This window comes from Callospermophilus lateralis, chromosome 2, assembly GCF_048772815.1.
Source record: "Callospermophilus lateralis isolate mCalLat2 chromosome 2, mCalLat2.hap1, whole genome shotgun sequence".
Classification (NCBI taxonomy): Eukaryota; Metazoa; Chordata; class Mammalia; order Rodentia; family Sciuridae; genus Callospermophilus; species Callospermophilus lateralis.
The window spans coordinates 82016846-82075628 of NC_135306.1; the positions used below are offsets into that span (position 1 = coordinate 82016846).

Consider the following 58783-nt stretch of genomic DNA (forward strand, 5'->3'; position numbering starts at 1 on the left):
TATTTGAAAATGTTGATTGTCTCTGAAATCAAACTTCAGTACTAAAAATTGGTGGGTAGAGCCCCACTAATAATAAAATAAAACTTTTCTTCTTTTTGGGGGACCAACTTATTTTATTTGAAAAGCCTAAGTGTTGGAGGACTTAACAGTTCTAAAGACCAGACAAGAAAGGGGATCACCAACAAAAATGAGAAAAAGATATAAACAGAAATAGAAAGTTGTCAGGTTGGGATTAAAAACAGGAAAGTATAATATGCAGTTTATTAGAATCCTGTTAAGTGTTGGGTGTGGTAATGCACATTTGTAATCCCAGCAACTTATGAGGCTGAGGCACAAGGATGACAAATTCAAGAATAGCCTAGGCAACTTAGCAAAACTGTCTCAAAACTAAAAATAAACAAGATATATAAGGTCACAGAAAGACTGACTGACGGGAGGTGGTGCCAAATATAACATGGAAACACTAAGTTTAAGGAAGCTAACAGTTATTAGATGAAATAAAGCTTTCAAAGCAAAAAAAACATACTAATAACAGTCATTCATAAAAATAAAATTTATCTTTCACCACAGGATAAAACAGCTTTAAATTTATACACACCTACAAAGCAGACAGACAAAAGTAGACAAATCTACAATCATTGTCAGATTTTAACACATCTCTCTTCATCTCTCTTCAATAGATCAAATAGAAGACAGAAAATCAATAGATATATTAGACTTGAAGGAACTTGATATAATTGGACATATATAGAATACTGCACTCCAAAACTGCAGAATACATATTTTCCAAGCCTACACAAAACATTTACTAATTGATTACAAATTGGTCCATAAAGCATATTCCAACAAACTTTGAAGATTTGAAATCACAAAGCATGTTCATTCATCCCAATCTATTATATGCAGTTGTATGTCATTATATCACAATTAAAGTTGTATTTTAAAAACTAATTCTACATAAGACAATACAATCCATATTCATTCTCTATATATTGAAGTATCAAGAAGAAAATTACCTTTTATCTAACAAATTCACAATGCGAAGCACATTGCATTTAATGATAAAATCTATAAAATTACACCTTAGTTTGTAATATGATTATCAAAAGTTAATTTTAAATAGATATCATCAGAACTATATGACATGGTTAATGGTAGTAAAACTTCTACAGTTCTAAAAGTTAAACAATAGAAAGTAAAACAAGTGAGACTTTAAGCTGGTTGATTAAACTGCAAGTTTTCTTGCAGTTATATAGTTATTTTGATTCACAATGCTATCTTCCTTAGTTCAATTCAATTATAGTGAAGGGTTCTGGATTTATAACAACAACAACAACAACAAAAAAACAAAAACAAAAACAAAAAATCCTTGTCCAGGAAATATCCCTTATTAATACTTAATAAAACAAGTTGATACAACCTACTTCCACAACAGCAAATTACTTAACACAAATTTAGGCAAAAGAAGTTTTCCTATTCTTTTATTGCAAAAAATGTTGTTAAATGAAATTTTAAGGAAAAAAACCCACAACTAAGCCATAATGCTCCCGTTCCACGCAGTTTGATTTTGGAATTAACCATTTCCAGTTTGTCCATATGCATATATCATTTTCATATAATTGTAGTCAGTGTGTACAAGCTACATTTTGTTTTTATATTTAAACTTTGTTCAGTATACTCTGTTTTCAGTCATCCCAGTTATACATTTAAGTTCCATGTAATTCTACTCACTGAAGTATTAAATCAATTATTCATTTGAGTTGGATATTTATGTTACTTCCATGGTTCTCTATTATGTTACTATTTTTACCTATATAGATCTTTCTTTCAAATTATTTTCACAGGATAAATTTACCGAATCCAATTTAAAATGTCGAACTCAATTCTGAGTGAGGTGCAGTAACACATGCCTATAATCTCAGCAACTTGGGACACTGAGGCAGGAGGATCAGCAACATAGACCCTATCTCAAAAAATAAAAAGGTCTGGGGATGAAGCTCAGTGGCCAAATGCCTCTCCCAGGACCACCTTCCAAAAGTCAATTCTGTCATCTCCTCATTCATTCTTCTTTCGGTTTACCTATTAGCAGCACTACCACTTTCATTTGGGCTTGGAACCTTTTTTCCCCCCTGCCCTCATTCCTTTCTCACCTTCATACATTTAAGACAACAGAAACATTAATTTCATTTTCTGAATCCTACAGTCACTTTCCTACTTCAGGAAAAAAAAAACTTCCTTTCCTAGTTGTCTATTTCTACTATTATAATGCCTCCTTGATATCCCCTTCCAAATGACTTTCTTTCTTTTTTCTATTACATTACTGCCATTTCAATCTTCTTAAAGGAAAACTAATTACATGACTCCTTTCTCTGTACAATTTTAATGGTTTTTTTAATGTGCCTACCAAATTATTTTTAAATATATTTTTATAACTTATTTATTTTTTTAGGTGGTGCTGAGGATTAAACCCAGTGCCTCAACACGTGCTAGGCAGGTGCTCTGCCACTGAGCCACAACCTCAGCCCATTACCAATTTCTTAATCTGGAATTCAAGATGGATGATAACTATTTCCAGCCTACCTTTTCTGTTTTCTCATTACTGTCCTATATAAATACATGCTCCAGTCTGGGCTGGGGATGTAACTCAGTGGTAGATCACTCCCCTAGCATGTACAAAGTACTAGGTTCATCCTCAGCACATGGATTGGGGAGGTAGGGGGTGGGGAAGAAGGCATTCTATTCCCTTAACACAGTCTTTGCTTATCTTTCTGTTCCCTTATCAGTTCCACTCTTTTTGCCTTTTTGTCTTTTACCTTGAATGTCTTCTTTTATTTTTTAAATTAAATTTAATTTTTTTTGGTAGTTATAGATAGACAAAATGCCTTTATTTTATTTGTTTATTGTTTGTGGTGCTAAAGATTGAACCCAGTGCCTCAGGCATACCAGGCAAACATTCTGCCACTGAGCTATAGCCCCAGCCCTGAAGGTCTTCTTTTATTAATTAAATATTTCCTTAGCATCTATTCTCTGCCTCATAACAGATTAAGCAATTGGACTATAGAGAATAATATATCACAATTCTTTGCAAGGCTAATATAACCTCATGGAAGAAGACAGAAATATGCAATGATGACAATTTCATGAACTTTCTGCTGAAGTATTTTTTTCTTCAAAGATTATTAACATGTAGAATCTTTCATATAATGCTGGTTTTAAGAGTCAAGACCATTATTTATGTATTCTCTTTTTTATCACACAAAGAAAAATTTTATTTTAATGAATAATAATTGTATTTCACTGATTGTACTAAAATAAAGCTCTTTTAGTAATTGATTACACCAATGAAAAATCTCTCATTCCTTCCTCCCCACACATCAATAGTCCTCCAGTTCTCAGTGTATCATGTTACTGTCCTCAGGCCAGATTATTAAATAAATCTTTCATTCCAGAAAGGGATCAATTTTGCTTGGAATGCCTCTCAAATTTACAGAAAAAAAATACTCTCTAAAAATTATCTCATGCAAGTTTTCGCAATTCCCAAATAATATGATAGCATACTCACACGATAATTATTTTTTGCTTTTATTTTACCCCTGTTCACTTTCTATTTCCCCTAGACATAACCTAACTGAGGATGTCAACCATATTTCACTCATTGTGTATGTCTTGAATAAATATTTGCTAAGCTGAAAGACTCCAATTAACTGGTTGAGCTATAAGCAAAAACAATGTTTTTACATTGTTTATGAAACTTTAAAAATCAAACATACTAGTGGAAGAGTAAATTAACTTTATTGACTGATGAAAAACTAAAGTGATAAGAAGTATGAATAGTAAATGATAAACACTGAGTTTGGCTGGAATTCTATATTTCTTCTTTCCACTTTAAGTCAAAAGAACATAAAATGTCTTAAAGACTGTTAGTGAACTAGTACTTTTAGTTTCTTCAACAAAACTGCATAGTTTAGCAGTTGCACAGCATTAAATATATACATCTTTGAAAAACCCTGAAAGTTTTAATTTTCGTGTTGACTTCAAAGGCTAATAATATAATCACCTACACTGGTCAGATTCAGAGTTTCTTTTCCCTTTTCTGCCACCCTGTAAAGAAAAATACAACAAATTATTTAGAATATAGCACTTGGGGGTCATTTTCATTTTAAGAATATATACAACCAAAGATATTTGGGGATAAGAAAGCATTTTTTTTCTTGAATTTGTTACAAATTTGAATATGTATACCACTGAATTATTCTTATGTGGTTATTTTTATAAATGATTAAAGCAGGTTGTAGAAAACAGTTACAGCACTTCTATATGAATTTGTCTGGGCTTACTTAGCTAGATGATAAACATATTACTTTTTAGAGCTCACTTTGCCCCAGAGATTTAAAAATATTAAATTTTTGATCAATACCAAAATAAAACACAAAATCTGTTATATGTATGTGTTCAGCACATTTAATAATTCTGTTCATGATCTTTTGAGTAATACAATTAATAATACAAGTTCTGTCTAGCTTTGTTGATATAAACAGAATAAGAAATTTGATTGTTTATCCATAGATTTCTCAGTAGCACATATAAATCTATATTTAACTTGTTGCATATGAAACACCATTTATGGTATCTGACTTGAGCCAAGAGAAAAAGCAGCTTTTAAAGACAAAGAATTTTATATGCATTACTTTCAACATAATATTTCCTGCTTTATTCTGATTTAAAAAGCAAATATGAATTGTAGAAATATGGCAAGTACAGTGTATAAAAAGAAAATTAAAATTTTCCATAACCATACACTCTATCCCTCAATTTAAATATAAATACCTTAAAATAGTTCCCACCCACCCACTTTTCTGTGGTACTGAGGATAGAATCCAGGGCCTTGTACATGCTAGACAAGCACTCAACTGCTAAGCTATACCCACAGACCTTTTTATATTTTGAGACAGGTCTCACGAAGTTGCTGAGGCTGGCCTCAAAATTGTGATCCTCTTGCCCTAGACTCCTGAGTAGCTGGGTTTACAGGTATGAGCCACCACACCCAGCTACTTTACACATTTTTCCCCCCTGGTACTCGGGAAAGAATCTAGGGCTTCACATATATTGGGCAAGTGCTCTACCCACAGAGCTACAGCTGCAGCCCATTTTTCACTATTCTTATAAACTATGGCAATGATATCCAAACTTAGTTGATCATCAGAATTACCTAAGTAGCTGGGCATGGTGGCAGACACCTATAATCCCAGCAGCTCAGGAGGCTGAGGTAGGAGGATCACAAATTCAAAGCCAGCCTCAGCAACTTAGTGAGGCCCTAAGCAGCTTAGCAAGAACCTGTCTAAAAATAAAAAATGAAAAGAAATAGGGATGTGACTCAGTGGTTGAGTACCCCTTGGTTCAATCCCCAGTACCAAAACACAAAAGTATCAAAAATTACCTAAGTAGTAGTATTTATAAATTTATTAGTGCATTATGGTTACACACATCATTGGGGGTTTATTCTGACATGGTCATAAATGCATAACAGTTTTCTTCATTTCAATCCCCTAATTTCCCTTCCTCCTCCCTCCCCCTGATCCTTTTCCCCTTCTCTAATGATCTTCCTTCTACTTATTTATTAATTGGTAAATTATAGTTATATATAAAATTGGAATGAATTGTGAGATATTCATACATGCATAAAGCTTACTTTGGTAAGCAGTAGTGTTTTTAAAATTCTGATGTCTAGGCTTTGTCCCACATCTATTTAACTGGATTATAATCTGTAATTCAAAATGTTTCCAAGTAATCCTGCTGATCAACCAAATTTGAGAACTGCTTGTCTATGGAAGTACATTTTTGAAGTAGTGGTCATAACAGAGTCATAACAAGCCCAGACTCACTTGATAATGAGTTTGAAAATAATTTCTTTTATCCCTATTCTGTTTATACTACTCTCTATATACCACTCTTGGAAGGGAGGGGAAAGAAGTATAGGGGAGGAAAGAAGTGGAGGGGAGGGGAACATCCCAAGTATAAGAATGCTGTTCTTAACTCCTGACCACATTAAAGTTCTGCAAAGATTTAATGAACGAACAGGTTTTGTAGAACATGAAGTTGTAATGACATGTATTTTAAAAAGAGATTTATCTAGCAGGAAAATAAAAATAAATTTAAGAATTCTTTAAGATATATAACCACTATACATAGTTATCAATGTTATGTGGCTAAAAACTTACCATGCAACTCAATGAAATAAATCAACAACCAAACCAAACCAAATCCCCAACAACAAATATACAGGGGGATCTTTTTCAAAATCTCCTAGGCAAAGGAAATTTCCTTCCCAACTGATTCAATTTCAAAGCTAGGACTAAACAAAATTTAGGTTCTCCACACCACCACTGGCTTCTAAGTATTTTTTGACCATAATTCCAAATCAATCAATGCATTTGTATGATTCAGAAACATAAATATGTACATACAAATGTGTATATATGTATAAATATAAATATAAATTAAAATGAAGCACTGTTTGGGTTTTTTTTTTTTTGCTTCATCCAGAGAGAAGATGTTGAATGTCATCTTGTAAATGCAGAATAAATCAAAGAATTAGAAAATCACTACTAGGTAATCACCAAAAATAACTGATGCAAATAACAAATAATAATTGATGCAAATATTATCATGAAAATGATATGCACACAATTTCTCCAAGTATTACCCCTACATAGTACTTATAAATTATAAAGGAGAAATGGTATCTTTTTAATGGAGCTATAGCCCTGTACCCAAGCAAACTTAGGATATAATGGGACAAATCTCATTTCCCCCAAGATGACTCAATGGCACATATGTCATACCTTCTACTAATTCCAAAGACTTTCCCAAATTACTTATTTGATACTGTACAAATCAATATCTAACATTTTCTAAAACACAAAGTACATGACTATTAACAAAATTATTAATATATATGGTGTGTAAATTCTGGCCTAAGAATAAAATACTACACTTATTCTCACATAGTGTCTACTCAAATTACTGTGTGTAATGAAAACTCTTGAAAATTTTAAAAGCATACCTGGTATTTGGCTAATTCTGCTTGTAATACTTTCACTTTAGATCTTTCTTGTTCTAATGCTGCATGAAGTGACGTCACCTATAACCAAACATTCAATAAGAAAACATTTTAAAATTTATAACAATTTATAATGATAAATTCTGACAAATAAATGAGTATCAAAGCAGAAATCCTCCACATAATTTCCATTAGATGTTGTACATGGTTATATATTAAAGATAGATAGGATAAGCTCACTGTTGTACTAGAAAACAGAATAAGGACAGAAAGAGAAAATCAAGTACAGGAACAGAATAAGTTCTATGTTCACAGTTAACTAAAATGCAACCTTATTTTTCCCCATTGGTGCAAAAAATAGAATCATGATTTATTTGCTATTACACAATGAAAGTATAATTTCTATCACCTTCTTGCTATGTTGATGGGCTGTATTTGTTTATTCAAGTTTAATACTGTAAGATTGAAGAACAGCCTAAAAAGATTACTCGTATGCTCCGTAGTTCCTTACCTGTATAGTTAGCTCATTCTTGATACTTTGTGATTCATCAACTTGCAGAAGAATTTCTGCTTTATCTTTCACTGACAAAAAACAAAAAAGGAAAAACCGCCGTATAGTCTTTTCAGTCACTCAAATACTTAAACAATACTACAATAAACCAATACCAAGTACAGTGAGAACACTCTGGGAAACCTTTTTATTTTATTGATTTGATAAACCATATATCTTGAAAAATTGTCTTCAGGTATTATTTAAAGTAAACCTTAACTCTAAAAACATAACATCACTTACTTTCACCTTCCTGCAGCATTTTCAATAACTGTGCATTTCTTGCCTTTACTTCTTTATACTTTGCCTAAGAGAAAAAAATTATTTTTAAAAAAGTAAATGATACAATTAGTGTTCTATTAACAATTACTGTTTCACTATCAATTTGTGGAGCTGTGAATTCTAGGCTTACTCAAAGATATAAATTACTTTTGAAAGAAAAAGGATAGAGAAAGCTGTAATCAGAATTGTCTACTACTAAAATAAATCTTTGATACAATAATAGATATTATTATAGGTGATTATAAATTTAAAGGAGGGATAATTATAAATTTAAAGGAGGGATAAAAGTGAAGAAAAGTTAGGTAATACAATTCAAAATAATTTAGATAAAAACCAAAATGAAAATGACTCGCAGTCTATACCAGTACTGTCTAGCAATATATAAGAATTTTCTATATCTGTTCTATATCTGCCACTATCCAATATGTGGTTATTGAATACTAAAAATGAAGTTTTAATCTCATTTAACTATAATTTAAATTTTGGGACACTTGGAGTGGTAACTGAATTTTGTAATACAGTTCTATCTCTTCTCAGTTAAAGTTTAACTAATCTCTTATTAATTCATTGACTAAAAATTATTGTTACGGTAATTTTTAGCTGTTATGACTTATTTATTAAAATCTTTCAACTCTTTTTTCAGTTTCTTTTTCCAAATGGTTTTGCTCCTTCTCATACTACATAAATAATATAATAATATATTTATAAACAAAGAGGAATTGTGCTCCCACATTAACAATCCATATTCTAGGCAATTTTCTGCCTATGCTACCCTATTCAACATGGGCCCAATAGTAGTATTTTTTAAAAAGTAAAAGCCTAAAGAACGGCTGGGGTTGTAGCTCAGTAATAGAGTGCTTGCCTAGCATGTGTGAGGCCCTGGGTTCGATTCTCAGCATTGCATATAAATAAGTAAAATAGAGGTCCATTGACAACTAAAAAATATTTTTAAAAAAAAAGCCTAAAGAAAACATATAAGAAACTTTTCATTTCTTCTCTCAACATGTACAGCTATGTGCAGAAGTTACCAGATCCCAAAATTTTGTTTCACTTGGCAGTATTAGGGATGAAATCCAAGGCCTGTATATACAAGGCAAGTGCTCTACCACTGAGCTACACCCCCAACCCTAAAAACTATTTGTAAAACAAATTTAAATGAATTTCACAACCTATAAAAGTGGCTTTTACTAACCAGTACTTTGTCCATTAAATTGTTGATGATAAATCAGTACTATATGCTAAGTAACAGTATAATCAACACAGTAAACCAAAGCACCACAGTAAATATAAAGGGTAGGACTTGAGTTTAGAAATGAATAAGGAAGACAAGATGGAAACATAGATACAAGGGGGAAAACATATCCACTAAACTACAACTATATTCACTATGAATACAGAAAAATACACTATAAATATGGAGCCCCACTACTATAAAATTCCCATTCTCATGTCTTCAATTTCTGCTAACATCTCACCAAACTTTAGCTCAAAACTTTAGCTCCAAGGTTCTGGTCAGTATACACAAAGCCACCTCTTAAGTAAGCCTTGAAGAGTCTAAATTGGTTCTTAAAGCAAACTTGAAAATGTGCAAACTTACCTGTGAAAATTCCCTAAATTGCTCATAAATAAATAGCATACATAGTTTTGTATATACAATCCTGAATAAGCATATCTACAAAACATAAATATGTAAAATACCAGTAATAAGTAGTTTATGATAATGTATGCAATATTTGATGCCCTTACTAGTGTTTTGAAAGTTTATGAAAGAGCATATAAAATTGATAAAGTTAAATGCATATATATTGACCCCCACTGTGTCTTGAGCATATATACTTGCATATAACACAGCCATTTCAAATTCAACAAGTTCAATGGAATCTATTAGTTCCCATTTCTCAAAACAGTTGAAAAATGTGTCCTTCCTCTTACACTCAATACATGGTCATTTTTATCAGACTGTCTTCACTTTAAGACTAGGCTACATGCATTATCATCCCACAAAACAATTCTCAAGTCAAAAGAAAATACTTTTTACTGCCCTCTTTGTGTAATACCCAACAAACACCTTCAATCTCATTTTTGATAGCTTCTCAATTCTCTAAATGTCAGTTACCATGTACATCCCACCATTCCCATGTTTTTGTACACACTATTTTCCTCTCTGGAAAAAACATCTTTTCTGTGAAATCTTACCAATTTTGAACAGCAACAACTCTTTGTTCTTTTCTCTGTACTTCTTGAATACTCTGTCAAATATCAATTATAATTCTTATACTGTACTGCAATTGTTTATATGTTTATCTTCCTTGTAACTTATTTTTTATTCTCCATGCCTATTACAACAAAAGTAATGAAAGCAGAAATGAAAGGCTAAGGAAGATAGGCATATAGTGATTCTTAAAGGCAGGAGCAGGAAAGAAGTGTAAGTACCATAAGGGTTGGAACTTCGACTTTCTTTTTTTTAACTATTACATATGCAGGACCCAGGAAGGGTACTTGGCATACTACAAGTACTCAATAAATAATTGTTCTAAGAATTAGTCAAAGAGAGTGATATTCAAATTGAGTAAAGAAATTTTAAGGGCTAAAGGAAGAAGTAAGAGAGCAATTCACATAATTTATGGTTAAAAATACACACTTATTTAACAAATGTTGAAGATGTGGAGAAATTAGAACCCTAAGCACTGGTGAGAATGTAAAATGGTATGACTGGGGCTGGGGTTGTGGCTCAGTGGTAGAGCGCTCACCTAGCGCCTACAGGGCACTGGGTTCGATAGTCAGCATCACATAAAAATAAATAAATAAAATAAAGGTATCGTGTCCAACAACAACAACAACAAAATATTTTAAAAAATGGTATAACTACTTTGAAAAAGAGTTGGTGGTTTCTCAAAAAATTAATCCAAAGAATTAAAAGCTGGGACACAGATACTTGTATACTAATAAACAAAATGTAGTATATACATTCAATGGAACATCATTCAACTATAAAAAGGAATAAAATTCTGATATATGCTACAACATATATAAACATTATACTAAATGAAATAAGCCAGACATAAAAGGAAAAACAATGTATGATTCTACCTATGTGAGGTACCCAGAATGGACAAATTCATAGATATTAAAGGTTATAAAGGTCTGGGGAATGAAAATGCAGTTGTTTAATGGGTACAGAATTTCTGTTTGGGATAGGATGATAAAAAAATTCTGGAAAGAGATAATGGTTATGATTAGACAAGATCATGAAGATACTCAATGCCACTGAATCAGTAGTACACTTGAAATGGTTACAAATATTTTATAATAATAAAAATTATAATATTGTTCAGACATTAAATCATTAATCAGTTTTAAAATTCTCAATAGCAGAATGACTATTTCTATCAGCTGCATATTAAACATTTACATATAAGAAAAGCAGAGGATTGGGGTTGTAGCTCAGTGGTAAAGCGCTTGCCTAGCATGTGTGAGGCACTGGGTTCAATTTGCAGCACCACATATAACTATTTAAAATAAAGGTCCACTGGCAACTAAAAAAAAAGAAAAAGAACATTTGCATTTATAGACTGGTGGATACAAACCTCCCACTGAGTGATCACATTTTTCAGCTTCTGGATTTCAGCATCTTTCTTTTCAAGTTCCAACTTTAGTCTTTCAATTCTTCCATCTTTCAGAACCACTTCCTGAAAAAAGAAAAACACTATTTTAGGACTAAAATTGTTCTATCAAACCTAGCTTGCAACAGTCCTTTGTGACAAGTTTAAAAGGAAAAATCCTAACTTTAATTAATTTTCTTAGGCAACCTTAAATATTGACATTTCCACTTTGACTCAATTATGATCCTAATTCTATAATGTAAGCAAATAAGATTTCTACAGTTAATCTCAAACTGCAAATATACTTTAGAAGAATATCAGGACTCTGGAATGTTATTTCTATCTTGAAATAAACATTAAAAGTGCTCCATGACAAGTTATTATTATTAGTCTATCCTGAAAATTCCTGTCATCTTGTACCATATACGAAAGTAAATAAATTTAAATGTACAAAGTCATCCAAAGTCCATTCTTTTGATGAACATAAATTGGCTCTATTTATATAATGAGTAAGGAGGCAACACCAATTTATTCCACAAATACAGGTTATCTTAGCTGCTAGGTACCAGGTATACAATAGAACACCTGAACTGAAAAGCTTCTTACTCTTGTGGGACTTAGATATCTAAGAGAGGAGACAGATCACAGATAAACAAATGCTGCAATTAGAAAGGAAGAAAAAAGACGACAGTGTAGATGGAGTATAATAAGGGGCAAGATTATATGACTTCAGAAAAATCAATAAAGCCTGATCTTAGAGGGCCTTGTAAGCTATAAAAACAGTCTGCATATTATTGTGATTAAAACAGAAAGCAGTGAAAGATTCTGAGCAGAACCATTATATTTATATTTATATTAGATTTAGATTTATATTTTATATTAGACTTACATTTATGTTTGTAAAGAATCCCTTTAGGTATTCTGTGGAAAATGGACTGCAGTGGGGGCAAAGACAGGTAGAAAGAGCTTTTAATGCTATTATAAGCCCAGATCAAACAAGATTATGCCTTGGATAAAGGTAAAGCAGAAAAAATGGAGATAAGTGTATCTGAGAAATAATTTGGAGCAGAATCAACAGCACTTGGATGAGAGGTTGAAAGTAGCAAATGAGGATGATAGACACTCTAGTCTGAGTTTCTAGTTTAAGGAATAAGATGGGTAGATCAAAATTAGCACTATACTACTATTGGGCCCACGAATCTCACTCCTAGAAATTTATGTTAAGTGGGAAGGTGAAGCATCTATGAAAATGTTCACTGTGGGTTTATCACAACAAAAATATGTTATCAATTTAAAAGCCAAAGCATAGGACATAGGCTAAATACACAGTAAAATCACAAAATTGAAAACTATGCAATCACTAAAAATGATGATAAAGAACAATAAAATATATTTGCATGATCCCAAAATTGTAATATGTGTGAAGAAAAAAATTCTAGAAAGACATGTCAACACTTTAATCATAAATAAGGTTTCACTTTATTGTTTTAAACTTTTCTTTTATCAAAATTATTTTATATTGAGTATTTAACAATGAGAACAATGTAGAATACAACTTTTGATAAAAATGAGACCGTTATAAGTATGTTTTTAAGAAACTAATGGATCTTTTTAAAATTTTATTCATTTATTTATATGCAGTGCTAAGAATCAAACCCAGTGCCTGACACATGCTAGGCAAATGCTCTATCACTGAGCCACAATTCTATCTCCTATTTTAAGTATTTTTTAAAAATCTGGATAAATATGACTATCCACTTTGAATAGGAAAGACTTTCTGATATCAAAGGAAGAAAACAAAAAGAAAAAGACTGACAGACTTGACTCAATTAAAAAATCTCAAAAAATAATGTAATAAAAATCAAAAGGTGAATTAAAAGCTAGAAAAAATAGTTGTAACCAATATGATAGACATATGACCAAAAAAACTTGAAAAAATCATGCAATCTCATTAGTTATCAAACTGGTACATTAAGATTTTTCTCAGCATAGGATAATTGCAAGCAACTTAATCTATAAACTAAATTATTTATTTAATGTACAAGAACTATTTGATGACCTGAAATGCTCACCATCTATAATTAACTGAAAAAAAGTGGTTCATATGACAGTTACACATTGAGGAAAAATGTATATATCCATAGAAAAGTAGAACTATACCAAAATATCACGAGTAGTTTCCTCCAGGTGACTAAGATGAGGGTCTTTCTTTCCCCACTACATCTACAAATTGGGGATGATAATAATTCCCACCAACTCAATAGTTAACTATGAAATAAGAGTCTATTTTAAGTAGTTAATGCAGTATATCTGAATATATATATATATATATCTCCATATATCTATTCCTCAAATATTTATTTTTGGTTTTATTGTTGTATTTTACTTAAATTTTTACAATAAATACATAACACTATTTAAAATACAAAACCATATTGTTTTAACATATACTCACTTTTAATGAAGTACTACATTTACAAATTATCTTCTAAGTAAAAGTTATCATAATAAAATGAGATTGAAACGATATATAAGACAGAGTCTGTGCCCAAAGGAACTTGCAATCTATTAAGAACGGTAAGAATGACTGCTATAATAAAAACAAAATGTTATGGGGAATAAAAAGGAAATAAAGATCATATCCAGATTTTCTGGTTTTAGTGTTGAAGACTGGGCTGTGGAAGAAGAAATGACATGTGAAATGCACATTTTTTTCATGAGTAAGTGGGGAAGGACTTCACACAGTGAAGGACTTCACACAGGTCTGCAGTTGCTATAGAAAAAAGTTTGGAAGAGTATATACATGGGAAGTTAATTGAGCTGAGGCTATCCTGAGAACAATGCTTTCAAATTTACTTAAGAGTAGCTCATGATAGGAACGTTTTATACTATGACACAGAATGCACATACATGTCATGTACATATGCGTATATCTTGTGTGTATACAGATGTGCACATAGGAACAAATTTTATAAAATATAAATAGGTATTACATACTCTAACATTTTCTCATGTACTCTTTTTGTTTGTAAGAAATGATAAAAATCAACTTAATGAAAACAAATGCTTGTTAAAAATGGCAGAATTCCACTAGGTGAAGTGGTGCACGCCTATAATCTCAGCAGCTCAGGAGGCTGAGGTAGGAAAATTGTGTGTTCAAAGCCAGCTTCAAGAAAAGTGAGGTGCTAGGCAACTCAGTGAGACACTGTCTCTAAATGAGATATAAAAAAGGGTTGGGATATGGCTCAGTGGTTAAGCTCCCCAGGGTTCAATCCTTGGTACTGGGGGGAAAAAATGGCAGAATACAGGTTTATTTTTTCACACTTAATAATTCCTGGTATATAAATGCATATACAGTTTAAAAATGATTTGAATACTGGCAAAAAGAAGAATTTTCTTTCTCTGATAAAGGAATACAATGGGGGCAGAGAAAGAGAATTTAAAAACCAGCCTCAATTCTTTTTTCCCCAGTACACTCAATGACATTCTGCGACAAAATCCTAATTTTTTTTAATTATGAAAGACTTCACATATGCACATATATATGTATAACATGTATATGTTAGGTAAAAGTAAAAATAACCCAATATGCAGATTAAGAGTTTTGAACTTCTTTTAAGGACGAGTTTTACCAATACCTTGGAGAGGCACACCCATGTGCCTCTCCTAGTTTATATCCCTTTCTCTTCTATCCTGATGATCTCCACTATTATGAACATTACATTAATATTATGTTTAACATTGCCTTTATGTATATATACATTTATATGTGTTATATATCTATATAAAATACATATATGTATACATATAGATATCCCTGAGTAGTATATCAAATTTCTATTTTTAATATATGTATGAAAAGCATTGAACTCTATTATCATTAAACACTTTATTCTTGATATTTGTCCAATATCAGTTCATTCACTTACAGTTAAGTTCACTTACAGTTCATTCACTTCTCCTGTTGAATTTACTATTTCAAAACAATGAAGTTTTTAACATGCCTACAGGGCTTAGTTCAGGGATAGAGTTTCTACAACATAGATCATGCCCATCCATCATGTTCACCTTTAAAAGATAACGCCAAATTGTTTCCCAAAATGGTTATACCAATTTATATTCCTACTAATAGAATACTACTGTTGCACTAAACCCTTACAATTAAGCATTATCTTGTTCTTATCCATAGCCTTCATCCTCCTTCAATTTTTCCTAGGTACTGCAATAAAATTAATAGTTACCAAATAAAACTCTCCCTTCTACTCAAAAGCCTTCAAAGATTCTCTACTTATTTATCCTAAAGAATTAAAATCATCATACAGTAATACATGCATACCCATGTTTATAGAAGCACAATTCACAAAGGCCAAACTATGAAACCAGCCTGGATGTCCATCAATGGATAAAGAAAACATGGTATATATACACACACAACAAACTTTTATTCATCTATAAATAAAAACGAAATATGGCATTGCAGGAAAATGGATGGAACTATTTCGAGAACATTATATTAAGTGAAATAAGCCAAATTCAGAATGTCAAGGGTCATATGTTTTCTCTCATATGTGGAAGCTAGAGAAGAAAAAAGAAAAAAAAGGTGGGGGTGGAACAAAAAAAGGTGGGGGTGGATCTCCTAAAAATCAAAGGGAGATCAATAGAGGAAAGGGTTAGGGGATGGGTGATGGGGAAGGAGGGGAAAGTGCTGAGGAGTGATACTGGCCAAATTCTATTGTTGTATTGTGTGTATGAATGTGTAACAATAAATCACATCATTATGTACAACTATAATGCACCAATTAAAAATGTGGAAAAAAAGGACTATCAAGTAGAAATGGGGATATGGCAAAAATTACATAGCACTCATTATCAGATGAGAACATTAGCACTGTATTAAAAATATTTTCTAGCAATACCTGTTGGTTCAGAGTTAAATTAGAATAGAAAGGGAGACAACACTGAGAGCCAATGGTGCATAATGGCAAACTTTTTTTTTTTTGTAAAGAGCTTGGCAGCAAATATTTTAGGCTTTCTGGGTTATTCTCTTTTCTTTTTTAAAAACAGTTATGTAAAAATGTAAATACTATTCTTGGTTCATGGGCCTTAAAAACAACAAGAACAACAAACAAACAAACAAAACAACCACTGACCAGATTTAACTCAGGCCATCCAGTTTGTCCTGTTATAAAGAATAAATTTTAACTTCTTAGTTTCATAGGAAAAAAAAATCTTTAAAATTTAACTTCAATCTATTTCTCTAATCATGTCATTCCAAGTTTACCTTAAACTTCTTGGTTGCGGAGTTTTTCAATTTCCTGAATACTCAGTTACAGGTCTTTCCTAATTCTGCAGTTGTCTTAGTATGCAGTCTTTCTCCATTTCGCAGTTTAGAGTTATTTATCATTCAAAATCCATGCCAAATGTAATTGTTTATATACCATCACAATTCACCCAAGCTATGATTACGTTTTCTATTCAAAATATCTTTCTTATTGTTTCATATCTCTCTTAAAGTCTTCATCATGCCGAACAATCCTTTTACAAGTTTACCTCCTCAAATGCCCACTAATCTTTGTGTTCCCTCATCCCTTCACCAGTGCTTAACTGTACATAAAATATAGAACATATTCAATAAATATTCATCAATGAATAAACTACAAACTTAGTATTTTTAAACATAAATACTTTCGTGGGATTACTAACTAGTAAGATAATATCAAAAAACTTGCTTTATATAATCAAAACTGGATTTGACAAGCTTACTTTAAAAAAAGATAATTTGCATTTTAATTTCACTGTGATTTTAAGAGAATTTTCTATTTTACATGCCTGGTTGTGTTCATGAGCTGTACAATTATCTGTTCCATTATACTCTGTAAGCTGTTCTCTTCTTTTTTCTCTAATAAGAATTTTATGAACATCATCTTCCAGTCTATTGAAGAATCCTCCATCATGTGATAAAGTCTGAGAAGAACTCAATTCCTGTCAAAAATGAATTATGATTTACTATTATTCAACCCAACAAGTGTATTCATTTAATAAACCTAGTCAGTCACTAGAAGGATAAAGAATGAAAAAAAAAAGATAGCTAGGAGATTATAAACCATTCAATCCTTCTGTATCTCCAGAAAATAAACAGTAGACCCATTTCCAAAAGTCCTTTTCTTACTTCATATTTTTTTTAAAGTTGGGAACTGATTGATTTTAAAGCTTTTGTTACTCACATGCAATTCACTCAATGTGGATAAGTCAATGGTTTTTAACTTATTCAGAGTTGTACAACTATCACCACAATTTTATTACATTTTTAACACTCCAAAAAGAAACCCTGCACCCATTAGCAATTCCTTCTCATTTCCTCCAAATCCTCTCTCCAGCTCCAGGCAACACTATTCTATTTCCATCTCTATAAATTTGACTTTTCTGGATATTTCAAATAGAAAGAATAATTCAATATGTATTGTTTTTGGTTTTTTTGGTACCGGGGATTAAACTCAGGGGCACTCTGTCACTGAGCCACATCCCAAGCTCTATTATTTAAAGACAGGGTCCCACTGAGTTGCTTAGCACCTTGCCTTTGCTAAGGCTGGCTTTTAACTTAAGATCCTCCTGCCTCAGCCTCCAGAGCCACTGGAATTACAAGCATGTGTCACTGTACCCAGTTTCAATATGTGTTTTTTGGTGATTAACTTCTTCCTTCCCCTTATCCTCTCCTTCCTTCTTTTTTCTTTCTTCAAGACAGGGTCTCACTTGGTTGCTGCCCCTCAACCCCAGCTTGGCTTTGAACTTGGGATCTTCCCACCTCATCCTCCAGAGTAGCTGGGATCACAGGCATTCACCGCCATACCCAGCTTTGTGACTAGTTTCTGTGAGTTAGTAAAATGTTTTCAAAGTTCATCAATGTTATGGCATACATCAGTACTTCATTTTTTTTTCTACTGCCAAATAATATCCCATTCAACATCTTACTTCTTCATTCACTGATTGATGGACACTGAGTTGTTTATACACTTTGACCATTATGAAAAATGCTGTTATGAACATTCATTCACAAGATTTTTTTGGGGGACATATTTTCAATTCTGTTTGGTATATACCTAAGAGTGGGACTTCCGGGCCATATGAACTTTGTTTAACCTTTTGAGATATTGCTGATAGTTTCCCAAAGCAGCCCACTATTTTACAATCCCATCAGCAGTGCAAGAAGGTTCTATTTTCTTTGTGATTTCACCAACATTTACTATCATCTGTCTTTTTTATTACTTCCACCCTTCTGGGTGTAAATTAGTATCTCACTGTGATTTTGAGTGGCATTTCCCTGACACTGGTGGAGATAAGCATTCTTTCATATGCTTCTGGGGCATTTGCATTATATTTTTGGAGAAATGTCTACTTAGAACCTTTGTCCTTTTTTTTGGTTGGGGGGTACCAGGGATTGAATTCAGGGACACTCAACCACTGAGCCACATCCCCAGTCCTATGTTGTATTTTTAGAGATAGGGTCTCACTGAGTTGCTTAGCACCTCGCTTTTGCTGAGGCTAGCTTTGAACTCGCAATCCTTTTGCTCTGCTCAGCCCCCACACCTGAGCTGCTGGGATTATAGGCGTGTGCCACCCTTTGTCCATTTTTTAACTGAGTTACTTATTTTTTTATAGTTGTAAGAGTTCTTTATTCCAAATAAATATCTTACTAAATATGATCTGCAAAATTTTCACTTGTGGGTTGTCTCTGCAGATATTTCACAAAATATTTATTGTATCTTTTAACCTAAAAAACATTAAATTTTTTTTTTTTTTTGTAGTACTGGGGATGAAATCTAGAGCCTCATGTGTGCTAGGCAAGTTGCTCTACCACTGAGCTACATCCCAAGACACACCCCTTCCTATTCTGAGGCAGGGCCTTGCTATGTTGTGTCCAGAATGGTCTCTAACTCCCTGGGTTCAAGTAATCCTCCTGTCTCAGCCTCCCCAGTAACTGGGAGTACAGGCATGCACCACTGCAAATGGTTTTAGTATTTACATTTACTTCTAACATCTACTTTGAGTTAATTTTTTTGTATGGTATTGAAGGGGTACAAATTCATTCTTTGGCATGTAGATATCCAGCATTATTTGTTAAGAAGACTATTTTCCCCAGTGAATTGTTCTGGCATCCCTATCCAAATCTCTGGACTTACAATCCCATCAACCTATGTTTATACTTATGCTGATAATGCACTGTCTTGATTAATAACCTTGTATTGCTTGATATTTTGCATTGCACTTATAAATAATTTTTAAATAAATTCTATATACCATGAAGAATGTTTTAAAGAGATAATATTTTATCATTATATACCCAATTATGTAAAATTAGAAAGTTTACACATTCTCCAATAAAGCAGTATTCCTCCTCTGACTTCCTGTTGTATGCACAGAGACTAAAGAAAATATTCTTCTCACTCTCAATGATTTCACTTAGGCCCCACATTTTTAGGTTCTAATACAATTTTACCCGTTTCAATTGTATTTGTGATCAAATTCTATATCCTTTTCCCTTCACATTATCTATGAAAATTAAGTGTTTGAATAAACTATTTTCTTGTATATAAGTGCTTAATACACAAATGACATTTTAAAAGTTTGTAAAATGCTTTATATTTTACAAAGCATTTAAACAAACATTACTATTTGAATCTCATAAATACTATGAGAAGTTGACAGAGCAAGTATTTATCCCCCCAGCCCCAGGTAATTATGGGCTCAGGAATGCCCATAAATTATTGCTAAATGGTACAGATATAACTCTTAAACCTATTGCTTCATGAAATATTTCCAGAATATTCTTTTTTAAATAATTTTTTTACACCTTTATTTTACTTGTTTATTTTTGTATGTGGTGCTGAAGATCGAACCCAGGGTCTCGCACATGCAAACTGAGCACTCTACTGCTGAGCCACAACCCCAGCCCCCAGAATATTCTTTTTTAAAAAAATATTTTTAGTTGGAGATGGACACATACCTTCACTTTATTTATTTTTATGTGGTGCTGAGGATTGAACCTAGTGCCTCACACATGCTAGGCAAGCACTCTACCACTCAGCCCCTAGCCCCTCTTTTCAGTATATTCTGTTAAGACTTCATCTGAAAGCAATAAATACAAAAGTGCTTAAAACACTTCTATAAAAACAGAATAAATAAAATGCTGTTGGCAACAATCTCTGGATTTTCCTGCAACTAAAAAGACTGCAGTTCCATCTAGTGTGTCTACTTTTTGATAGATGCTCCCATTATTACAATCCTATCCCAATCTCTATGCACTATCCCTATCTCATATCTTTTGAGTAGTTCTTAGTGAGGCACAAAATATCTTTTCAGCCTATAAGATGAAAAATTTCAAACTACAACTTGATAAACTACGGGGGAGACAAAAATAATTCAACTACCACCCCCCACCATTCATCACAGAAAAAAGATCAAAATGTGGTGAATTTAAGAACACAGATTCTTTAAATCAATTACTGTATAGCCAATTCAATTTCAATTTAATCTGAAATCTGAGCACAGCATACAATGAGTAAGACAATATAATGCTTGCATAAATATAGACATATAAATCAATTAAACAGATTGATAGTCTTATCGTAAACTTTTACATTTATGGTCAATTTAATTTTTTAAAAGGTGCCAAAGCACTTCTTTAAGGAGATAATAGTATTTTCAATAAGTAGCACTGGGAAAACTGGATATGCACATGCTGAAAGGTAAATTTGAATTTTTTATTCATACCAAAAGGTAAATTTGAATTTTGTATTCATACCATACACAAAAATTAACTAAAATATGAATCATAAACATTAAGGAAAAATTAAAACTATAATGCTTCTCGAATAAATAATAATGGTCTTTGGTTAGGCAAAGAGTTATTAAATGAACATCAAAAGTATAATCCATCAAAATATAAAACTTTTCTGCTTCAAAAGATACCATTAAGAAAACAAAAAGGCAAAGCACAGCCTGAGAGAAAATAATTAGAAATCATACATCTGACAGAGGACTCATATCCTCCAAACATAAGAAGAAATCTTATAATCAATAATTAGACAACACAATTAAAATGGGCAACAGAACTGAACAGACACTTCATCAAAGAAGATGCAAAAATTGCTGCTAAGCACATGAAAAAATGCTTCTTAGTTTAAGAAAGTGCAAACTGAACGAAAATTACAATTTACATGCTATAATCAAATGGCTATAATCAAAACCAGAGACAATATCTAGTATTCGTAAGAATGTATAGAAAATGGAACCCTCAGGGGAAATACTAGGAAGAATACTGGCCAACTTATATTGTTATATTATGTGCATGTGTGAATATTTAACAACAAATCCCACCATTATGTATAACTATAATGCACCAATTGTAAAATGTGGAACCTAGAGCCCATAGTTGCTGGGGATGATAACTGCTGCAGTCATTTTTTAAAACAATCTGACAGACTCTAAGTCTAAACATAAATTTACCTTACAACCCAGCAATATCACTCTTAGATATCCACCTAAGAGAAATGAAACACACAGCCAACAAATGTTCATTCACAGAAAGTCCACCAACATTTACCAATAAATCTGAATGAAATACTGATACATGCTATATATGGGTAAAGCTCAAAAACACTAAGTGAAAGAACTTAAATGTGTAAGACTACATATTGTAGGAGTACATTCATAAGAGATTGCCAAAAAAGGCATATTTGCAGAGACAGAGGTCAGAAGAGTCATTGCCAAGGGCTGAAGGTAGGAGTAGAGACTAATTATAAATGTATATGTCAGGGCTAGGGTTGTGATTCAGTGGTAGAGTGCTTGCCTAGCACATGTGAGGCACTGGGTTTGATCCTCAGCACCACATTTTAAAAAATACATAAAATAAAGTTATCATGTTCATCTATAACTAAAAATATTTTTATAAAATAAATGGATATGCAGGAGCCTTGGGAATTATGGAAATTTTTGAAAACTAGACTATGATTATAGCCACAAAACTCTTTAAATATACTACAAATAAGAGTAGGGGTTGTAGTTCTGTAGTAGAAGTTGCCTAACATGCATGACACCCTCAGTTCAATTCCCAGCAACACAAAACAAATATTAGGTAAATATTATTTCAATACACACATGCTATATACACATGCAATAGACAAATTTTATGGTATATAACTCAATAAAGCCATTTCTAAGAAGGCACTCAACTCCACCATTGTTCTTTTGTTTTTTTTTTAAAAGCAGTTTTGTTTTTTTTTGTCGTTGTTTATTTTTATGTGGTGTCGGGGACCAAGCCTAATGCCTCACACATGCTAGGCAAGTGCTCTACCACTAAGCCACAACCCCAGCCCCTCCACCATTCTTCTTAACAATTTAGAACACTGTTTATTCCTTGTGCCCTGCCCTCATGTAGTTTTCACTTATCTCTATCTTCCTGACTCTACAAAAGTTAATACTACCCCTCAAATTTAGTTTATCATTCCCATCTTTGGTTTGTGTTTTACAAGCATATCATTAAACAATATAAATGCATTTGCCCATTTTCTCTATTTACTTTTTATTATGAAATTTTTCATCCATTTATTCTACCCCTAAACTTAACTGTAAAGTTTTTCCTATATTTATCCTATATTTCCCCTATTGTTGCTTATAATTTTACAGCATAGCCATCATGACATTTTATCTCAAAATTCTTTCACATGCAGTTATAAAATATTTTTCAATGTAACCATATTATCACACCCAACAAAAACATATTTTCTAATACCATATACTTATGCCTATTTCATATTTGAATTTCTTCAACTGTAACAAAACATCTTATTACTAGTCTAATTAAGGTCTACATATTACATTTGGTCATCTCTTAAATCTCCTTTAATCTAGAACATCCTCCTCCAAACACTCCACCTTTTCTTCTCAGTTAACATTTTTGTTTTGTTTTGTTAAAGAGACCAGGTCAGTTGTCCTACAAAGTATCCATCTTGGTTTTGCTGGTTTGTTTTATCTCTTGTAAAATGGAAGTCAGAGCTCAAGGCTTGATTTATATATTAGGTTAAACTTTAAAAAAAAAATTTTTTTTAGTTGTAGATGTACACAATACCTTTATTTTATTTACTTTTATGTGGGGCTTAGGATTGAACCCAGTGCCTCATATGTGCTAGGTGAGCGCTCTACCAGTGAGCCACAACCCCTGCCCTCAGGTTAAGTATTTTTAGCAAGAATACTTAAGTTTTGCCAGGTGCAGTGGTGCATGCCTATAATGCCAGCAGCTCAGGAGGCTGAGGGAGGATTGTGAATTCAAAGTCAGTCTCAGCAATTTAGCAAGGCCCTAAGAAATTCAACAAAACCCCATTTTTAAATAAAATATAAAAAAGGGCTGGAAATGTGGCTCAGCAGTTAAGCGCCCTTGGGTTCAATCCCCATTTCTTAAAAAAAAAAAAAAAAAGAATAGTTAAGTTTTGTTTAAGTTTTATAAAATTGATACCACTCTGAGAAAATCTTCTGAGACTTATTTTTCATTTAACACTGTTTTGGATCATTCGTGTAGTTACCCAGAAACATAACTTTACTTTCACTACTGTGTAAACCTTTGTGTGATTACACTAAAGTTTATCCATTCTGCTGAAAAATAATAGATTTTTTTCCAGTTTTTTCTTTGGGAAAGATGAAGGTGGGCTAGTCCATTGCACACATAAACATAAAATTCCTATGGTTCCTAGGAAATATAAAAGTTTCTCTAGGACATGTGTACTTAGGAGTAAAACTGCAAAATTGTAACTTATATCAAGGACCTGCAAGCTACAGCCCAAAAGGGGCCTGCTGCCAGTTTTGAAAATAAAGTTTTACTGCAACGCAACCATTCTCAGTCATTTAAGTAAGCTATAGCCGCTTTTATTCTATAAATGGCAGAACTGAGTAGTTGTAACAAAGACCAGATATACCTCAAAGCCTAAAATATTTGCTACCTGGCCCTTTATAGAAAAAGTCTGCTGACTCCTCAGTTATTATAAATTTTCAAATTTATAAGAACACAAAATTATGCAAAGTATTTGTACTAATTTACATTCTCACCAATATAAACTGATCTATAATTCCATAGATCCATGATCTCTGAATCTTGATATTTTTAAACTTCTTAATTTTTGCCTGCCTGATGGGTGAAGGGGAAAAACAAAACAAAACAAAAAACAGTATTCTCAATGTGATCTTAATTTACATTTCTCTGATTAGTTACAAAGTAGGATGTTTGTCATGTTTCTGTTATATATATTTCCTGTTTTGTGAAATGTCTGATGTTTCTTGCTTATTCTTTCATATTTATATCTTGTGAGACAGTAACCATTTGATTGGAGTTCTTTCTCTACCTAGATACTAGTTCTTTATCAGTTCTATATTTTGAAAACTTCATTTGTGCCTTACTTTTTTACATTCTATTTGGTATTTTGTGGAAAATAAGTTATTTACTTTGAATGACATCCGATTTATAAATCATTTGTTTTAGAGTATTTCTGTGAATTTTTCCCATACTCCTCAGTCAGAAACATGTTCTCCTGTATTTTCCAGTTCTAAAAGTTATAAATATGCCTTTTATATAAATGGCTCATCTGTATGCAGATTTTATTGTGTGATGAAAAGTAAAGATACAATTTATTTATTTTTTCTTAATACAGCTGGTTCCTTGCTTTTCTACATATAAAACATGATAAAGTTAGAATAATTAACAAGTATAGAAATGGCCCAGGATTAAACTGCCCAGTGGGACAAAACAGCTCAAAAACATACTCATACATACATGGACTTTTGGTGAATGACAAATACATTATTTATGGTTCTTCTTTACAAGTTCTTAGCTCTTGGCCTTTGATGTTCTATACTAGTAACTTGTTGAGTTCTAAAAACAAAACAAAAATTCTAGGATTTTCACTAGACTTGCAGAGACTCTACAGATTAATCTGTGGGAAAACTTTCATTATAATACTTTCATATTTCTAAGAGTTCCATGTTAGATCTTAGAGGATAGCCTTCTAGCTTTACAATTTAAGATACTTTAAAGGCCTGGGATTATGGCTCAGTGGTAGAGTGCTTGCCTCATGCTTGAGATACTGAGTTTGATCCTCAGCGCCATATAAATGTGAAATAAAGATATTGTGTCCACTTAAAACTAAAAAAAATTTTTAAAAAGATACTTTAACATACTGTTATACAATTTTCAAAATAGCAAACTATATGATTTTTTGTTTTTACTACTCAAGTGTTTTTAACTTATTCCAAGAGGAAATCTAAATAATGATGTTCTCTCCAAGTGAGCTATTAATGACAGTATATTTGGGGTTAAGTCTACTTTCTCCTCTCCCCCAGGGTAAACTCCAATAGAATCAAGTCTTAACTTGAAATAATTTTGCATTTAATAAGCTGTTACTATGTACTCAGGACTATACTATGCATAGGCTACTCTCCTGGAACTCATAATACTAAGAAAGATAAAAACTAATACATAAATAACGCTTCTTTAAATCCTCTTTAAATAGAAAGATAACTCTTTTTAAAATAACTCTTCTTTAAATCAGGAATAACAAACTATAAAGCATGTAGCCACTTCTTTTGTAAATGGCAAATATAGTTAATTGTTAGTGGCATTTTTTTTTCTTACTGAACAAGGATGTAGTCTCATATTATTCTTAATAGAGAGCTCCATGAAAGCCCTAATAATGTGTTTAAAGTGGCAGAGAAAATGAAATCTACTATGTGGTTGTTATAAACATTATTAAAATACATAAGCAGACTCCAACAAAGACTCTTGGAAGTTTTAGTAAGAAGGAAGAACAATGTCATTCACTCAACTGATTTTCATTTACATTACTATTTACCATGTGTCAGAAATTAGGACTACTAGGGAACAAAATCAACAAAATTTGATTTTGTTAACTTCTAAGAACTCAAATTCTAGTGAAGAAATGATAAGGAGAAGTTTCAAGATGACAGAATAGAAGCGGTCACTTTCCTGACTCCTCCATAGAGTGAAACAAGAAAGTAGACAGGCAGCTTCTTGGCAAAGTGGGCAAACAAAAAAAAAAAGTGGGGGGACTTTACTGGAATTTAAAACTGGACATTCAAAAAGCAGATCGGAGACTCAGGAGGTTGAATATAATAAAATAAGGAGGAAATCCCCAGCGGCACAATCAGGCTGGAAGCAGCAGCCAGAGTAGTCCCTCTATGAGCACAGTGGAGAGATAAAGGAATAAAGGAAGCCAAATTTGGGGGAGGCCCAAGGTGTGCCCGGGTATGGAGCATTTAGAGATCAAGGATCGGCAAACCTGAAGGATGCGCTGCACAATATCCATGTGCAGGGAAAGAAGACACCACCTCTCCAGTCAGCATGTAGAAGAAGGAAAGAACCATTTTGCAGCCGCTGCACTGGGCCAGCACTTGAAGGTGCCAATTCCTGGCAAACCCAAGTCTGGGCTGAAATACAGCCCCAGTAAACACATACTGCAGACACACAGAGTGTGCTTGTAACCAGGAGAAAATCAAACGGAAAAGAAGTTTACACAGGGAACAACTGGTAATGGATACCCATCCTGCTCTACCCCTCTCCTTCAATCCGACTGCTTGCAGGACCAGCTAGAAAAGACCTATCTTGCCAGGAACTTGGAAGGGAGGAGGCAGGAGAGATCATTTAGAGACTGAACCTTTACAGGAAACGTGAGGTCTGAAGGTGACACAGGGGGCTAAGAATTGGCTATCTCACCAATAGAAACCAGGGAAGATCCCTGGAGTACAGTCTCTCAGTGTGGACCAGCAAGTACTGAGCCCTGGAGGTGTGCTGATTTAAAATCTCCAGACCAACTGGCATTCAGTGAAGAGCCTGGAGCCCATCTAAGCCTAAACCCTGCCTTCAGGAATTCCACCTACTGGATTACCTCTCTCACTCCAGCAATCCAGAGGGTGGAGCATTCAAGCTCCAGAGGACCCCACCCCTAAAACTACTGAGAAAAGAAAATGAGAATCTTTTGAACTCCTTAACTTTTCATCAAGATCTTTTTTTTTTAATTCTTTTTCTCTGTTTAATTGTGATCTTAATGGTATATGGACACTTATACATATTCATTTTTTTCTCATTTCTAACATTTTTAAAGCCAATTATTTTTCATGGATTAGTTTTTTTTCTGTGAACTAGAATGTTTGGTATATTTTAGTTTTGCATTTTTTTATTTTTAATTTTTTATAATTTTTACTTTATACATTTTTTCTGTTTCCATTCTCTTTTCATTTGCTAATAACTAATCTCTATTTTCCTTAATTCTTCCTTTACTTTTTTACTTCTTCTCTCCTCCTGCCTCATAATCATTACATCCTCTCTGATCTCTCCCTGTTCACCTTTTGAAATTATAAACCCTTTTACAAACCTGCTGTTTTTATTGTATGATCATATCATTTCTGTATATTGGTATAATTAACATTATAGATATCATCGTAGGTACTATTTGTTTTAATGCTGTGTATTGTTTACATTGGTGGTGGTTATTATTTGTCTTCCCCTAAATGGTGTGGTAGTGGAAACCTCGGGACATTGTAAGTCCACAGGGTAGAAACTCTACTGCCTTAGATCCATACTGTTAGATGGGTAGACACATAAACTACATGAAAAAGCAAGGAAAAAAACTGCCCCAAACAAACCTAGATACTCCAAAACCAGAATCCATCAACACCACATTGAAAAACATGTCAGAGAAGGAGTTAAGAATGTACCTAGAACTGTGAAGTTAAAGAACAGTATGAGAAATGAAATCAGAGAGAAAAATACATAATTTTGAAAACAGACTTGACCATGGAGAGAAGATATTAAGAAACCATGAGCAGGGCTGGGGCTGTAGCTCAGTGGCAGAGCACCTGCCTAGCATGCGTGAAGCACTGGGTTCGATCCTTAGCACCACATAAAAATAAACAAATAAAATAAAGGCATTCTGTCCATCTACAACTACAAAAAATATTAAAAAAAAAAAAAGAAAAGAAACCATGAGCAGAATTCCAAGAACTATGGGATAACATGAATAGACCAAATTTAAGATTTATCGAAATAGATGAAGTTGCAGAGGAACAAACCAAAGGAATGCACAATCTTTTCAATAAAATAATATACTAGAAAATTTTCCAAACCTAAAGAATGGAATATAAAATCAAATACAGGAGGCTTACCGGACCCCAAATGTACAAAATTACAACAGACCCACACCAAGGCACATTATACTGAAAATGCCTATCATACAGATAGAATCTTAAAGGCTGTGAGAGAAAAATATCAGATTACCTATATGGGGAAATCAATTCAGATCTCAGATGATTTCTCATCCCAGACCCTCAAAGCTAGGATGTCCTGAAATAATATATATCAAGTGCTGAAAGAAAATGGATACCAACCATGAATCCTATATCCAGCAAAATTAAACTTCAGATTTGAAGATCAAATAAAAATCTTCTACAAGAGGAAGTGAGGGGAAAGGAGGAAAAATATAAGGGGGAGAAATGAATTACAGTAGAGGGGGTAGAGAGAGAAGAGGGGAGGGGAGGGAGGAGGGGGGATAGTAGAGGATAGGAAAGGCAGCAGAATACAACAGACACCAGAATGGCAATATGTAAATCAATGGTTGTGCAACTGATGTGATTCTGCAATTTGTATATGGGGTAATAATGGGAGTTCATATCCCACTTGAATCAAAGTGTGAAATATGATATATCAAGAACTATGTAATGTTTTGAACAACCTACAATAAAAATTAATTTAAAAAAAATAAATAAAAATAAATAAAAATCTTCCATGATAAACAAAAGAATTTACAACTAGAAAGCCTGCACTACAAAACTATCTCAACAAAATATTCCACGAAGATGAAATGGAAAAAAAAAAAAAGTGAAAACCAGCAAAGAGAGGAATAGTTAATCAAAGGAGAAGCTAATTAAAATTAAAAACTAGAAATAAGCCCAAATAACCAGGAATACAAATCATATCTCAATAATAACCTTGAACATTAATGGCCTAAACTCATCAATTAAAAGACACAGACTGGGAGACTGATTTAAAAAACAAGTCTCAACAAGATGCTGTCTCCAAGAGACATCCACTTACTGAAGGTGAAAGGATAGAAAAATATATCACTCACATGGATCACATAAACAAGCAGAGGTTTCTATCCTCATATCAGATAAAGTGGATTTTAACCCAAAGTTAATCAGAAGGGAAAAGAAGGCCGTTTCATACTGCTTAGAGGAATTATACATCAACAAGACATTACAATCATAAATATTTATGCCCCAAACAATGGAACATCCACGTACATCAAACAAACCCTTCTCAATTTCAAGAATCAAATAGAGCACAACATAATAATACTGGTAACTTAAAATGCCTCTGTCTCTACTGGATAGATCCACTAAACAAAAAAGCTATACAAGTAAAAAATACAACTGATAATTTAGATTTAACAGACATATATAGAATATCAATGACTGAATATACTTTCTTCTCAGCAGCACCCGGATCCATCTCTAATACTGATCATCACACATGTTGGCATACAATTATAATATTACCTTAATATATTTTTAGCACCTGTAGTGTTATTTTTTAAATATTTTTTAGTTGTAGTTGAACACAATATCCTTATTTCATTTATTTATTTTATGTGGTGTTAAGGATTGAATCCAGGGCCTCATACATGCCAGGCAAGCGCTCTACCACTGAGCCACAACCCCAGCCCCTGTAGGGTTATTTTTAATAGCTCCCTTTCCACTAATATTAATTTTTGTTCTTGCTTTTTTCTTGATTAGACTTGTTTATTTTTGTACTATTTCTCTATTTCATCTATTTCTGCTCCTACTCTTATTTTTTCCTTCCTACTGCATAATTTGAAAATAATTTGTTAATCTAGCTTCTTTCCGATATGAGTTATTTTAAGTTATAAATGTTCATTTGAGTACTGTTTCATCCCAGAAATCCTGATACTTAAAATTTTATTATCACTTAGTTCAAAGCACTTTTTATTTACTTTTCTCGGGCTTTTCCCCTTGACCTCTGAGATATTTATAAGTGTCCTATTTAATTTTGAAATAGTTGATGAGTGGGGGGTGGGGTTCTCTATATGTTAAGGTGATTGATTTCTAATATAATAAATCATACAGGAAACAGTCTGCATGATTTCAAATTTTAAAAAGTAATGGAATTGCTGACTGCATTGGTTATATACATGTCAAAGGTGATAAAATTACATACTTCAAATATGTACTTTTTATTGTACTTCCAAAAAAATTTTTTTAGTTGTTGATAGACCTTTATTTTATTTATTTATATGTAGTGCTGTGAATTGAACTCAGTGCCTCATACATGCCAGGCAAGTGCACTACTGCTGAGCCCCAGCCCCTGTTCTTCAATTTTACCTCAATAAAGCCATGGGAAAAAAATGATGATAAGGAGTTGAATGCTATTAAACAGGCTGTTCAGGGCATCTAAATAAGATCATGATTGGGGAAAGCTTCCAGAAAAATGTGACCCTATGGCTAAGTTCTAAAGCAAGATGTTTACTCTGGTCAGTGACTCATTAGACAAGTTAGCCAGATAAAGAAAAATAGAGAAAAATATAGTATGAAATAGTATGAAAAAATACAGTATGTTCAGAAAAACTCAAGACTTCCACATGGCTTGGTATACAGAAGAATCAGTCTTGAAAATATAAAAATTATTTTTAAAAGTAGTTCAGGAGCTTCCAGGTATGGTGGCACATTTCTATAATACCAGCACTTGGGAAACTGAGGCAGGAAAGATCACAAGTTCCAGGACAGCATTAGCAACTTAGCAAGGCCTAAGCAACTTCGTGAAAGCCTGTCTCAAAATAAAAAAATAAAAATAAAAAGGGCTGTGATGTCGTTCAGTGGTAAATTACCTCTGAGTTCAAGCCCCAGTTTAAAAAAAAAAAAAAAATACGTACAGGAAAGGGCAAGGGCTAGGGTGGGAGACTGGTTTTCATATAAACCCTCCTCTATCATTCAGTTATTACTACATGTATATGTTCTTGAAGTAAAAATCTGATGGAGAATAAGCTACAAGGAAATAATGAATCAAAAAATAATCACCAATAATTGCTAAAGCATTGACTTACAGGCTGATGAGAAGCGTTAGAATGGCTGTAACATCCGAACCCCACCGATCACTTAAATATACTTTTATTTTAAAATAGTGTTAGACTTACAAAAAAGTTGCAAAAATAATATAGGGGGTTCCCACATATCCCTCACCTGTTTTCCCCTGTTGTTAACACTTTACATTATTATGGTACATTTGTTATAAGTAAGGAACCAATATTGGTAACACTGATCACCTCGTCAAGGAAGTGTCTGCCAGAATTCTCCAGTGTAAAGTTATTTTTCCTCCTTCCATAGCAAAGCCCACACTCAAGGAGGTATGGGAGAAATTAAGTTCCATCTACTGGAAGGAGAATATCTACATAAACCATTTGGAATTTTTACGAGTAGAAGATTATCTCTCTTCTCACATTTATTTACTTATGTGAACCACTTATTACTGACTCATAAGTATACACTTTGTACTTTGGGTACAATATTATGTTTACTTGGTTTCTCAAATTATCTCAGCTCTGACTATTGGAGCTACTTTAGTGGCTCTTACTGTCCCTCTGACATGCTCCCAATCTTTTTCTTTTCTTTTTTTTTTCTTTTTTTAAAGCACCTTCTTACTTTTTTGCACTACAAGATGCTCCAGGTTCATCTTATATATCTCCTCTTATGGTCCTAGAAGCAGTCATTTCTCCTAGTCCTGGTTCGTTTTATTGAAAATTTTGGTATGAGAGCCATCAATCAGTTTTAACATCATAAAAATAGCAAAACATTCTACAACCCTTGATTTGATACGATGGGAAATATATTATATACTCTAAGAAACACTCATGCCTCTTTAATCTATTTAAGAAAACAATTTGAATCTAACTGTCTCAAGGGCTGGGGTTACAGCCTTAAAAGTAGTTCAGGAGCTTCCTAGCACATGGTAGACCGCTTGCCTAGCACGTGTGAGGCACTGAGTTTGGTCCTCAGTACCACATTAAAATAAACAAAATAAAGGTATTGTGTCCATCTACAACTAAAAAATATATTTTAAGAAAATCTAATTAACAGTTTATAAGAAACACTGTGAAAACGTAATTCTCAGATCCCCACATAATCATATGATCTGTCTTGAGATGAAGCCACAGATAGCAACTGAGAGTAGAGAGTTCTAAAACTGTTGAAACATCTGGATCCAGTCAACTGAGGCAGGAAAGATCACAAGTTCCAGGACAGCATTCTCCCCCTATTCTTTTATGACTTGGTTATATGAACCAAATAATCACTTTTATGTATTTATTTATGTTTTTTTTTTTTTTTTTTTTTTTTTTTTTTTGCTTATGCTGGACTGAGTTGGCCTTCTGTTACTCAAAACCAGAGAACTAATAAATTAAGTATAGGAAAGGGAACAAAAATAAACGCAACAAATTAAGACTAGGACATGGCTTGAAATTTAAGTAAAGCCAGCTTTTAGGTGAGATATTTCAAAGTCAGTTTAAATGTATGTGCTTTTAACTTTAATAGTCTATATTAATAACATTTTGGTAGGTATAACTAATAGTTAATAGTTGATTAACTATTTTACTTTTTAACATCTTTCTCTTATTATTTAATTATACAATGATAAATTATCATAACATTAGAAAATCAACAGATCCAACATTTTTTTCATAATATACTAGATCCTAAAATAAGTTACTTATTCACTCATGTAACCAAGCATAGTACAATCAGAAATAAATAGGTTATGAAGCCACATAGGATTGATTTTGTTCCTTGGCTCTTTCCTTTATCTCCAGTCCTTTTAATTTTTAATAAAAACAATTATAGCAGAGACATGATAAAAACTCAAAAACTTATACTGTAAAAAGCCTTTCTCTTATCCTTGTCCTAGAATCACCCCCTGCCTCCTTTGGTAACAACTGTTATAATTTCTTGGGTATTCAACAACTGTTATAATTTCTTGGGTATTCTTCCACAGACTGTCTATTCAAGCACCCTGAAGACTTGACCTTTGGACTTTAAGACTTGATGATCACTAAAATATCTAAAGTTATATAACTATACTAGAAGGACTAGCATCAAGAAAGTCAGATAAAAGTGGGTCTCAAGAGAAAGGATAAACTATAAGATACTCTTCCCAGCAGTACCAGCACTTTAAAACATATTAAGATTTTTTAAAATTAAGATTAAAAAAACTTTTAAAAATAAAATAACATTTCTTAAAAGGTTATTTGAGGTTTTAAAAAGAGGTTTGTATAAGCAACTACTCTGTTATTAATTCTGTTTATCTAGAATTCTCTTGGGATATTCTTGTTTATACTCTAGTGAAGGACACTGGTGGATGAATGGTAGTCAACATCTCCCAGATATTTAATGAAGAAAAGCTAACTGTATCCCAACTCCCTACATGCAGTTCAAGTACCCCTAAATCACCTAATAAAAAAATTTTAAAAATGATTTGAATTTTATCCAATAAACGCCTGATTTATAAGGGGCAGGTAAGAATGTTATTCTGACAAGGGGTTAGGTACTTTAGAGTAATGATGAAAAAAAACTCTCCTGATATTAAGTAACATATAAGGATAGAAATAATTATTCAGAATATAATGTAACAAAGATTAGTACATTTATAGGAACAGAAAACATTTCATTTTGGAGTTCAAACAAATATTTTCAGTCTTCTTTGTGGATTCTCTGAGGTGGAGGAGATAAAATTCTTCTAAACTCCTAGAGCAAGAGCAAAACCACTGTAACATTTAAATCCCATAAAGTGAATACAGGTTGAGAATTTCTAATAAAAAAATCTGAAATCCAAAATGCTCCATCCTATTTGGATGTTTAGTGTTTTCAGATTAGGGATGCTCAACCAGAAAAATCTATGCAAATATTCCAAAATCCAAAACCAGAAACAATTTACTGGTTCCAAGTATTTTGGATAAGGGATACTCAACCTGTAATACTAGTAATAGAAATGGAACATAAAAGTGATATGTTTCTAACAAGCATTAAAAGATGAAGTGAATTATATATTCTTTTGACTAATTTCTTAAATAGTTATGTGGAAAATAAGTTAGACTACATTTTAAATATAAAACGTGTAAATCATAAAGATTCTTTATAATTAATTTTATTTCATATGAAATTTAATAATTGAGGATAGGAAAAATATGATTCCCTATACAGATGCTCATTTAAATACAACTCATCTTGAATATATTAAATAGATAAAATCCTCTTGCTCTGCATTTTTTTTTGTTAATCTTTCACATCAGAAAAGAAAAAAAAAATCAAAGCTTGGAACAGTTGATAGAATTAAAACTATCCCCCAAAACTCAATGGGTAAAAATAAATTGAAATTGGTCCCAAAACAGGTTTCTACTTTTGAACACAGATTTAATATTCAGTTTAAATATGAGGTCATTTAAATTTTAACTAATTTTAACTAAGAAATAGTGTTAGCGGCTTAAAATAACCTAAAAATTTCAACTATCTGTTTTAACAATCAATCAATTTTGTGTTTACAGGTATAGTTACAAACTAAATTATTAATATTAATATGGTGAGAGGATTATTTAAATGTGATTTTCTGTTTTTATGGTAGTATGGAGGAGTGAACACAGGACCTTGTGTATGCTAAGCATGATACCACTGAGCTACATCCCTAGCCCCAGATATGGTTTTCTTAAGAGATGGATTAAATTTTCCTAACCTGGGCAAGCAAATGCTTGAAACAAAATAAAACAAAAAGGTCAGACAAAATATATACAGAATATTCTAAGTGAAATCAAGAACTATCTGATCATGAAAAAAAACAATGAAATCACTAACAATAAAGCATATATAACAGAAGAATAATGAAACTTGGAAATTATTGCTTTAAGAAACCAAAAGAACTGTAATATTTTATTAGTATCTTCCTCAACAGAAGGGGATGTTTTATAACAGTATCATCTCTCAAATCTAAAAGGTTTGTAGAGGCAGCAATAGAATTTTAAAAGAAAGGGACCTATAACACCAGGAAGGTTTGTAGGCTATAGGCTGTATTACTCCTTAATGATGAAAGGAATGGGCATCTATAGAATCACAGCTTACCTCACTATTTCCATAATTCTCAATACCTGAGATATGGTTTCCCAGGATAAGATTTTTATGAAGATTGAAACATAGACACTTTTACCTTCAATTTTAAGTTTGGTACACACATGGTAATATTTTGGCCCATGTGCAGACACTTTCTCTCACCACACACACACTCCCACACACACAAATTAGGATAATAAACCCAAATGTCATTATACTTCATGCAAATAGTATTTTTATCCTATATTTTCTATCCTGATACTGCCAAAACCTGATGGGTTCAATCAAGACAAACCTATCAACTATCCTTTAAACAGCTATGTCTCAAAAACACTTACTGCTAAATATTAAACTGTTATTCTTAAAATCAACAGTGTTTTCTAAAATATAAGATGGTTCCAAACTTACCTCAGTCTTTTTACTAATATGATCTGTAAATAAAAAATAAAAAGTGAAACTTCATTGAAATAAAATGTTTTAGCATATAAATAAAACTAAAAATTATAAAGGGTTATCTAGGACTCATATCAGACTTACTTTTCTAGATTTAAGATGTTAAAAGTCAGGATAAAATTAGTAATTAGTTCAGCTTAGGGACCAAGATCTTGTATCTTAAGTTAAATATCATCCATACATTAAATTTTAAAACAAGTGAGTCTCATAATTTAGTTATTTGGTTTCACAAGATTTCAGTGGAGAGAGAAAGCTGAGGGGACACAAATGATCAAAATCAATTTAGAGTACTGTTAACTGTAAAAATGTTCAGATTATTTCCTTTGTTGAATGAAACAGAGTATGATAATAATTTATATCCTTTAAAACTGTAAGCTATTTTATTTTAAAAATATATATCATGATGATTCGATAGTACTATGAATAAAACCCTAAAAACTGAGGTAAATTCATAGAATATAAAAATGAACCCATAAAAATATTTCTAGATGAAGTTAGTCACTGACTTAGAAACAACACAACATTTCAGGAAAGAAATTACTGAGAACAGGTAAGAAAAGGAAGACATAAAAGAATCTATATAGATACAAGGTTGCATCTAAAGTACAAGCAAGGAGCAAGTATTCTTATTTAAACTGGAAAGGATCAGGATATCTAATAATAATACTTTTGTGTATAGCAGAAACCTTACATTCTCCAGGACTAAAAATAATTTAATAGCTTTCTTTTGACTAAAACTATGAAAGATGATACAATTCTCTAAAACATCTTTTGATCAAAATAAAAGTCTATAGACATAGTAAATGCCAAAATCTTAAGGTTCACATTAAATTACCAAATCCTGGTAGGCCATGTGACCATTATTTTGGCATGTTCTACTTAACATACAACATGATGCCAGAATCTGAGGAATAATCACAACTGTGATAATCATGACTTATAAAAATACTGTGTACCTTCCCTTTAACATATTGTTACTGATGGTTTTCTCGATGCAGCTGATAAACTTATATACTACTTAAGAAATGAAACATATGTCAAACAAAGTAGGGGTTCTAAAAATAATTCTCTTCATACTTCTACTTTTAGTGAAATGTTTCTTATATAAAATCTTTCTTATTAGAAATTTTATTTTAACATGCATGTGTGTTCTTTTAACCTCAAAGTAAAGCAAATTACTCAGAAGCAGACTATAGGAAAAACTCTGGTGCCTCAAAAGAAAGCAAAATAATCCTCTAAATTCATTCCTAGTTAGTTCACAAAAACACTTTTGCAACAGTATTTAGATCTTTCATTTTTATTTTTTGAAATTACTGCTATAGAGACATTTATACTCATAATGTTAAAAATATTAAGGCTGAATTCTTATGAATAAAATAAACCATTCTTTAGCCACTCATATGGTCAGCAACTATTCTATTCTGTAACACAAGCACTGTTCAAATTTTCTGCAATGATGTTAATTTTCTATAGTTGGGAAAATATGGAAGCTACTAGTCACATTGAGCATTTGAAGTGTGAGTAATGCAATTCAGGAGCTATACTTTTAAACTAATGTATATTTAAAATGCCACTGATGAATAGTGGCTACCATATTGTATAGCACAAGGTAAGGTATTACCCATATTAGAAATGATGTGCTTTGTGGTCTGTCTTCAAAAGTTTAATGGAGGATATAATTCCTTCTGTCTTTGCTGTTTAATAATGAATCCAAATGATGTTATATAAACAGTTTTCTGGAAATAAATTTCATTCTAAAATTTGTACTTTATTTTCTAAGGGGTAATTCCAGATAATGTGAAGTGGTTGATCAATAATGGTTGAGAGGTTTGGTCATTTATGTATATGAACAGAAATATATTTTAAGGTCACTCAAATTGCAAATGCCAATTTTAATACTTTTTTAGAAAAGTAACAATTCAAAAATACAAAAAGATAAGTATTTACTGAGTTTTATAAAGTTTTAACAATTGATTTAAATTATCCTAATCCTCAAATATTTTACTTATAAACAGATCGATATGGTTTGTCCTCTTCAAAATGCATTTTGAACTTTTATTTTCACTGAAATAGAATTAAGAGGTGATTCAGCCATGAGGTCTCCACCCTCAAAAGTGGGACTAGTGCCATGTTAAAAGAGTGTGTTTGACCCCCTCCTGCTCTCTTGTCCTCTGCCTTCTTCCACAAGACAATGCAGCATGAAGGTTCTTGCAAATGCTAGCACCCTGACACTGAACTTCCCTACCTCCAAACTGAATCAATAAATTTGTTTGTTATAAATTATCTAATCTCAGATGTTAAAATATAAAAGCACAAAACAGACTAAGAAGCAGGTTTACATTTTAAATGACACATTAGAAAACAATTTTTATCAATTTAAAAAAATTTGTACTTACAACTTAAGTATAAAAAGACAATATGATTCTAGCCTAACAGATACCGTACATACATTACCTTCAGATTGAAAATCTTTTAGTGATACTGTGAGAGGTTTGTCTTTTCCCTGATGGTTCTTTCTTTTATCCTTTTTATTCATAACTTTTGACTGAGTTGAAGAATTTTCAGCATTTTCATACTCCTGAAAAGAATTACCAATAATAATTAAGTTTAGTTTATAAATTATAAAATCAACTGACCAGTAAGAAATACATTTCTTAAAGTTTTATTTTAAAGATAAGAATCAGGGGGCTGGGGTTGTGGCTCAGTGGTACAGTGCTTGCCTGGCATGCGTGAGGCCCTGGGTTCGATCCGCAGCACCACATTCATAAATCAATAAATAAGGGTACTGTGCCCATCTACAACTAAAAAATAAAAATAAATTTTAAAAAGAAGCAGATTTTAAAAGTCACAACTTGGTCAGTCAAATCATATAAATTTTATAAAGTACTTATTTATATGCTCAACCTCTCACAACTTACATTAAAATAGAAACAAAAATATTTTATCTTTATCTATAACCTCTTTCCTTTCAGAACCAAATTTAAGACAGTAAGTGCATTCTCACACCACTGAAATCTGGCTTCTGTTGTTCTCTTGACTCTAAAATTAAAGTCAACCTCAACTCAATCACTAATTCAGAAGGTATTTTTTCTTTCAACCATCTCTTGGTTTTCTCAATACATAAGTCATCTTTAGTAGCTTCTTTAGCCAATCTTCTTAAAAATATAACTGCCGTCCACCATTATCTCTTTCTTAACCTATTCTTCTTATGCCTTATATTCATTGCTCTTCAAAGTTTAAAGTTCCACTTTTATACTAATGATTTGTGTGTGTACATAGAGAAGTCAGCTGGAGTTTTTAATAAGCATTTCCACATTAAATGTATTTATCTTCCCATTCAACCAACCTGTTTTCCCCACTTCATCCTTTTCTTATTACCTTGTTATGCCACCACCATATCTATACAATTGTCTAAGCTAGGAAACTCATGGTCTCCTTGTCTATTTTTCTACACACTTTATATCCCAATTAGTTATTAGTTACTAAGTCTTGTTGTGTTTGTATATTAAAAATCTCTTAAATCTATTCTCTTTTCCTTGTAACTTCTGACATTTTCCCCTATTGTCTTTTGCTTGGACATTGCCATAGTTGGTTTTTTTTTTAATTTATTTTTTAATTTTTTTATTTTTTTCATCTTTCATACATTTGATTCATGTGAGTTATGCTTTTCCATTTTTACCCCAAATACAAATTGCAGAATCACATCAGTTATACATTCACAATGTTTACATAATGCCATATTAGTGACTGTTGTATTCTGCTGTCTTTCCTATCCCCTACTATCCCCACTCCTCTCCCCTCCCATCTTCCCTCTCTACCTCATCTGTTGTTGTTCCGTTCTCTCCCTCCTCCCCCCTTTCCCCTCACAACCTCATATATGTGATTTCCTATAACGATGTGGTTTTCCTTCCATTTCCATGCAAATTCCCTTCCCTCTCTTCATTCGTCTCAGTTTAATGTTAATCTTTTCCTCATGCTCTTTCCTCCTGTTCAGTTCTTAGTTGCTCTCCTTAAATCAAAGAAGACATTTGGCATTTGTTTTTTAAGGATTGGCTAGCTTCACTTAGCATAATCTGCTCTAATGCCATCCATTTCCCTGCAAATTCCATGATTTTGTCATTTTTTAGTATTGCCATAGTTTTTTAATCCCTCGATCATCTTCTACACTGCTACATCATGAATTTCTAAAGTAAAAACTCAAAATCAATCTTAAAAAGTTCAATAACTTTCTGCCAAGAGATGTATAAAATCTGACCTTCTTGGGTAGTACACAAGATTCTTTGCATCCTATCCTTCTGGCCATTGCTGGAGAGCAATTCTAGTCTCCTAAATTATAATTTTCAAATAGGTTATGTTCTTCCACATATAAACTTCTTGTGTATTTGCCACACCTTCCCTGAGAATGCCTACTTTCCTCTTGCCTACCTTGTAAACATGTAAATACATCTAATAAGACTTTTCTTCAAGAATCCTTTCCAAAAATCCATCCTCATGAAAGGCGCTAAAAAGTCTTCTATTTTCCTGAATTCCCATCAAACAAAGAACATATATCTCTCAGTACTATACATTATAATTATATGCATGTCTTCTACTAATCTCAAAAGAAGTTGGGATTATGTCTTTCATCTTTGTATCATGTGCTTAGCACATTTTGGCTATTAAGTATTTGGTGAATGAATGAGAAGAGAAGACATAATAAAGTATCTCAAACCTCAGTTATCTATTATAAAAACTTTCAGGCTAACAAATTTTTTGGAATAGTGCTACATCAATGTAATCATGTAAAATTAGTCATTACATAAAAAAAATTCCTCCATTCTCTCTTATTGTCTGATAAAAATCAATGCTTTGGGGCACTAAGCCTATGATTATGGCAAGAAAACTGGCTGGGACCATATTTATCAATACCATTTACTCTATTCCTTTTCTAAGAATATAGCTAATTCTTTTACCTTTAAAATCTGAACATTTATCTAAGCAGCAGCAAATCATATGAAAATATCCTATTTGATAAAGTTTTATGTCCTAAGGAGCAATACAGGAAGATCTTTCCAGTGTAACCTGAAAGTACATTTAAATGATTAAATCACAGTAAAAGTGAGCTGTATCCGTTTTTGTAGTTACCTGTTATGTGTGAACAGGTAACAATAAAGGTTATAGTCATTCTCGATTATTTGAAATAATAGGAATAGGAATACATAAAATGAAACTAACACCTACATTATACAAAGGGCACTTTTCTTTAATATTTATTTTTTAGTTGTAGTTGGACACAATATATTATTTTTATGTGGTGCTGAAGATCAAACCTAGGGCCTCGTGCATGCTAGGCGAGCGCTCTACCACTGAGCTACACCCCAGCCCCCAAAGGGCACTTTACTAGCAACTTTTAATCTTTTCCACTAAACTATGATTAAGCAGAAAAATCACCTGCTGTGAATTTTAATTCCTCTCTTCCTTTCATCTTAGATAAAGATGTTAATGTATAGTATCACGGCCAAAAAGACCTAAACATGACAGGGCCCATTTATGATCAACCAATGAATAACCATAAGTTAAATAACTTTAATGAACCATCAAGATCCCAATAAATGTCAAAGACTAGAATGTTAAATGATATGAAGATAATCAATGCTCATTTTAAGTATAGAAACTGAAACCGATACTACTTTTTACTTAAATGTTTCTACAGTCATAAGGTATAAGATGCATTTCAGCGTATAATTTAATAAATAAACCTCAGTGATAAATGCCGAGTTTACAAAGCCAGTATGTCAGAATGATGTCCCATTTACTTTAGTTAACAGTAGTGTATCTCTGGCAAAGTCTCTTAATGTATGACTAGAATACTGTAGTTCTTTCATCTACTTAAACTTTTTAAAATATTTTTTTGAGGGGATAGTGGAGCTGGGGATTGAATCTCTGTCACCAAGCTACAACCCCAAGGGACTCCCTAATTGTACCTATAGTCTATGTTCATTTAAAACTAAAATAAATTATCTGTTTTGAATTTCATTCCCTTTCTTCCCTTCACCTTGGTTGGAAGAACTCTTAAGCATTCTATATCATTAGAGGAAACTTAGTCAACATGTTTAACATTCTCTCAAAACCTGAAGAAGAATTCTATTACTAAAATTAATAATATTTTTGCAATGATGAATATTCAGGACAATCTTAATCTAATTTTTTTTCCAATTCTAGGCATTAAACCCAGGGCTTCACATGTGCTAGGGCCTCACACGTGCTAAGCAAGCACTCCATCACTGAGTTATATCCCCAACACAGAATTTTTATGTAAAATTCAGAAGGACAGTCCTAGCCTTCAACTACTTAAAACTTTAAAATATCTCAATCAATAAGTAAACAAATACCTTTTTGTGCTCTTCATATTCTAATTTACTTAGCAACAATGCCTTCTCAAGATCTGCTTCAAACATTTCAGATGTCAACTAAAAAAAAAAGTTTCACAATAAAGAGATGATAGTATTATATTCTGTTAGTAAAAGAATCATAACATGACAATATGGACAAGAAAACAAGTAGTGGTTCTATCTGCCGCTAAACTTTTAATCCATATTTCTGACATTTAATTATGGAAAGGGTATTTATGATTATATTCCAATATGTCTTACATTCTGACTAATACTACTAACTAAAATAAGTTAGTAGGCAGGAGAACGTATTAAAAGATAGAAGTCTTATAAAACTTCATTACTATTTTTCACATTAACTCACAGAATTTCAATGTTAAAGTAGATGATTCTAAACGAATGATAAAAACTGAATAAAATGGAAATTTTAAATTAAAAAACATGGCTCTCCCCATCATTTGATTATAATTGAAGCAACTGAGAGCTTAAATTTACTTTGTTTTCCTAGTGCTACAGACAAAACCCACAGCCTGTGTATACTCTACCACTAAACTGTACACTCAGTATAAAAGTAAACAATACTGATTTAAAGTTTTTTTTTTTTTTAAAGTCACTGTAATCAGCTATTCTGATAAAAAGTGAATTTTAAATGAGAGAGATGTGGAAAAAATTAAATTATGGGAGATCTCAGAGATGCAAAATTTAAATTCATACTCTACTCATGCTAGCTATGACTTTGGACAAGTTATAGAACTTCTGTGGATTCCATTTTCCTCACATATAAAGAGGAAATTGAAATATTATCCTTACAGTATAGTTCTAAGGATTTAAAGTTGCAATACACATGGAGTACCTAGCATAGTATCTGCCTGGCATAAAAGCAGTACTTAGTATATTAGAACTCCCTTCCTACCTTAGAAGAATAAAAGATCTCCCATATTTTTGGATAGGCAGAATAAATATTGTCATTGACAATATTTATTATTTACTACCAAAGGCACTTTACAGATTTAATGCAATTCCTATTAAAAGATCAGTGATGTTCTTCATGGAACTAGAAAAAGCAATCATGAAATTCATTTGGAAAAATAAAGAAGCCCACAATAGTCAGAGCAATCCTTAGTGAGAAAAATGATGCAGGAAGCATCACAATACCAGACCTGAAATTATACTACAGAGCTATTCTAACAAAAATGACATGATATTGGCACCAAAACAGACATGAAGACCAGTGGTACAGAATAGAACACACAGAGACAAACCCACATAAACATAGTTATCTCATACTAGACAAAGGCACTATAAACATACATTGGAGAAAAGAACTCTTTAATAAATGATGCTGAAAAAATTGGAAATCCATATGTAGCAAAACACAATTAAACCCCTATCACTCACCCTGCACAAAACTCAACTCAAAGTGGTCAAGGACTTAGGCATTAAACAAGAGACCTGTGCCTAACTAGAAGAAAAAGTAAGCCCAACTCTCCATCGTCAGCTTAGGAACCGAATATCTCAACAAGACTCCAAATGTGCAAGAAGTAAAATGAAGAATCAATAAATGGAATGGTATCAAACTACAATGCTTCTTTACAGCAAAAGAAACAACAACGTGAAGACAGAGCCTAAAGAATGGGAGAAAATCTTTGCCACCTGCACCACAGAGCTGCACAAAAAGCTCAAAAAGCTTAACACCAGGGGCTGGGGTTGTAGCTCTGTGGTACAGCACTTGTCTAGCATGTGTGAGGCACTGGGTTCGATCCTCAGCACCACATAAAAAAAAATTAATTAATTAATCAAATAAAAATAATGTGTCCATCTACAACTAAAAAAAAATTTTTTTTAAACAAAAAACTTCACACACACACACAAAAAAAACCCTATCAATACATGGACAAAGGAATTGAAAATGCATTTCACAGAATAAAAAATACAAATGGTCAACAAATATATGAAAAAATGTTCAACATCCCTAGCAATTAGAGAAATGCAAATTAAAACCACACTGAGATTTCATCTCACTCCAGTCAGAATTATCAAGAACACAAGTAACAAGATGGGGATATAGCTCAGTTGGTAGAGTGCTCGACTCACATGCACAAGGCCCTGAGTTCAATCCCCAGCAACACACACACACACACACACACACTCACACAGAATACAAGTAACAATAAATATTGGCAAGAATGTGGGGAAAAAGGTACACTCATACATTGCTAGTAGAACCGCAAATTTGTGCAACCACTCAACAGTATGGAGATTCCTCAGAAAACCTGGATTGGAACCACCATTTGACCCAGTTATCCTACTCCTTGGTTTTTAATTAAGGACTTAAAATCAGCATACTACAGTGACACAGCCATGTCAATGTTTATAGAAGCTCAATTCACAACAGCTAAGCTATGGCAAAATGAAGGTGCCATTCAGTAGATGAACGGATAAAGAAAATGTGGCATATATACACAATGGGATATTACTCAGTCACAAAGAAGAATGGAATTATGGCAATTGCTGGTAAGTGGATGGAACCAAAGAATATCATGCTAAGTGATATAAGCCAATCCCCAAAAAACAAAAGCTAAATGTTCTGATATTTGGATGCTAACTCCCAAAAAGTGGGGGAAGGGAAGAATAGAAGTTCACTGGATTAAACAAAGAATAATGAGGGCTGGGGATGTGGTTCAAGTGGTAGCGCGCTCGCCTAGCATGCGTGAGGCACTGGGTTTGATTCTCAGCACCACATAAAAAAATGGAAAAATATTGTGTCCACCAAAAAAAAAAAAAAACTAAAAAATAAATATTAAAAAAAACAAAGGGGAATGAAGGGGATGGAAGGGGGATGGAATTAGGAAAAATAGTACCATGAATTAGATATAACTTTCATATGTTCATATATGAATACACAACCAGTGTAATTCTACATCATGTACAACCACAAAAATGGGAAGTTATACTTCTTGTATGTAATAAGGGGCTGGGGCTGTTGCTCATCGGTAGAGCATTTGCCTAGCACTGGGTTCAATAAAAATTATTGGTTCAGTACTCAGCACCACATAAAAATGGATAAATAAAGTCACTGTGTTCATCTACAGTTAAAAAAATTTTTTTAAATAAAATAAAATATTAAGTCTGATTTTTCATTGTAGGCAAACTGTTTCCTTCAGTGCATATTATTTATAGTAGTATTTCCTTATTTTTCATTCTTAAAATTTAAAAAAAAACTTTAAAAGACTTAAAGTTGGCTTTAGTTTTTTCAAGCTTAGATTTAAATCAAGCTTAAAGAAATTTTTGTCGGGCTGGGGTTGTGGCTCAGTGGTAGTGCGCTTGTCTGGCATGTGTAAGGCACTGGGTTCGATCCTTAGCACCACATAAAAATAAATAAAGGTATCATGTCTATCTACAATTTAAAAAAGAAGAAATTTTGGTCAACATTATCTTTAATGCCTTTCTCCATTCTATTGGTTTTAGGAACACTAACTATTCCTCTGATTTTATTTCAGTGTATCATGTCAATTTTAATTGGCAAAATTTATCACAAATTTTCTTTCATACTACTCTCAATTTTCTTCTGGGTATACTCTGTTTTTTAGTTCTTCTAATGAAGTTTTTAAAATCTTACATTACTTATTTCTTAAATTTTTAAATTCACCAATCTCCCTTTCAACTCCTGTTTCTCATCAACTCTTTCATTTCAGTCCATTATCTTATCTCATCTTGTTATATATAACTATCCCCTTGGTTTTTATAAAATGTGCTAGTCCATTGATTGTTATTAAAATTAATTTCTGTTCCCTAGAGAAAATCTTTTCCAGAATATGTTTTCCCTCTGGATGCTAAGTACAATGTTCTTTTCCTATTTTGTGGCAGAAATTTTCTTTAGCCGACATGAGATTAACCAAGATCCAATATTGTTATTAAGGTAGAATGGATGCTTCTTTACTGACTAGTACTGGTTGCTCCTTAATTCCTCATTCAGATTTTATGCTGAGGCTTAGTTATTACCAATATAGTGATTTAGGAATAGATTTTGTTTTGGAATAATTTCCCTTTTATATTTGAAATAAGCTACCACATATCAGGCAAAGCTTTTTGTTAGATTCAGCTCTCTATACTTGAAATTTCTTATAGTGCTGTTTTCCTACTGTGTCAGGAAGAGCACACCCCACATACTATATACTTTTTGCCTAGTACAGATACTTCCTGGTTCCTCCAAATGTAGCTACTTTTGAAATCTATGACTCCTCACAGTAAAATGTATTCCAAGTGGTATACTGTCTATTGGTTCCAGGCCTGCTCTATCTCTTCTTCACCCCTCAGTGTAATTACCCAAGTTCTATGACCCTGATTATTTTCCTCCAAGTGAGACTTCTAAATAAGGTACCAGGTCTTCCTATATAACCCATAAATAGTATACCCAGAAGAAATTCCTGGGCCTTGCATGCCATCCTTATATAGTGTCAGAGTCAAATCAATTTAATTACTTTTTAGAATTACCAGATCATTGAGATAGAGGAAGGAGAAGAAACGTTTTCAGATACCTGTACTCAAGTTCCCATATTACATGGGATTAATTCTGGTGAATTTTGAGCTTTTCTTCATTAGTTTTCTAGTAATCTTTAGGCCATTAGGAGAATTTCTCTCTGGTGAAGACACTGGTAGATTCTACTACTATATAAAAAAGTAGCTTATTACAACATTAACACTTTAAATAAGAATTAGTCACAATGAATGTGGTATAAGAGGAAAAAAAAAGAAACCAACCCCTAGAAATAATTCCTATTAAAAGTACAATGACTTTTAATATCTGTTGTAAATACAACAGATAATACCAGTGAGTACAAGATGGTTTATCCAGTTTATCAATGTCTGAAGAAGTCAACAGCATTACTGCATGGCTCTAGAGTAATAACTAACTCTTATAATGATGAGCCTAAAGCAATTCAAAATCTTAAATAAAATAATATAATTAACATAGCTGATGTTGAAAGCTTACTACAGAACTGTCTACTTCTTTTAGAACTAATATCCAAATATAGGAATAGCCACTCTAACAGACCAAACATCTGCTAGAACAATATCTATTCCCTATTGATCAAACAACAGATAAGCAAATAAACAAACCTTTCATTTCCTACACATATAGCATCTCCTAGAGTACATTCCAGGCTTAGTCTGTTATTTTCCTGCACATGACAAAAAAATTACTGGTCTTAATAAATTACTTTATGTGGTTGCTATTAGTGATATTTAATAAAAATATAGAAGAACAAAATGTCGTGTAAATAGGTGAAAGAAACAAATGTCATCAATTTTATATCAAAGTTAAAAAGGAAGTTCCCCTCAAAATCCTTCTTATCACACAAAGCTGTTACTAAGTATTTTTAGCAGGAGATCTCTGGCTCTTCAAATATGACTTTTTAAATTTAAAATAATTAAATCTTGTTCCTCTACCTCCCCTCTCTCCTTCATCAAAAAGCAGATGAGTTAAAAACAAAACAAAACAAAAAACATATACACAATGCTAGGGATGTAGCTAGAGGTAGAGTATGCGTTTTAGTTTGCTCAAGGTCCTGGGTTTGATCCCTAGCACCAAAAATGCCCCAAAACAATAAAAAAAACAAAAACAAAAACAAAACCCATCTGATAATACTGCTTTGAAGTGCCAAAACTAACATAAATAACAAATGGATCAATCTGCTTTTCTAGATTTTTAAAAATCTATTAAAAGTAGCAAACACATGTGAATTAATCTAATACAAACTGCTTCTTAGAACAATGGTGATAAAGATTCAAAGGCACTGCCATCTTAAAAATTCTCCCAATCACTGAAAAATAGAGCAAAATTATTTACTTAGCTGTACCTGTTCATCTCTTTGTCTCCATTCTTGCCAATTTTCTTCACGTGAATCCTTCTGTACTGGGTTTGACATTGAAAGCTCATGTTGCGTGTTACAAATGGCATGGGAGGATTTCTGAGGAATTTTCTTAAAAGCAAGATTCCTGAGCTATAAAATAAACACAAAATATCTTATATCCTGATTAATGATTTTTTTTAATTTAAAAAGATATTTTACTTCTCTACTCATTGTGGTAACTCACACAACAAAAATAATTTGTGTGTTTAATTAAAAATTGTTTTAATTTAATTTTTTGAGACAGTCTTGCCCAAGCTGGCCTTGAATTCCTGGGTTCAAGTGATCTTCCTGCCTCAGACTCCTGAGCATCTGGGACCATAGGTATGGGTCAGCATGACTGACTAATTTAAGGTGTTTTACTTTTTTATTTTTCTTACAGTGCTGGGGATTGAACCCAGGGCCTAGCACATGCTAGGCAAGCTCTGTACCACTAAACTACACCCCCATTCATTGTCTGTTTTTTTAAAATAATCTTTGTAAAGTATTAAATTTACCATAATTTCAAATGTTGGTAGTTTCAGATAAAATGACTAAGGGAAAATAGGTTTATTCTATATTATCACAGTTTTAATGATTCCTCTTTACTGAAGAGAAGTATACTGGGTAGAAAACAGTAAAATAATCATGCTTTGAAAATGCAAAACAATACAGTTCAAAATACAAATTTAAAATTTAAATAAATGGCCTTTTGAATTGCATCTGCAAGATTCTAGAGACAGGAAAAAAGGCATTTAAAAATGTTCACTACATTTGACTTCAAGTACTCATAAATTTACATCCATCAATTCAAGTAATATTTATTGAGTACCCATGGATCAGGTACTATGAATACCCAGGTAAACGAGACAGTACTTGCTCTTATGATGCTGTCTCTAAGGAAAGCAGAGAATACAAGTACAATTGTTACCTCATTTGCTTCATTCTGTTGCTGTTCTTTCTTTTTTCTTCTTTTCTCTCTCTTTTTCTCATTTGTAGTTGATTTGCTTCCCAAAGTTTGAGACTTTCCAGCATTCCGACCTTTGCCTTTTCCAGGCTCAGAATCAGAACCACTGCCACTATCCACTTGTAACAGTGCAAAACGAGAGGCAGTAGTGGGAACAGAACTAAGTACTGCTGAGGCCATGATATAGATTTTTCTCTTAAAATACTTCTGTCAAGAATAATTCCTATAGGAAGAGAAAAGCATAAAATATATGTACACACACTTTTCCTGATGTCATATTTAATATTTGGATTTAAATCCATAGTCCCACTGGCAATAACATACTTTTTAAAAAATATCTTTATTTTATTTATTCATTTTTTTATGTGGTGCTGAGGATTGAACCCAGTACCTCGTAAGTGCGAGGCAAGCGCTCTGCCACTGAGCTATAACCCCAGTCCACACACTTTTTAACTTAACTAAATAATATAAAATTATACAAAAGAAAAATGATATATTGATATTTCCCAGATAACCATTGTAATATTTGTCCATTTTTCCATCTAGGAATTTTTAAAAAATCATTTTTCATCCCATTTAAATATTGATGTAATATATACACCTTAGTGAAAAACATTCTAAATCAACATTGTTTATAATGGAAAAGAAGAAATATAATTTTTTACCGTACACAAAAAAGACCATTAGTCCAGCTACATGTTTACCCTCAACTTTCAAGTTAATTTAAAAAGGCATAAAGAAGAACATTAATATGTTGAAAATACTTAAATTCAAAACATTTGATTCAAGAGACAATGGCTTAGAATTGAGAGCAAAATAAAGAGCTTCAATTCCCTCTACAACAAAAATTCAAAATTGGCTTTCACATTAGCTTTCAGTTCACCAATCTCTGTGCACCCTACTAATCCAAGCATAGGTAGGTGTGGTTTTATTTAGTGTTGTTAGCATTTCAAGAAACTTTTATTTACACTTGGAAGGAATAAAGGTCCGCTAGTAAATTTCTAAGACAAATTACTTAGTTTTGCAAATATAGTAAATGCAATTTACACTGATTAAGTGACTTGCCTAAGATCATTCTAAAACTTAGTGGCAGAGTCAGGACCAGAACACTGATTTGCTGAAGCTTACCTTTTCCTTCTTTCTCTCTCCCTGCCCCCAACCACCCAGCCCCAGCTACCCCACCACTTTTTTGAGGTGCTTGGATTTGTACCCATGCCAAGCATATGCTCTTCCACTGTACAGTTCCAGCACAGACTTTCTTAGTAGATTATGTAACTCAAAAATTTGTTTTTATTTTAAAATAGGTATACAAAAATTTAGGCTTTTAAAAAATGAATGCTCAAAGTACCAAGCAACTTAATGTTAATCAACCCCTATGCCTCTCCCTAATAGCATTCTACTACTGCCACCATTTTGATTTTTGTGTTTATTTATTTGCTTTCCTTATACTTGTATCATATCTGGCTTGAGTCACAGTGTTCATATCTGAACTAGCTGTTGTCATTCCACTTTGTTACACATATATTTCTTACTCACAAGTCACTAGTCTACTGTTCAGTATGGGAGAGGATTATGCTGAGGTGACTGTTAGGAGGTAAGAATCACTGATGTCCATTTTGAAAGCTAACCACACACTCTAATTTGTATGTTTTCAGGAGAGAACAAAAATAAGCATGTATTATTAAATCTTTCAACTTAAGAACCCAGAAAAATATTTGGAAACCTTTAAATTTTCTTCAATATAGTAAAGAAAATCTTGAGAGCTGATATTTGAAGATGTGCTATAGCACATCAAATATTTTTATTCTAATGCCATGTAAAGACCCACACTGTTCCTGTATCCAGAAATATGTAAGTCAAGAGAAAACACCACAATATACATAGATGACACCACATTGATATATTATGACATATCTGTAGGAAAGGCTTAAATCTTTCCTACAAGTATGAGATAAGGTCTTCATAAATTATTACAAGGGAGAAAATATTACAAAATTAAAAAGAAATTCAAGACTAAAAAACACTGTGGAAAAAAATAATTCTGCTTCAACTTCAACATGTCTTATAAAATTATCCTAAAGTTTTAGTTGCTTTTAGCACTCTAGGTACATACAATAAGCCCACCCAACTGTTCAACTACCAGTAGATTTAATTTTAACAGGGCTAAAAATTGCAAGAGGCAGCTCTATTAGTGCTTACAAATATTCAGAATTATACATCACTTTGCTGTTAAATGCAGGAATGAACACATGACTTACTTTGACCAACGAAATATAAGCTTTAAAAAGCTTTAAGTTGGTGGTTCACAGTGTTCCCTTTTCCCTGCTTCTGTGATTGTGAAAGCATATATTGAGATGGAGTCACCAATGACCAGATTTGTGATAGAGTCAAACTACAATGAATAACGGCACCCTTACTAAGCAGTGATGGAGCAAGAAAGTAGCTTGAGCAAGAAAGCAAGTTTTCTGCCAAGATGCTCAGATTTTCAGGTTGTCACTGCAGTATAACCTAGTTTAGTATGATTTAATTTTTTTTTTCATTCTAGAAACTATCAAAATTGTGAATTTTGTATTTGGGTTGCTCTGCATGAGTTAAACGTTCATAAATGTCTACTCTAAGACATTTATCCAAAGCTCACAGAAATCTTCCTTCTGTGATATAAGGCAGAGAGTTTCCTTAGCCAGTGTATTCTCAGTTTCCTTCAGACCTTCAGGCAGCCAAGGAAAACCCTGGAAAGACATAGCCTCTGCGCTAGTCACCTTCTGATGCAAAGAGCCTCATCTGGTAGTTGCCAGTAGGTAGCTCTTGTTCTACAGTTGTGTTAATTGTCACAAGGGAAATGCTCCAAACCCTATCTACTTAATCAGGTAACTGCAGAATGCACTGCTGCTTCATGGTAGCCAGGCCTATTGGAGAGTTTATGTTCCAGGTGCTCAAACATCAAGGACATGGTTACAAGGAATAGAAGGAAGGAACAGGGGAGCCAAAAGTCTCCTAGTGAGCAAACTTGGGTCCTAATTCTCTATGTTGATATCTTCCCCATTTAGTAGTGGTATGATCTCTTAGTATAAAATCTAGTTGCAAGGTGACTGCTCAAACAATGCATATACTTTCTGACCATTAGTTTGTCATTATTTTAAAATTAGAAAATCCAATTGAACTTGAAATCTTCTCATTTTATCACAAGAAACTTCAAGTTATGTTTTTAAAAACACCTTTTAGATTCTTTAAAAACAATTTCAACTCTTATAAATCACTGAATTATTAAGGCAACAAAAGTTTGTTTTTATTATCTACTCAAAACTTTAATGGAGACTCAGAAGAAATTATAATTTAAAAGTCTAAAATCATGAACTGTATATTTTATTTCATGAATAAACTAAAATTTAAGATTTTATATTTACAGAAGCAATGAGCATTGTCTCATTAGAAATCTGGAAAAGATTTTTAAATTTTAAAAATATAACTAAGTGTGTTTGACTCTATTGAAAAAAGGGTTTTGAAACTTAAATGAACATCAATTTTACCTGAAATCCAAGAATCACAGGACAATCTTAAACAATGGCACACAGTATATAAATAAAATATTTCCCAAATGAGTGAAAAGAAATAAAAGAAAAACAAAGCAAAAAGAAGGCATTAGAATAAAAACTGTTACCTGAGGAAAAAAATAAATGATAAATACTTGAAAGGCATAATTATTTTTCTGGGAAGTATATAGCAGGCTCAACAACCCAAGTGTTAAAAAACATTAGCTGGTAAAAGGTAATATGTAAAAGGGGAAATTTGCAGTTAAAGGAATAGGAATGATATAACTAGAAAGACTCAAACTTGTGGTTCATGCTCTAGTTTAAAAGATAGACAACTCATCTTCTCTTTCGAAGCCATGAAAAAAATTCCCATGTCAAAAGCTGTCCTAATCAGAACTTCAGAAGTTGTAGAGAGGGAAAGGTAAATTTTAGATAAAATAAATATAACTTAATATACAAATAAATTCCCATTTCTAAATGAGTGTATTATCAATACACATACCAAAAAGAAAAAAGAAATGCATGAGCTTACTCATTAGGCTTCCTTTCCTTTCTATAGTTTTCACTATTTCTCCAAAAAGTTCAACAATGATCATATTACTTCTGTAAGAAAAAAACAAACAAAACAAAACAAAAAAAGAAAAAAAGAAAAAGAAAATCCTCTCATCTCTGTAAGGGAAAATTATCATGTACATCCAAACTGAAAAAGATAAGCATAGTGTAATAAATGCAATATTGATTTCCCTGCCTTGTATAAAACTTAGAAAGGGCAACTATAGGTCAGAATTGACAATGAGATGCCTTCAGTTCTTTATGTTAGTAATGCAAAAGTCAAATGATAGAGATCAACTGTCATAAGACAAATAATGCCCAGTGGCTCAAGAGGCTGAGACGGGAGGATTGTGAGTTCAAAGCCAACCTCAGGAAAAGCAAGTTGCTTAGCAACTCAGTGAGACCTTGTCTTTAAATAAAATACAAAATAGGGCTGGGGATGTGGCTCAGTGCTCAAGTGCCCCGAGTTCAATACCCTGTACCCCTGCAAAAAAAAAAAAAAGATTAATTATGTTATATACTTTAAGAGAATATTTCATTAACAAATTTTTAAGACTTTAAAAAGAGTTGTCATATAATTTAGGGATTCTTTTGTTATTTTTTAAAAATACCTAAGGATCATGAAGATATGAGGCTTTTTAAAGGTACCATATTTCAGAGCTTGACTACGGCTAACATTCTTCAGTCTATCTTAAACTGCATCTCCACCTCTAGTTATATCTAAAAGATGTTAGAATAGAATCAAATACAGCTCTTATCCCTCCTCTATTTTCTTTCTCTTTTCAACACACTTAGTCTTTAAAATTCAGATACTTAGGGGCTGGAGTTGTAGCTCAGTGGTATAGCACTTGCCTAGCATGTGTGAGGCACTGGTTCGATCATCAGCACCATATAAAATAAAATAAATGTATAGTGTCCATGTACAACTAAAAAAAAAATTTAAAAAATTCAGATACTTACATGCTTATTTACATATTCCTATTTAATGGGACACATATTGCAAATTTTTAGCAGATCTCCCCTAAGCCACTATGTTGGTCTACAAATATGATACCTAATATATATTAAACAGATATTTACATATTACTAAAAATATTATAAAATCGGGTTTTTGGTCAAGATATCTAATGATTATTTTTTATTTTCCCCTTTTTCCCTTTGAATCTCATTTTAAAATTAATATAAGGGCTGGGGATGCAGCTCAGTTCAGAGCACTTGCCTAATATACACAAAGCCTTGGGTCTGATCCTCAGCACGACAAAAACAAAAACCAAAAAATAAATCTTTCCTCTAAAAATAAAAATTTTTTTTCAAGGCTAATGTAAGAAATTGAAGGAAGACAAAAGACATTCACAAATAATTTTAAAAACAGAAATGTTTCAGGTAAAAACTCAAAAGAAATAAATTCATAATTTTAAATATGCATCCATCATATATAAATGTATCTTTTATTATTTTATTATTGCCTATAATTTAATTATTGGTAGTAAAAACTATTAATTTCTACAAACATGATTTCAATAATGTCAAAAGTATAACTAAGTCTCCATTTTGTACTCAGGATCCTAAAACTATTTGAATTACTAAACTATTTGACTTACTAAACATTGTGGCATATGTTAAGGCTTTCTATAGCAATTCTGCTTCTTTTTTTTATAGATACTCCAGGAAAACCAACTACTTAGAATTTCCTAAGTTCAAGTTTACTTATTCCTGTTTATACACTATTTTCTTTACCTAAATGCCCTCCAGCTCTTCCACTTAAAAAGTTTCTAGGGCTGGGGAAGAAGCTCAGTGGTACAGAATTTGCCTAACATGTTCATAGCCCTGAGTTCAATCCCTAGTGCCACAAAAACAAACAAAAAATATTTCTATTCATTCCTCAAAATCTGCTCAGTTGCTAACATCTCTGTGAAGCACTGTCTAACCTGCCCTTCAAGTTAATAATTCCTCTTCTATAATATTTCCATACGCCACACTTATTTGGACTCCTATAAAATTATTATGCCTACCCCCTTATGGTCCTGATATCAACATTCTGAACAAGTGTTTCTTCTTCCTATTCCTAACAAATATCACAGAACCTAGTACATAGAAGATAAATTTGTTGAACTTAATGGTTTTGCAAGTTTATATTCCCTAAGAACAATTACCTATGCAAAGCATACTACAGATCATCCTCTATTCACACAATACCAGTGTAAATTAACAATGATTATTAGCAGTTCAAAGTGTTTCATGAGGATAAATGCCTTTCTACCAATTAATCGTCACCACAACTAATTTTGTCTAGAAAACATATTTGTATAGGATGCATATCTGGTATTAAAGTATTGCGTTAAAAGAATAAGGACTCATCACATACTCAAGTAAACTGTTTTCTAAAAATGAACACCCTAAACTGCAAGCAGCAGGATTTCTAAATAGCTGGTTTTCTCATGCTTTATAGAAGTTTGGAGGACCACTGCCATTATGACATCATCCCTGTAGACTATGACCTCACAAAAGATCTCCCAGTCCAGGTTATCACAATTAAAGCATTTCAAAGCTGATTTTATTTTTCAGAAAAATCTTTTTTTTTTTTTTTTTTTTTTTTTTAAAGAGAGAGTGAGAGAGGAGAGAGAGGGAGGGGAGAGGAGAGAGGGAGAGAGAATTTTTTAATATTTATTTTTTAGTTATCGGCAGGCACAACATCTTTGTTTGTATGTGGTGCTGAGGATCGAACCCAGGCCGCACGCATGCCAGGCAAGCGCGCTACCGCTTGAGCCACATCCTCAGCCCCAGAAAAATCTTTAGAAGATGAAAGACACTCATCTTCTACTAGCACTATCAACCAGTTAGCCTGATCAAAAAAAGAGATATAATGTAGATGCCAATTAGTATGGCCTTTTTAAAATGCAACTTAAATTTAAAAACAAACTGACAGGCTTGGGGTATAGTTCAGTGGCAGAGTGCTTGTTAGCATATTCAGGCCCTAAGTTTGATTCTTAGCAACAATAAATAAGTAAATAAAGCACAAAATGAGATGAGGCTCAGTATTATTAACACCTGGTGAACTATGTTATTACATGTTCTATTCCTCAATTAACACAAACAGTAGCTTTCCACTTTGGGTTCTTAAAAACTAAGGTTCACATCCAAGTCTCAATTGCATACTAAAACTCTGTTCATAACATACTTACTGCAAATAATGTAAACCCTTGAGAGTATGCCTCAAACTCCACATTTTTCCTCATAGTTAAGTTTGGCCTCCACGTTCCAACATGAGCTCCTAATTTCTGAGCACTGAGAAATCTAGCAATAAGTACAAGGGTGTACTGAGTGAAGGCCCAAGGGATTCTCCCATGAATAAAATATATATACTTTCATTTGCCCACAATGTTCTTTTCATCAATTTCTAGGTTTTTGTACTTACTCTGTAGAGTTGAAGCCATGGGATGGGAATCTTACAGATAAGTTTATTGTGACCATTTATGAAAATTAAGAATATCTCATTAAATAGAACTTGATACTACCAACTTGGTACAAAATTGTTGAGGAAAAAAGCTAGATTTCTATAAAGATTTTAATATATATACTCATGTAGATAAATTAGTTGTAGTTGGACACAATACTTTTATTTATTTATTTATTATGTGGTGCTGAGTATTAAACCCAGGGCCTCCCATGTGCTAGGCCAGCGCTCTACAGCTGAGGCACAACCCCAGACATCTATATTTTTAATACAGTATTCTAAGTTACTATAAGGTTTCTCAAATATTTTTATGGCTACAAGCCAAATTTTTTAAACTGATGATTCTGGTTGCAATCACCAGCACATTGATTAAATAAACAGGCAATAAATGTTGTAGGAAAAACGTCCCTAGCTTTTTTTGTATAAGAAAGTCATTTTCATTAGTCCTTCTAATGAAGGCATTAGTTCCTCTTCAATTGAAAAATGAGGTTAAAGAATGGGAAAAGGGGATGAAGAATAAAGGCATTCAATGTAATTCACTATTTTTGTCATTACTGTTCAATATTTTCTTAAATATTTTAACTTGTAGGTAAACACAATACCTTTATTTTTTTATGTAGTGCTGAGGATCGAATCTAGTGCCTCGCACGTGCAAAGAAAGCGCTCCACCACTGAGCTACAGCCCCGGCTCATACTGCTCAATTTTCAACACCCTAAATGCTGAAATCCACAAAAATTTTGGAAGGCAATTTCAAAAAAATAACGGAAAAAATTAAATTCTGCTAATTTACTTTTCAATAGCTGGCGGGAAGGAGGAGGAGCACTATGTTCAAAAAGTAATTCACTATACCTCATTCATGAATAAAAGCCAATTTCACCCATAGGCTGTTAACCGATGCTCCAAAACTTACTCGCAAAGTACAGAGAAAGAACTGGGGCTAGGCGAGACTTAACTCGGGCAAAGACGCGGCTCCAAAACCTGAAAGGGAGAAAACAACGAGTCAGGTCGTGGCTCCAGAAATTTCTGAGCGCTTGGCTCTCGAGGAGGGAGGGTGGCTGCGGGTGACGGGGAGGGGGCGGTGGCACCTGTCACTTGACGGTCCCCAGGGGTTCCTGGAGGCGCAACCACTGTCCCAGCGTTGGGGCCTGGGGTCGGGCGCAGGTTCCTTCCCGCCGCCCCCTAGCCCTGCGTCAAGCTTCGGGCCGCGGCCCTTCCCGGGGAGCGGCCCTCCCGCGCCCTCTGCCCAGCGCCTCTACGCAGTCGGGCCCATCGCTCCAGGCCAAGTCCCCACCGCGGGTGCGGGAGAGGAAAGCGGTCAGGCCGTCACAACCGCCGCAGGGGCTCCGGCGAGGACCCTTGCTAGGCGGGCCCGCCTCCGCGTACTCACCGGGCCTCCCGGCCGCCGGCTCGGCCCTCCTCTCCCTCCTCCTCCCCAGTCGCCGCCACAGCTCCCGGGCGGCTGCACTGGGCGTTGGGACCTGGCTGGGTCAAGTGTCGGGAGGGGCGGGGGAGGGCTCGTGCCTGGGAGGGGTCGCGCGTCGACCCGCGGGCGGGCGGGACGCTGGGCACTAACGGGTCCCGGGGCGCCGGGGCCGGCTGGGCGGACCGCGGCGGTGAGCGCGGCTGCAGGCTGCGGTGAGGGGCGGGGAGAGCGCGGCTGTGAGCGAGCGAGCGAGCAAGCGGAGGGCGGGAGGGGAGCCGGGTGGTGGGGGCGGCGTGAGAGCGCGGGCCGGGGGCGGGGCCTGGCGCGCCAGCCGCCTAGCGCTGGGGTTTGTTTATTTTCTCGGTGGGTCGCGGCGCTAATGCTGGGTAGAGGTTCACCAGTGACGTGAGCGCCCCGAGTTGGGGGAGAGG

At 33.3% G+C, this 58783-nt stretch overlaps 1 protein-coding gene across 8 annotated transcripts; it reads right to left on the reverse strand.

Annotated features, from left to right (window-relative positions):
• Nucleotides 1–226: 226 nt before the first annotated feature.
• On the reverse strand, nt 227–58346 carry Gkap1 (G kinase anchoring protein 1). 8 transcript variants are annotated; one of them, XM_076846095.2, is made up of 13 exons: nt 58317–58346; nt 57779–57907; nt 49357–49615; nt 48396–48539; nt 42535–42612; nt 38618–38741; nt 36119–36141; nt 17324–17476; nt 11480–11581; nt 7854–7917; nt 7572–7642; nt 7064–7141; nt 535–4101 (listed from the first exon to the last, which is right to left on the reverse strand). In XM_076846095.2, the coding sequence occupies exons 3-13, from the start codon at nt 49570–49572 to the stop codon at nt 4054–4056; spliced, it is 1101 nt and encodes a 366-aa protein (XP_076702210.1). In that variant the 5' UTR covers nt 49573–49615; nt 57779–57907; nt 58317–58346; the 3' UTR covers nt 535–4053. The 8 variants fall into 8 exon arrangements, with proteins under 8 accessions (XP_076702217.1, XP_076702218.1, XP_076702210.1 ...); XM_076846097.2 differs by lacking the exon at nt 58317–58346 and adding an exon at nt 58015–58250 and having other exon boundaries at nt 57840–57907; XM_076846096.2 differs by lacking the exon at nt 58317–58346 and adding an exon at nt 58015–58250.
• Between the last annotated feature and the right edge of the window lie 437 nt (nt 58347–58783).

Coding starts and splice junctions, on each gene's coding strand:
- Gkap1 (XM_076846095.2), bottom strand. CDS start 49,572: ATGGCCTCAGCAGTACTTAGTTCTGTTCCCACTACTGCCTCTCGTTTT. Junction 48,540..49,356: donor AACAGAATGAAGCAAATGAG/GTAACAATTGTA, acceptor TTTATTTTATAG/CTCAGGAATCTTGCTTTTAA. Junction 38,742..42,534: donor AATATGAAGAGCACAAAAAG/GTATTTGTTTAC, acceptor AATTCTTTTCAG/GAGTATGAAAATGCTGAAAA.